Raw genomic sequence first — 59,229 nt, 5'->3', positions numbered from 1 at the left:
AGAATTGTTCTGAAGCCGGAGAATTCAGAAGGTCATGGGCTCAAGTCCCACTCCAGAGACTGGAGCACAAAATCCGAGGCAAACACTCCAGTGCGGTATTGAGGGAGCGCCGCGCTGTCGGAGGGGCAGTACTGAGGGAGTGCTGCACTGTCGGAGGGGCAGTACTGAGGGAGTGCTGCACTGCAGGAGGGGCAGTACTGAGGGAGTGCTGCACTGCAGGAGGGGCAGTACTGAGGGAGTGCTGCACTGCAGGAGGGGCAGTACTGAGGGAGTGCTGCACTGCAGGAGGGGCAGTACTGAGGAAGTGCTGCACTGCAGGAGGGGCAGTACTGAGGGAGTGCCGCACTATCAGAGGGGCAGTACTGAGGGAGCGCCGTACTGTCGGAGGGGCAGTACTGAGCGAGCACCACACTGTCGGAGGGGCAGTACTGAGGGAGTGCCGCACTGTCGGAGGGGCAGTACTGAGGGAGTGCTGCACTGTCGGAGGGGCAGTACTGAGGGAGCGCCACACTGTCGGAGGGGCAGTACTGAGCGAGCACCACACTGTCGGAGGGGCAGTACTGAGGGAACACCGCAATGTCGGAGGGGCAGTACTGAGGGAGTGCCGCACTGTTAGAGGGGCAGTACTGAAGGAGCAGCGCACTGTTGGAGGGGCAGTACTGAGGGAGTGCTGCACTGTTAGAGGGGCAGTACTGAGGGAGTGCTGCACTGTTAGAGGGGCAGTACTGAGGGAGTGCTGCACTGTTAGAGGGGCAGTACTGAGGGAGCGCCGCACTGTCGGAGGAGCCATGTTTCAGATGATGCATTAAACCGAGGCCCATTCTGCCCTCTCAGGTGGACATAAAAGATTTCATGGCACTATTTTGAAGAAGAGCGAGGGAGTTATCCCCGGTGTCCTGGGGCCAATATTTATCCCTCAACCAACATCACTAAAAAACAGATGATCTGGTTATTGTCACACTACTTGTTTGTGGGAGCTTACTGTGCGTAATTTCCCTGCCGTGTTTCCTGCATTACAACAGTGACTACACTTTTAAAAAACAACTTCATTAGCTGTGAAGCGCTTTGGGACGTCCGGTGGTCGTGAAAGGTGCTATATAAATGCAAGTCCTTTCACTCCTTGGATAGATCACATTTGCTTGACCTGCAATGTAATTCCTGAATCTGCCTCCAGGTGGTGCATGAGAGCCACAATGGCCCGTGCCTTCTGTGACCAAGAATGGTTATTAATACCCTCCTGAGAATGAACATAATAAAACTACAGCATACAAATTGCTCTTGCCGATATTAGGGGACCAGTGTTTAGGGAAATTGATGGGATTGAAGGCCAATAAATCTACAGGGCCTGATAGTCTGCATCCCAGAGTACTTAAGGAAGTGGCCCTAGAAATAGTGGATGCATTGGTGGTCATTTTCCATCATTCTATAGACTCTGGGTCAGTTCCTATGGACTGGAGGGTAGCTAATGTACCCCCACTTTTTAAAAAAGGAGGGAGAGAGAAAACAGGGAATTATAGACCGGTTAGCCTGACATCGGTGGTGGGGAAAATGTTGGAATCAATTATTAAAGATGTAATAACAACGCATTTGGAAAGCAGTGACAGGATCGGTCCAAGTCAGCATGGATTTATGAAAGGGAAATCATGCTTGACAAATCTTCTAGAATCTTTTGAGGAAGTAACTAGTCGAGTGACAAGGGAGAACCAGTGGATGTAGTGTATTTGGTCTTTCAAAAATCCCACACAAGAGATTGGTGTGCAAAATTAAAGGACATGGTATTGGGAGTAATATACTGAAGTGGATAGAGAACTGGTTGGCAGACAGGAAGCAAAGAGTAGGAATAAACGGGTCCTTTTCCGAATGGCAGGCAGTGATTAGTAGGGTACCGCAAGGTTCAGTGCTGGGACCCCAGCTATTTACAATATACATTAATGATTTAGACAAAGGAACTGAAGGTAATATCTCCAAGTTTGCAGATGACACTAAGCTGGATGGCGGTGTGAGCTGTGAGGAGCATGCTAAGAGGCTGCAGGGTGACTTGGACAGGTTAGGTGAGTGGGTAAATGCATGACAGATGCAGTATAATGTGGATAAATGTGAGGTTATCCACTTTGGTGACAAAAACAGGAAGGCAGAATATTATCCGAATGATGACAGATTAGGAAAAGGAGAGGTGCAACGAGACCTGGGTGTCATGGTACATCAGTCATTGAAAGTTGGCATGCAGGTACAGCAGGCGGTTAAGAAAGCAAATGGTATGTTGGCCTTCATAGCTAGGGGATTTGAGTATAGGAGCAGGGAGGTCTTACTGCAGCAATATTCAGGCCACCCCTTGAATATTGTGTTCAGTTTTGGTCTCCTAATCTGAGGAAGGACATTCTTGCTATTGAGGGGGTGCAGCAAATGTTCACCAGACTGATTCCCGGGATGGCAGGACTGATATATGAAGAAAGACTGGATCGACTAGGCTTATATTCACTGGCATTTAGAAGAATGAGAGGGAATCTCATAGAAACATATAAAATTCTGACGGGACTGGTCAGGTTAGATGCAGGAAGAATGTTCCCGATGTTGGGGAAGTCCAGAACCAGGAGTCACAGTCTAAGGATAAGGGGTAAGCCATTTAGGACTGAGATGAGGAGAAACTTCTTCACTCAGAGAATTGTGAACCTGTGGAATTCTCTACCACAGAAAGTTGTTGAGGCCAGTTCGTTAGATATATTCAAAAGGGAGTTAGATATGGCCCCTACGGCTAAAGGGATCAAGGGGTATGAGAGAAAGCAGGAATGGGGTACTGAAGTTGCATGATCAGCCATGATCATATTGAATGGTGGTGCAGGCTCAAAGGGCCGAATGACCTGCTCCTGCACCTACTTTCTATGTTTCCATGTAATGAAAGAAAGACTTGCATTTATATAGCGCCTTTCCTATCCACCGGACGTCCCAAAGCGCTTTACAGCCAATGAAGTACTTTTGGAGTGTGGTCACTGTTGTAATGTGGGAAATGCAGCAGCCAATTTGCGCACAGCAAGCTCCCACACACAGCAATGTGATAATGACCCAGATAATCTGTTTTAGTGATGTTGGTTGAGGGATTAATATTGGTCCCAGGGCACCGGAGATAATCTTCACTAATCTTATTGAAACATATAAGAATACTGAGGGGGCTTGACAAGGTGGATGCAGAGAGGATGTTTCCACTTTTGGGGGTGAGGGGTTATGGGGAGCGGGCAGCGAAGTGGAGCTGAGCCCAAGATCAGATCAGCCGTGATCTTATTGAATGGCGGAGCAGGCTCGAGGGGCCGAATGGCCGACTCCTGCTCCTAGTTCTTATGTTCTTTCAAAATAGAATTGGATAAATACTCGAAGAGAAAACTCTGCAGGGCAATGGGGTAAGAGCAGGGGGGGTGGGACTAATGGGATCGCTCTTTCAAAGAGCGGGCACAGGCACGATGGGCCGAATGGCCCACTTCTGCGCTGTCCCATTCTCTGATCATCAGGCTCTGCACATTCCTACGGCAGCAGCACCAGTTGGTGGCGTCAACGTGCTATTGCAGCGACACGCGTCATCGCCACTGTCCCGGAAACCATCGCCCTCCCCACACGTGCTGCCCGACCTGCTGAGGGAGGTAGAAATACAGAGCAGGGCAGCCGAGCGAGGCTCCCCTCCCAGCACTCGACTCAGTTCATCGGTCTTGGCTCAAGTAGTGAATGATGGAGCCTCAATTAGCCTCAGTGTCCCCCCCCCCCCTCTCCTCCGCGCGCGCCCCCCCACCCCCCAGGCTCAGGGGGGGCATGAATTCAGCCAGGGTTCCAGCTCCACATCACCATTCGATGATGTCTGCTGTAATGTGCTTGTGTCTGGATCTCAGGTTTACACTCTATCCTATTGTAGACTCTTCCGTCCCCCCCACAGCCCATGGACACTCTCCCCCTATCACGGACTCTACCCGCCCAATGAATCTCCACCCACAGCCCATTTACACTCTCCCCTATCATGAAATTTACCATGTAATGTATTTGCTTTGTGGGTTCTTTGCTAAAGCATTCATAGCAACACATTGCTATTAAGAACGAGCTGGTTTATTAACAAAGATTTAACAATCGCACGACACATTACCGGTTCATCCACCGGGCTCACAACTGCATACCTCGTCGTGGATGACCTAGACCCAAAACTGGCCGGGGTTTTATTGAGTTTTGTGAACATCACGTGACTGGCGAAGCCCCTCACAGTGCAACAGCTCCGCAAACCTGTGAGCATGCTCAAGCAACAACCCAACTCGGGAGGTGCAAAGCAACGTTACAGACGGCTCAAGGCTGAGGTCCAACAAAAAAAAACCCGGGACCCTAAAGAACATTACACTCCCCACCCATTGAATCCCCTCTCAAAAGCCCACGGACACTCTCCCCTATCACGGACTCTACCTCGCCCACGCAACCAAGGAAAGTTCAGTAAATGTCCGTGCCGCTCAGCAAATTGAGCAAGGCTCCAGAATACGTGTATAAACGAGGCGTGTTGAGTTTTTCCTCAAGTACAGGCGTAGACGTCAGCTGAAAAAGAAGGCAGTGCGTGCGGTCGCACTGTTAGTCCGGCCAGAAACAGCAGAGCTGATAGGAGAGCTTACAACGCTCTTGCAAGCCAAATACTGTCGCGGTGCTGGGTGGAACGATGATGGATTTCGCGATGGGAGTTGCAAAGTGCCAACTCACGGGTACTCCCTCCTGCCCCGTCTTGTAACCGGCATCGCTTTTCAGTCAGCTGGGTGGGCCGTGTGGCAGCACAGACTATTCCGACATGGTGGCTCGCGGTTGTCAGAGGTGGGGGGGGGAACTTCTCGGCCCCAGAGGGCAGCGGATGCTGAGTCTCTGAATACATTCTTGGCTTCTCGGGGACGTCGAGGGAGACGGAGATCGGGCGGGAAAGTGGAGTTGAGGTCAATGGTCAGCCTGGGGCCTGGGCAGGCACAGCAGGAGCGGCGAGAGACTGTGGCGGGATGTGATCGGGGCCCAGGAGAGGCGGGAGTTCGGGGCCCAGGGGCCCAGGGGGCAGCACGGGCCCAGCCCCACACTGTGCGATATGTGCGCGCACTAGGTCCGTGCAGCAGAGCTGGTCTCCAGTCGTCTTGGTCAACTAGACCTAGACCTCGCTCTGTCAAGCCCGTGTGGTGGCTGATGTGCAACGGCCACCCCACATTAACAAAATCCACCCACAGGTATCTTCCACCCTTCAGGATATAGTTCGGGATCCGGAATATTAGGTCCTTCATTGACATACCGGTGAACTCCTCCTTTTTTGGCGTGGAAGCAAGTCATCCTCGCTTCGAGGGATCGCCTATGATGATGATGGAATTGAGGTCAATGATCAGCCATGATTTTATGGAATGGCGGAGCAGGCTCGAGGGGCTGTGTGGCCTAATCCTGCTCCTAATTTCCAGGTTCTTATGTCTCTCTCTGCGCCGTTGACATCAACCATACTTCTGATGCTGGGTGCAGAGTTTTCAAAGGACTCGTCGTCGCCGGGAGCCAGTAACGCCAGGAATAATTGTGAAGCGATCCCGTCCGATCGATGCGCATTGAAAGGTTTGCGCCATTAAATCCACGTTTGTTTAGATTTGCCCAAGAACGCACGACTCAAGATGGTGTTTCCATCTGGGTGAGGTGGGGGGGAATCAGACCTGCTCTCCAAGCACCGGAGCCGCCTGGCGCTCACCGATGGCGGCCAAGTTGTTGTCCATCACCTCCACGTAGAAGTTCACCAGCTCCGCGACCCCGTCCGTCGCGTTGGCCTTCGCCCCTACGTTGGTGTAGAGGACCTCGCCCCAGTCCGCGAGGGCGGGCAGGGCGGAGAGCAGCTCCTGCAGATGGGCTCCCAGCTCGCTGAAGGTCGGCCGCTGTTCTGGGTTCAGGAACCAGCAGCTGTACATGAGGTAGTACCTGGGAGCGAGACGGCAGCAATCAGCAAACAGCGGGCACATTGCAATCAGTCACTAAAACCGCCTATTTCCGCCCCCGTAACATCGCCCGTCTCCGCCCCCTTGCCTCAGCTCATGCGCTGCGGAAGCCCTCACCCATGCCTCTGTTACCTCCAGACGTGACTATTCCAACGCACTCCTGGCCGGCCTCCCACGTTCTACCCGACGTAAACTAGAGGTGATCCAAAACTCGGCAGCCCATAAGAATATAAGAAATAGGAGCAGGAGTAGGCCATATGGCCCCCCTTCAATACGATCATGGCTGATCTGATCATGGACTCAGCTCCACCTCCCCGCCCGCTCCCCAGAACCCCTTATCCCCTTATTGTTTAAGAAGCCCGTGTCCTAACTCGCACGAAGTCCCGCTCACCCTTCACTCCCTGTGCTCGCTGCCCCCGTGTCCTAACTCGCACCGAGTCCCGCTCACCCATCACCCCCTGTGCTCGCTGCCCCTGTGTCCTAACTCGCACTGAGTTCTGCTCACCATCACCCCCTGTGTCCTAACTCGCACCGAGTCCCGCTCACCCATCACCTCCTGTGCTCGCTGCCCCTGTGCCCTAACTCGCACCGAGTCCCGCTCACCCATCACCCCCTGTGCTCGCTGCCCCTGTGTCCTAACTCGCACCGAGTTCCGCTCACCCATCACCCCCTGTGTTCGCTGCCCCGTGTCCTAACTCGCACCGAGTCCCGCTCACCCATCACCCCGTGCTCGCTGCCCCGTGTCCTAACTCGCGCCGAGTCCCGCTCACCCATCACCCCCTGTGCTCGCTGCCCCCGTGTCTTAACTCGCACCGAGTCCCGCTCACCCATCGCCCCCTGTGCTCGCTGCCCCCGTGTCCTAACTCGCACCGAGTCCCGCTCACCCATCGCCCCCTGTGCTCGCTGGCCCGTGTCCTAACTAGCGCCGAGTCCTGCTCACCCATCACCCCCTGTACTCACTGCCCCGTGTCCTAACTCACACCGAGTCCCGCTCACCCATCACCCCCTGTGCTCACTGCCCCGTGTCCTAACTCGCACCGAGTCCCACTCACCCGTCACCCTCTGTGCTCACTGCCCCAGTGTCCTAACTCGCACCAAGTCCTGCTCACCCATCACTGCCTGTGCTCGCTGCCCCCGTGCCCTAACTCGCAGAGTCCCGCTCACCCATCACCATCTGTGCTCGCTGCCCCGTGCCCTAACTCGCACTGAGTCCCGCTCACCCATCACCCCCTGTGCTCGCTGCCCCGTGCCCTAACTCGCAGAGTCCCGCTCACCCATCACCCCCTGTGCTCACTGCCCCGTGCCCTAACTCGCACTGAGTCCCGCTCACCCATCACCCCCTGTGCTCGCTGACCTACATTGGCTCCAGATTAAGCAATGCCTCAATTTCAAAATTCTCATCCTGGCTTACAAATCCCTCCATGGCCCTCGCCCCTCCCTATCTCTGTAATCTCCTCCAGCCCCACAGCCCCCGAGATGTCTGCACTCCTCTAATTCTGCCCTCTTGAGCATCCCTGATTATAATCGCTCCACCATTGGTGGCCATGCCTTCTGTTGCCTGGGCCCCAAGCTCTGGAGCTCCCTCCCTAAACCTCTCCGCCTCTCTACCTCTCTTTCCTCCTTTAAGACTCTCCTTAAAAGCGATCTCTTTGACCAAGCTTTTGGGCACCTGCCCTAATTTCTCCTCATGTGGCTCGGTGTCAATTTTTTAAATCTTCTGAAGCGTCTTGGGACTTTTTACTACATTAAAGGTGCTATTGTTGTTGTTGTAATGTCTAGCATAGTTCCTTTGGCATGCAGTGACTTTTGGTATATAAGAAGCACTTCTTCACACAAAGGGGAAACATGGAACTCTCCCCCCTCCCTTGAAAGCTCTTGAGGTTGGGTGTCCTACCAGCGACAGTGAAACCAACCCCAGTCTCTCCATGTCACTGAACTTCCTCATCCCCGGGACCATTCTGGTCAATCTCCCCCTCGACCTTCTCTGCTCCAAGGAGATCAACCCCAGCTTCTCCAAATGGGCAAATGCATGGCAGATGCAGTATAATGTAGATAAGTGTGAGGTTATCAACTTTGGTGGCAAAAACAGGAAGGCAGATTATTATCTGAATGGTGACAGATTAGTAAAAGGGGAGGTGCAACGAGACCTGGGGGTCATGGTACATCAGTCATTGAAAGTAGGCATGCAGGTACAGCAGATGGTGAAGAAGGCAAATGGCATGTTGGCCTTCATAGCGAGAGGATTTGAGTATATGAGCAGGGAGGTCTTACTGCAGTTGTACAGGGCCTTGGTGAGACCACACCTGGAATATTGTGTTCAGTTTTGGTCTCCTAATCTGAGGAAGGACGTTCTTGCTATTGAGGAAGTGCAGCGAAGGTTCACCAGATTGATTCCCGGGATGGCAGGACTGACATATGAGGAAAGACTGGACCGACTAGGCTTATATTCACTGGAATTTAGAAGAATGAGAGGGGATCTCATAGAAACATATAAAATTCTGACGGGTTTGGACAGATTAGATGCAGGAAGAATGTTCCCGATGTTGGGGAAGTCCAGAACCAGGGGTCACAGTCTAAGGATAAGGGATAAGCCATTTAAGACCAAGATGAGGAGAAACTTCTTCACCCAGAGAATTGTGAACCTGTGGAATTCTCTACCACAGAAAGTTGTTTATGCCAGTTTGTTAGATATATTCAAAAGGGAGTTAGATGTGGCCCTTGCGGCTAAAGGGGTACGGAGAGAAAGCAGGAAAGGGGTACTGAAGTTGCATGATCAGCCATGATCATATTGAATGGTGGTGCAGGCTCGAAGGGCCGAATGGCCTGCTCCTGCACCTGTTTTCTATGTTTCCAGGTAACTGAAGTACCTCATCCCTGGTACCATCCTTTGTTACTGTTGTGATTCAGGGCAGAGAAGCAGAACAGAAAGAGCAAGTTATTATTTAAATGGAGAAAGATTGCAAAGTGCTGCAGTACAGCGGGACCTGGGGGTACTTGTGCATGAAACACAAAAGGATAGTATGCAGGTACAGCAAGTGATCAGGAAGGCCAATGGAATCTTGGCCTTTATTGCAAAGGGGATGGAGTATAAAAGCAGGGAAGTCTTGCTACAGTTATACAGGGTATTGGTGAGGCCACACCTGGAGTACTGCGTGCAGTTTTGGTTTCCATATTTACAAAAGGATATGCTTGCTTTGGAGGTAGTTCAGAGAAGGTTCACTCGGTTGATTCCGGGGATGAGGGGGTTGACTTATGAGGAAAGGTTGAGTAGGTCGGGCCTCTACTCATTGGAGTTCAGAAGAATAAGAGGTGATCTTATCGAGACTGATGGGGGAGACTAGAACTAGAGGGCATGATCTTAGAATAAGGGGCCGCCCATTTAAAACTGAGATGAGGAGGAATTTCTTCTCTCAGAGGGTTGTAAATCTGTGGAATTCGCTGCCTCAGAGAGCTGTGGAAGCTGGGACATTGAATAAATTTAAGACGGAAATAGACAGTTTCCTAACCGATAAAGGGATGACGGGTTATGGGGAGCGGGCGGGGAAGTGGAGCTGAGTCCATGATCGGATCAGCCATGATGGTATTAAATGGCGGAGCAGGCTCGAGGGGCCGTATGGCCGACTCCTGCTCCTATTTCCTTTGTTCTTGTGTTTCCTGGCACTCACAATTTGTCGAGACAGTCGGATGGTTGCTTCAGCCGGTTCCCCTCGAGCAGGTAGTCGTAGATCTCGTGATTCTGCAGGCCGGGATATGGCGAATTCCCCTGAGTCGCGATCTCCCACATCGTCACTCCGAAGGACCACTGGGGGACAAGGGGAGAGATGCAGCTTAAAGACGTTTCTGGCTTCTAACTCCACTCTGTAAGAAAATCATGTTGGTGCTCAATTTCTGCGGGTAAATCACGTGCATGTGTGATGTTAATGCTGGCGTTCAGGCTCTCTGAGCTAACCCTTGAACTCAAACTATAAGAAATAGGAGCAGGAGCCGGCCATACGGCCCCTCGAGCCTGCTCCGCCATTCAATAAGATCATGGCTGATCCGATCATGGACTCAGCTCCACTTCCCTGCCCGCTCCCCATAATCCTTCACTTTCTTATCGTTCGAAAATCTGTCTATCTCCACCTTAAATATATTCAATGACCCAGCCTCCTCAGCTCTCTGGGGCAGAGAATTCCACAGATTCACGCCCCTCAGAGAAGAAATTCCTCCTCATCTTCGCTCTAACTGGGCGGCCCCTTACTCTGAGCCTATGCCCCCTAGTTCTAGATTCCCCCACGAGGGGGAAACATCCTCTCTGCATCTACCCTGTCCAGCCCCCTCACAATCATACACGTTTCGATAGGATCACCTCTCATTCTGCTAAACTCCAGTGAGTAGAGGCCCAACCTGCTCAACCTTTCCTCATAAGACAACCCCCTCATCCCAGGAATCAGCCGAGTGAACCTTCTCTGAACTGCCCCCAGTCCTCGCCACAGCTCAGCAAAAATTGCTTCAAGCCTAGAGCAGCAAGAGGCAGAGATGGGATAGAAAACCGTGCTAGGTCGCCACCACCCCTGGAAGTGTCTTTAGTGACCCTCGGGGGGGGTCCTGGAATGTCCCCGACTCGGCGAACGGGTTTTCGCCAAGATTTGACCCTCCGCGGCCAAATCCCGGTCGGCGGGATCCTCGTGCGCCTCTCTGTGACGGCGCTCCACGCACCGCCGGGGAGAATAGCGCCGACGTGGAATGACATGCTGCGCCGTGGATTGCCTTACCGTCGCACTTTCGACACTCTCCGCCACGCCCCAGAACACTGACACGCTCAAACCAGCAGCGGTAAGTATGAAAAGGGTAAGTTAAAATTTTTATTTTTAAATTCTTTTTCAGCGCTTTAGTAGCTAAGGGTTGTTTGAATGTTTTTTTTGGCAATTTTTGTTGTTGTTATTTCTCTCTCCGCTACCGGCCCTGGACTAAAGTTGCCGAGTTAAAAGGGACCACCCTCAGAGCCTCCCTGATAAAGTGCAACATCCCCCACCGACACCTGGGAGTCCCCGGCCAAAGACCAGTCCGCCCCTAAGTGGAGGAAGTGCATCCGGGAGGGCGCTGAGCACCTCGAGTCTCGACGCCGAGAGCGTGCAGAAACCAAGCGCAGGCAGCGGAAGGAGCGTGCGGCAAACCAGTCCCACCCTCCCCTTCCCTCAACCACTGTCTGTCCCACCTGTGACAGGGACTGTGGCTCTCGTATTGGGCTGTTCAGCCACCTCAGGACTCATTTTAAGAGTGGAAGCAAGTCTTCCTCGATTCCGAGGGACTGCCGATGATGTTGATGATGGTGAAAGTTGCCGAAGCTCGCGGTTTGCGCCGCGAATCCTCGTGCAACGCCTCCTTTACTGATGGACGTGAAGGCCGAAAGTTAGGCCTAAAAACGGTCGCGCCGTGTAAACGTTAATTTTGGTGTAAAACCACCGTTTGCGCCGAAAATCCCGCCCTTGCCACCGGCAGAGTACACATAAACTCGGCTTACCACGTCACTTTTGGTTGAGAAGACTAACTCCGCCATGCTCTCCAGCGCCATCCATTTCACCGGCATCCTTGAGACCGCCGTTTGCCGATAGTAATTACTGGAGTAGATCTTCCTCGACAAGCCGAAATCAGCCACGCGCACCCGCAGATTCTCGCATAACCTGCGGGGGAGGAAAGCACGATAGATCACGGGCCCATTCCACCCGTCTACACCAACCTGCGTTCCATATGAAGCACGGAATTAACACTTGCATTTATATAGCGCCTTTCACGACCACAGGACATCTCAGCTTTACACCCAATGATGTATTTTTGGAGTGTAGTTACTGTTGTAATGTGGGAAATGCGGCAGCCAATTTGCCCACAGCAAGCTCCCACAAACAGCAATGTGATAATGACCAGATCATCTGTTTTTTTGTTATGTTGATTGAGGGATAAATATTGGCCCCAGGACACTGGGGAATAACGCCCCTGCTCTTCTTCAAAATAGTACCATGGGATCTTTTACATCCAGCCGACAGAGCAGACAGTGTCTCAGTTTAACGTCTCATCCGAAAGATGGTACCTCCGACAGTGTGGCGCTCCCTCAGTACCGCCCCTCCAACAGTGCGGCGCTCCCTCAGTACTGCCCCTCCGACAGTGCGGGGCTCCCTCAGTACTGCCCCTCCGACAGTGCGGCGCTCCCTTAGTACCGTCCCTCCGACAGTGCGGCGCTCCCTCAGTACCGCCCCTCCCACAGTGCGGCGCTCCCTCAGTACCGCCCCTCTGACAGTGCGGCATTCCCTCAGTACTGCCCCACCGACAGTGCAGCGCTCCCTCAGTACCGCCCCTCTGACAGTGCGGCATTCCCTCAGTACTGCCCCACCGACAGTGCAGCACTCCCTCAGTACTGCCCCTCCGACAGTGCGACACTCCCTCAGTACTGCCCCTCCGACAGTGCGGCGCTCCCTCAGTACTGCTCCTCCGACAGTGCGGCGCTCCCTCAGTACCGCCCCTCCGATAGTACGGCGCTCCCTCAGTACCGCCCCTCCTACAGTGCGGCGCTCCCTCAGTACCGCCCCTCCGACAGTGCGGCATTCCCTCAGTACTGCCCCTCCGACAGTGCAGCACTCCCTCAGCACTGTCACAGAGAGACTGATATTCATTAAACTGACTTACTGAACATCTGGAAACTATGTGGAATTCCATATAAATGATACATCTCCCAGTTAAACAACGCCTTAATTTCAAAATTCTCATCCTTGTTTACAAATCACTCGATTGACTTACCCCTCCCTATCTCTGTAATCTTTTTCAGCCTCACAATTCCAAGAGATGTTGAAAAACATCACATTGGTACAGCAGGGGGTGCTCTTTTGAAATTAGAGCTGAGGCAATTGTTGGAACAGTGTAGAGGGAGCTTTACTCTGTATCTAACCCCCTGTACCTGCCCTGGGAGTGTTTCATGGGACAGTGTAGAGGGAGCTTTACTCTGTATCTAACCCCCTGTACCTGCCCTGGGAGTGTTTGATGGGACAGTGTAGAGGGAGCTTTACTCTGTATCTAACCCCCTGTACCTGCCCTGGGAGTGTTTGATGGGACAGTGTAGAGGGAGCTTTACTCTGTATCTAACCCCCTGTACCTGCCCTGGGAGTGTTTGATGGGACAGTGTAGAGGGAGCTTTACTCTGTATCTAACCCCCTGTACCTGCCCTGGGAGTGTTTGATGGGACAGTGTAGAGGGAGCTTTACTCTGTATCTAACCCCCTGTACCTGCCCTGGGAGTGTTTGATGGGACAGTGTAGAGGGAGCGTTACTCTGTATCTAACCCCCTGTACCTGCCCTGGGAGTATTTGATGGGACAGTGTAGAGGGAGCGTTACTCTGTATCTAACCCCCTGTACCTGCCCTGGGAGTATTTGATGGGACAGTGTAGAGGGAGCTTTACTCTGTATCTAACCCCCTGTACCTGCCCTGGGAGTGTTTGATGGGACAGTGTAGAGGGAGCGTTACTCTGTATCTAACCCCCTGTACCTGCCCTGGGAGTGTTTGATGGGACAGTGTAGAGGGAGCTTTACTCTGTATCTAACCCCCTGTACCTGCCCTGGGAGTGTTTGATGGGACAGTGTAGAGGGAGCGTTACTCTGTATCTAACCCCGTGCTGTACCTGCCCTGGGAGTGTTTGATGGGACAGTGTAGAGGGAGCTTTACTCTGTATCTAACCCCGTGCTGTACCTGCCTTGGGAGTGTTTGATGGGGACAGTGTAGAGGGAGCTTTACTCTGTATCTAACCCCGTGCTGTACCTGCCGTGGGAGTGTTTGATGGGACAGTGTAGAGGAAGCTTTACTCTGTATCTAACCCCGTGCTGTACCTGCCCTGGGAGTGTTTGATGGGACAGTGTAGAGGGAGCTTTACTCTGTATCTAACCCCCTGTACCCAACCTGGGAGTGTTTGATGGGACAGTGTAGAGGGAGCTTTACTCTGTATCTAACCCCGTGCTGTACCTGCCCTGGGAGTGTTTGATGGGACAGTGTAGGGGGAGCTTTACTCTGTATCCTATTAGCCTGCGTTCATCCAACATCCATACATGGGCCCCTCCCAACAGAAGTCACTGGATAGCGATCGGGAGCAGGATCCCTTGAGTTCCCAATTCCCTTCCCCATCCCAGACGCGTTGAGACTTTAGTGGCCCTATCAGTGCCTTCACTCCGAACCAAAGAGTGACATGGTCTGTCTCGCGCAGTTCCACCCTGGCAGCCATCAGGGAAGCTATTCAAGCCTCCTGCATGACAAACCAAAGAACCTTCCGCCTGAACACTCGGCTGCCCCGTGTCCTAACTCTCACCGAGTCCCGCTCACCCATCACCCGCTGTGCTCACTGCCCCGTGTCCTAACTCGCACCGAGTCCCACTCACCCATCACCCCCTGTGCTCACTGCCCCGTATCCTAACTCGCACCCAGTCCCGCTCACCCATCACCCCCTGTGCTCACTGCCCCGTGTCCTAATTCGCACCGAGTCCCGCTCACCCATCACCCGCTGTGCTCACTGCCCCGTGTCCTAACTCGCACCGAGTCCCGCTCACCCATTACCCCCTGTGCTCGCTGACCTACATTGGCTCCCGGTTAAGCAACGCCTCGATTTCAAAATTCTCAGCCTTGTTTACAAATACCCCCATGGCCCTCGCCCCTTCCCTATCTCTGTAATCTCCTCCAGCCCCCCGAGATCTCTGCGCTCCTCTAATTATGCCCTCCTGAGTGTCCCTGATTATAATCGCTCCACCATCGGTGGCCGTGCCTTCTGTTGCCTGGGCCCCAAGCTCTGGAACTCCCTCCCTAAACCCCTCCGCCTCTCTCTCCTCCTTCAAGACGCTCCTAAAAACCGACCTCTTTGACCAAGCTTTTGGTCACCTGCCGTAATTTCTATTTATGCGGCTCGGTGTCAAATTTTTATCGCTTAGTACTCCTGTGAAGCGCCTTGGGACATTTCACGATGTTAAAGGCACTATATAAATACCAGTTGTTGTTGTTGAACATGACTCACATGCAGTTTCGGGCTGCCAGGTCTCTGTGCAGGAAGCCTCGGTTATTCAGGTACTCCATCCCGCAGGCAATATCCGACATGAACTGAAGGAGAATCTGCAGCGACACACGCTAGGAAGGGAGAGAGAGAGATGGCCTTAATACCAAGTCACATAAAACTGCTTCCAGTAATCGGTCTCCCCACTGTGCTAGTTAATGTCAGCTGTGGCTCAGTGGGCAGCACTCTCGCCTCCGAATCAGAAGTTGGTTCAAGTCCCACTCCAGAGACTTGAGTGCAAAAATCATGGCTGACCCGCCCAGTGCAGTGCTAAGGGAGCGCCGTACTGTACTGTCGGAGGGGCCGTACTGAGGGAGCGCCGTACTGTACTGTCGGAGGGGCAGTGCTTAGGGAGCGCCGTACTGCGCTGTCGGAGGGGCAGTGCTGAGGGAGCGCCGTACTGCGCTGTCAGAAGGGTAGTACTGAGAGAGCGCTGCACTGTCGGAGGGGTGGTACTGAGGGAGTGTCGCACTGTCAGAAGGGCAGTACTGAGGGAGCACCGCACTGTCGGAGGGGCGGTACTGAGGGAGTGTCGCACTGTCGGAGGGGCAGTACTGAGGGAGCACCGCACTGTCGGAGGGGCGGTACTAAGGGAGTGTCGCACTGTCGGAGGTGCTGTCTTTAGGTTGAGACATTAAACCGAGGCCCCGTCTGCCTCTCAGGATGTAAAAGATCCCATGCTACTGTTTCAAAGAAGAGCAGGGGCGTTCTCCCCGGTGTCCTGGGGCCAATATTTATCCCTCGACCAACATCACTAAAACAGATGATCCGGGTCATTATCACATCGCTGTTTGTGGGAGCTTGCTGTGCGCAAATTGGCTGCCGCGTTTCCCAGATTGCAACAGTGACTAAAAGTACTTCATTGGCTGTAAAGCACTTTGAGACATCCGGTGGTCATGAAAGGCGCTATATAAATGCAAGTCTTTTTTTTTTCTTTCAAATTTTGACAGCGGCCCACATAAGGAGATATTCGGGCAAACGACCAAAAGCTTGGTCAAAGAGGTCGGTTTGAAGGAGCGTCTTAAAGGAGGAGAGAGGCGGAGCGGTTTAGGGAGGGAGTTCCAGAGCTTCCAGTCAATATTCCAGTCAAATAGCTCTCGGTGTCAAAATTTGTTTCATAATCGGTCCTGTGAAGCGCCTTGGGACGTTTTACTACATTAAAGGCGTTATGTAAATGTAAAGTTGTTGTTGTTGGAGACTGCACCTCCCCACAGGTAGAGGGGGAAGGAATTACAGGTGCAATAGTTCTATTGTAATACAGCCCCTGCACTGGGTGGTCGCTGGCATCATCCAAGGAATGTTCCCTTGCCTTCTTATACCACAGAGCAAGAGGGAACGGCAGCTCACTCAAAGTCCGCTGTCGGGCAGGGCCTGAACTGAGGCCTGGAAATACATGGAGCAGCGATCCAGGGTAATATATCAGGGAGCGGATAACCTGTGACACCCCCTGGGCTGTACAGTACTATGAATTCCAGGGGATTAACACTTGGAGTTACTGTGCACAGCTCTGGTCTCTATATCCCACACTGGGAGTTACTGTGCACAGTTCTGGTCTCTATATCCCACACTGGGAGTTACTGTGCACAGTTCTGGTCTTTATATCCCACACTGGGAGTTACTGTGCACAGTTCTGATCTCCATATCCCACACTGGGAGTTACTGTGCACAGCTCTGGTCTCTATATCCCACACTGGGAGGTACTGTGCACAGTTCTGGTCTTTATATCCCACACTGGGAGTTACTGTGCACAGTTCTGATCTCCATATCCCACACTGGGAGTTACTGTGCACAGTTCTGGTCTCCATATACCACACTGGAAGTTACTGTGCACAGTTCTGGTCTCCATATTCCACACTGGGAGTTACTGTGCACAGTTCTGGTCTCCATATCCCATACTGGGAGTTACTGTGCACAGTTCTGGTCTCCATATCCCACACTGGGAGTTACTGTGCACAGTTCTGGTCTCCATATCCCACACTGGGAGTTACTGTGCACAGTTCTGGTCTCCATATCCCACACTGGGAGTTACTGTGCACAGTTCTGGTCTCCATATACCACACTGGGAGTTACTGTGCACAGTTCTGGTCTCCATATGCAGATGACACTAAGCTGGGTGGCGGTGTGAGCTGTGAGGAGGACGCTAAGAGACTGCAGGGTGACTTGGACAGGTTAGGTAAGTGGGCAAATGCATGGCAGATGCAGTATAATGTGGATAAATGTAAGGTTATCCACTCTGGTGGCAAAAACAGGAAGACTGAATATTATCTGAATGGTGACAGATTAGGAAAAGGGGAGGTGCAACGAGACCTGGGTGTCAAAGTACATCAGTCATTGAAGTTTGGCAAGCAGGTACAGCAGGCGATGAAGAAGGCAAATGGCATGTTGGCCTTCATAGCGAGGGGATTTGAGTATAGGAGCAGGGAGGTCTTACTGCAGTTGTACAGGGCCTTGGTGAGGCCACACCTGGAATAGTGTGTTCAGTTTTGGTCCCCTAATCTGAGGAAGGACATTCTTGCTATTGAGGGAGTACAGCGAAGGTTCACCAGACTGATTACTGGGATGGCAGGACTGAGATATGAGGAGAGACTGCTACAACTGGGCTTGTATCCACTGGAGTTTAGAAGAATGAGAGGGGATCTCATAGAAACATATAAAATTCTGATGGGATTGGACAGGTTAGAGGCAGGAAGAATGTTCCCGATGTTGGGGAGTTCCAGAACCAGGGGTCACAGTTTAAGAATAAGGGGTAAGCCATTTAGGACCGAGATGAGGAGAAACTTCTTCACTCAGAGAATTGTGAACCTGTGGAATTCTCTACCACAGAAAGTTGTTGAGGCCAGTTCATTAGATATATTCAAGAGGGAGTTAGATGTGGCCCTTAGGGCTAAAGGGATCAAGGGGTATGGGGAGAAAGCAGGAAAAGGGTACTGAGGTTGAATGATCAGCCATGATCATATTGAATGGTGGTGCAGGCTCGAAGGGCCGAATGGCCTGCTCCCTCACCTATTTTCTATGTTTCTATGCTTCTATATCCTACACTTGGATGCACAGTGCACAGTTCTGGTCTCCATATCCCACACTGGGAGTTACTGTGCACAGTTCTGGTTGCCATATACCACACATGGAGCACTGTGCACTGTTCTGGTCTCGATATTATAAAAAGGATATAGAGGCACTGGAGAGGGTGCAGAGAAGATTTACAAGGATGATACCAGAAATGCGAGGGTATACATATCAGGAAAGGATGAACAGGCTGTGGGTCTCTTTTCTCTTGTAAATGGAAGGCTGAGGGGTGACCTAATAGAGGTCTTTAAACTGATGAAAGGTTTTGATCGAGTGGATAGAGAGAGAATGTTTCCACTTGTGGAGAAGAGCATAACTAGAGGCCACCAATATAAGATAGTCACCCAGAAATCCAATGGGGAATTCAGGAGAAACTTCTTTACCCAGAGAGTGGTGAGAATGTGGAACTCACTGCCACAGGGAGAGGTTGAGGCGAATAGTATTGATGCATTTAAGGGGAGGCTAGACAAGCATATGAGGGAGAAGGGAATAGAGGGTTATGCTGATAGAGTTAGATGAGGAAAGACAGGAGGCGGCTCGAGTTGAGCATAAACGCCGGCACGGACTGGTTGGGCCCAATGGCCTGTTTCTGTGCCGGATGTAATCCTAGGTAAGGTGATTCAGGTCTGGTTACCACGGCGTTCTTTCTGTGCCTTGAGTTGAGCAGGAATCTACGAAGGTCTCCATGTGGCATAAAGGGAAGGATGACCATCGGCATTGGCACTTGTCCCTCAGGGCAAACCTCGAACGACACCCCTGCAGAAACAACAGCAGAAATAACCAGTCTCTCTCCAAACACCAACACCGGCCAGTAACCAGCGCACATTCCCAGCAGGAGTGGGAAAACCCTGACAGACATCCAAAATTGGCTTTATAGATAGAGGCAGGGCGCACAAAAGCAAGGAAGTCATGCTAAACCCTTCGTAAATCCCTGGCTCGACCTCAGCTGGAGTACTGCGTCCAATTCTGGGCACCGCACTTTAACACAGAAACATAGAAAACAGGAGCAGGAGTCGGCCATTCGGCCCCTCGAGTCCGCACCGCCATTCAATATGATCATGGCTGATCCTCTATCTCAACACCATATTCCCGCTTTCTCCCCCATACCCCTTGATGCCTTTTGTTTCTAGAAATCTATCTATCTCCCTCTTAAATATATTCAGTGACTTGGCCTCCACAGCCTTCTGTGGTAGAGAATTCCACAGGTTCACCACACTCTGAGTGAAAACATTTCTCCTCATCTCGGTCCTAAATTTCCGACCCCGTATCCTGAGACTGTGACCCCTTGTTCTAGACTTCCCAGCCCCGGGGGAAACATCCTCCCCACATCCAGTCTGTCCAACCCCATCAGAATTTTATATGTTTCAATGAGATCCCCTCTCATTCTTCTAAACTCCAGTGAATACAGGCCTAGTCGACCCAATCTCTCCTCATACGACAGTCCTGCCATCCCAGGAATCAGTCTGGTGAACCTTCGCTGCACTCCCTCTATGGCAAGTATATCTTTTCTTAGGTAAGGAGACCAAAACTGCACACAATACTCCAGGTGCGATCTCACCAAGGCCGTGCATAGTAAGACCTCCCTGCTTCTGTACTCCAATCCTCTTGTAATGAAGGCCAATGTACCATTTGCCTTCCTCACTGCTTGCTACACCTGCAAGGATGTCAAGGCCTTGGAGAAGGTGCAGAGAAGGTTTACTAGAACGGTTCCAGGGATGAAAGACTTCAGTTCTGTTGGAGAGACCGGAGAAGCTGGGGTTGTTCTCCTTACGGCAGAAAATTCTTTACCCAGAGAGTGATGAGAATGTGGAACTCGCTGCCACAGGGAGTGTTTGAAGCGAATAGTACCGATGCATTTAAGGGGAGGCTAGACAAACATACTCCTTCACGGCAAACGAGCCAAAGGTGGGCAGAGGAAACGTTACAGGAACACCCTCAAAGCCTCCCTGATAAAGTGCAACATCCCCACCAACACCTGGGAGTCCCTGGCCAAAGACCAGTCCGCCCTAAGTGGAGGAAGTGCATCCGGGAGGGCGCTGAGCACCTCGAGTCTCGTCGCCGAGAGCGTGCAGAAACCAAGCGCAGGCAGCGGAAGGAGCGTGCGGCAAACCAGTCCCACCCTCCCCTTCCCTCAACGACCATCTGTCCCACCTGTGACAGGGACTGTGGTTCTTGTATTGGGCTGTTCAGCCACCTAAGGACTCATTTTACGAATGGAAGCAAGTCTTCCCCGATTCCGAGGGACTGCCTATAATGATGGTGAGACAAGCATATGAGGGAGAAGGGAATGGAGGGTTATGCTGATAGAGTTAGCTGAGGAAAGACAGGATGAGACTCGAGTGGAGGGTAATTTTTCTATGATTCGAAGTGTAGAGGGAATAATTTCTACGCGAGGTATTCTTCCAGCCAGACAAGCGAAGGAAGTTGTCTATAAAGTAGCCGACGTGGTGGAACAGTTCGACTCACGGTATGGTCCCGTGGGCCATCTCTGGCCTACCTCCCATCATGGGCCGCCCCGACCTGTGTGAGAACACCACTGCAGGTCGGGGCTATAAACAGAGCTGGAGCGCCGGGCCCTGGAACATGGTGGGCGAAGGTGCGATAGATGAGGGTACGGGGCCCAGAAGAGCCGAGGGCCCAGGGGCAGCACGGGCCCAGCCCACACTGTGTGCGATCTGTGTGCGCACTAGGTCCATGCAGCAGAGCAGGTCTCCAGTCGTCCTGGTTAACCCTTGCCATTGGACCAAGGCCGAGCTCTGTCAAGCCCGTGTGGTGGCTGGTGTGCAACGGTCACCCCACGTTAAAACAATCCACGCACAGGCATCTTCCACCCCCTCAATTGGAGTTCAGAACTGGAACATCGGGTCCTCCATTGAAACATCGGTGAATTCTTGTAGAAGCAAGTCATCCTCGTTCGAGGGACCGCCTATAAATGATCTCTCACCGCTGAGTCCCGCAGGTCTGTTGCCTGAACTGGGTTTCAGTGCCATTCCCTCCCCTCTTCTTGCTCATAAGCAAAACGAGACAGAGGGCTGTTATTGGGAGGCAGGAATATCCCGGTTAACAAGCCATGTTTCTTACCGATAAGCCTGAGGACGTTGGGATGGTTGAAGCCTTGCATCAATTCCGCTTCCCTCAGGAAGGACTCCAGCTCCGGGTTTGAAACAAGTCCCTCTAGAAGGCAAAGAGAAGGTTTCAAATCTGTGTAACCCCCATGCTCGATACAATAACAACTAGTATTCATATAGCGTCTTTAACGTGGTGAAACGTCACAGGAGCGTTATGAGACATAAATTTGACACCAAGCCGCATAGGTAGAAATTAGCTCAGGGCTTGGTCAAAAAGGTAGGTTTTAAGGGGCGTCTTGAAGGAGGAAAGAGAGGCAGAGAGGTTTAGGGAGGGAGTTGCAGAGCTTAGGGCCCAGGCAACAGAAGGCATGACCACCGATGGTTGAGCGATTATAATCAGGGATGCTCAAGGCGGCAGAATTAGAGGAGCGCAGACATCTCGGGGGGTTGTGGGGCTGGAGGAGATTACAGAGATACGGAGGGGGCGAGGGCCATGGAGGGATTTGTAAACAAGAATGAGAATGAACCGGGAGCACAGGGGGTGATGGGTGAGCGGGACTCGGTGCGAGTTAGGACACGGGGCAGCCGAGTTTTGAATCACCTCTAGTTTACGGAGGGTAGAATGTGGGAGGCCGGCCAGGAGTGCGTTGGAATAGTCAAGTCTGCAGGTAACAAAGGCACGGATGAGAGCTTCAGCAGCGGATGAGCTGAGGCAGGGGCGGAGATGGGCGATGTTACAGGAGGGCACTTTGTGGTCCTGAGAGAGTGTCGGACCAGGTTGGTGCATGTTGATTGTTATCAGGAATCTAGTACCAGAGTTGCATCAGAGGTTCCACTGGCTCTGTTGGAAAATGTACTACCTGCTATTATCTAATGTGCTACCTGGGAGCCAGGTGGGATGAGGAACGCTCCGGGTTCCTTTCCCAGTCTGTTCTGAAATAGCTGATCTCCGCCAGGTGGCATTTGGCCCTTAAATTGTCTCCGCTCTTCTGGGCCGGGGAAAGCCAATCAGAAGCAGGGATCCCAATCCTGATTGCTGCCCAGTAAATCCTGCTCGAAAAATACACTGTACTCAATCCCAAAGGGCCCAAAACCCTTCCCATTCACTCAATCCCAAAGGGCCCCAAACCCTTCCCATTCACTCCCATTGTACTTAATCCCAATCAACCCAAACCCCTTCCAATTCACTCCCTGTACACAATCCCAATGGACCCAAACCCCTTCCCATTCATTCCCATTGTACACAACCCAATGGACCCAAACCCCTTCCCATTCACTCCCATTGTACACCATCCCAATGGACCCAAACCACTTCCCATTCACTCCCACTGTACACACTCCCAATGGACCAAACCCCTTCACATTCATTCCCACTGTACAGAATCCCAATGCACCAAATCCCTTCCCATTCACTTCTATTGTACACAATCCCTATGGACCTAAACCCCTTCCAATTCAATCCATGTACACTATCCCAAGAACCCAAAACTCTTCCCATTCACTCCTACTGTACACAATCCCAATGGACCCAAAACCCTTCCCATTCACTCCCACTGTACACAATCCCAATGGACCCAAACTCCTTCCCATTCACTCCCACTGTACACAATCCCAATGGATCCAAACCCCTTCCCATTCACTCCCACTGTACACAATGCCAATGGACCCAAACCCCTTCCCATTCACTCCCACTGTACACAATGCCAATGGACCCAACCCCCTTCCCATTCACTCCCTGTACACAATCCCAATGGACCCAAACCCCTTCCCATTCACTCCCACTGTACACAATCCCAATGGACCCAACCCCCCTTCCCATTCATTCCCACTATACACAATCCCAATGGACCCAAAACAGTTCCCATTCACTCCCACTGTACACAATCCCAATGGATCCAAACCCCTTCCCATTCACTCCCATTGTACTTAATCCCAATGGACCCAAACCCCTTCCCATTCACTCCCATTATACACCATCCTAATGGACCCAAACCACTTCCCATTCACTCCCACTGTCCACACTCCCAATGGACCAAACCCCTTCCCATTCATTCCCACTGTACAGAATCCCAATGCACCAAATCCCTTCCCATTCACTCCTATTGTACACAATCCCTATGGACCTAAACCCCTTCCAATTCAATCCATGTACACTATCCCAAGAACCCAAAACTCTTCCCATTCACTCCTACTGTACACAATCCCAATGGACCCAAACCCTTCCCATTCACTCCCATTGTACACAATCCCAATGGACCCAACCCCCCTTCCCATTCATTCCCACTGTACACAATCCCAATGGACCCAAACTCCTTCCCATTCACTCCCACTGTACACAATCCCAATGGATCCAAACCCCTTCCCATTCACTCCCACTGTACATAATCCCAATGGACCCAAACCCTTCCCATTCACTCCCACTGTACACAATCCCAATGGACTCAAGCCCCTTCCCATTCACTCCTATTGTACACAATCCCAATGAACCCAAACCCCTTCCCATTCACTCCCACTGTACACAATCCCAATGGACTCAAACCCCTTCCCATTCACTCCCATTGTACACCATCCCAATGAACCCAAACCCCTTCCCATTCACTCCCATGTCTAGAATCCCAATTGACAAAATGTCCTAAGGTTCAATGTTTTTAATACCAAATACTGTTTTTATCTTGAACCCCTCCGCATCATTTCTCAGTAAAACTCTGTCAGGTTGATCGAGTGGACTCCCCAGAGTTGGAACTTACGTTTCATTGTCTTCACAGCAACATTTTGGTCAAAGCCATTGGTTTGCTTGAGTAGTCCCTGGTACACTGAGCCAAACTCTCCTGAATATGAAGGATAAGAGACAAGAGATGTCAGCCTGCCAACACTGCTGCAGCAAACATCAGATAGCTCACCCGCTGAACTCAACTGCACCAGTTTGTTGGCCACTGCCTGGCGTGGTACTGAGCCATGCACACCTGGATAGGCGATGCCCAGACAGTTGATCCCAGCTGGAGCTGTGCTTGAGGGCTACACGGTCATTTTCAGTGTCCCCAGGATAGGGAGAGGAGAGGACAACTTCTTGGGGGCAAGGGGGGAGAGGGTGGGTAGGGGGGGTGAAGAAACTAGCCATCCAGAGATCATGCTCCTGATCACTTTCCAGTGACATCTTCAAGGAAAGTAGGGAGAGAATCAGGCTTCAAATTGTGTCAGCTGTGGCTCAGCGAGTAGCAGCCTCGCCTCTGAGTCAGAGGTCGTGGGTTCAAGCTCACTCCAGAAACTTTGAGCACAAAATCCGGGATGACACTCCTGTGCAGTACTGAGGGAGCGCCGCACTGTCGGAGGGGCAGTACTGAGGGAACGCCGCACTGTCGGAGGGGCAGTACTGAGGGAGCGCCGCACTGTCGGAGGGGCAGTACTGAGGGAACGCCGCACTGTCGGAGGGGCAGTACTGAGGGAACGCCGCACTGTCGGAGGGGCAGTACTGAGGGAGTGCCGCACTGTCGGAGAGGCGGTACTGAGGGAGCGCGCATTGTCGGAGGGGCGGTACTGTGGGAGCGCCGCACTGTCGGAGGGGCGGTACTGAGGGAGCGCCGCACTGTCGGAGGGGCAGTACTGAGGGAACGCTGCACTGTCGGAGGGGCAGTACTGAGGGAGTGCCGCACTGTTGGAGAGGCGGTACTGAGGGAGCGCGCATTGTCGGAGGGGCGGTACTGAGGGAGCGCCGCACTGTCGGAGGGGCGGTACTGAGGGAGCGCCGCACTGTCGGAGGGGCGGTACTGAGGGAGCGCCGCACTGTCGGAGGGGCGGTACTGAGGGAGCGCCGCACTGTCGGAGGGGCGGTACTGAGGGAGCGCCGCACTGTCGGAAGGGCGGTACTGAGGGAGCGCCGCACTGTCGGAGGGGCGGTACTGAGGGAGCGCCGCACTGTCGGAGGGGCAGCACTGAGGGAGTGCCGCACAGTCGGAGGGGCAGCACTGAGGGAGCGCTGCACAGTCGGAGGGGCAGCACTGAGGGAGCGCTGCACTGTCGGAGGTGCCGTCTTTCGGATGAGACGTTAAACTGAGGCCCCGTCTGCTCTCTCGGGTGGATGTAAAAGATCCCGGGGCCACTATTGGAAGAAGAGCAGGGGAGTTCTCCCCGGTGTCCTGGGGCCAATATTTATCCCTCAATCAACATCACTAAAACAGATGATCTGGGTCATTATCACATTGCTGTTTGTGGGAGCTTGCTGTACACAAAGTGGCTGCCCCGTTTCCCACATTACAACAGTGACTACACTCCAAAAAGTGCTTCATTGGTTGTGAAGCGCTTTGAGGAGAACTGAGGTTCTGAAAGGCGCTATCGAAATGCAGATCTTTCTTTACATACCTGCACCAAGAGATTGACCCAGGGACAGGAAGCTCCGATCCACCATCAGCTTCTCCAGGCTCAGCTTCAATGAGTCGCTGATTCCGAGATGCTGCACTATTAGGAGAGCAAGGCACGATCAGACGATATGGACAGCAAACGACAACAAGAGGAGACAACAACAACTTGTAGTTATATAGCGCCTTTAATGTTGTGAACCATCCCAAGGCACTGTATTACGTGCTAAAATATTTGACACCGAGCCGCATAAGTAGAAATTAGCGCAGGTGACCAACAGCTTGGTCAAAGAGATCGGTTTTAAGGAGCGACTTGAAGCAGGAATCATAGAAACATAGAAAGTAGGTACAGGGGCAGGCCATTCGGCCCTTCGAGCCTGCATCACCATTCAATATGATCATGGTTGATCATGCAACTTCAGTACCCCATTCCTGCTTTCTCTCCACACCCCTTGATCCCTTTAGCCTTAAGGGCCACATCTAACTCCCTCTTGAATATATCTAACGAACTGGCCTCAACAACTTTCTGTGGTAGAGAATTCCACAGGTTCACAATTCTCTGAGTGAAGAAGTTTCTCCTCATCTCGGTCCTAAATGGCTTACCCCTTATTCTTAGACTGTGACCCCTGGTTCTGGACTTCCCCAACATCGGGAACATTCTTCCTGCATCTAACCTGTCCAGTCCCGTCAGAATTTTATATGTTTCTATGAGAACCCCTCTCACTCTTCTAAATTCCAGTGAATATAAGCCTAGTCGATTCAGTCTTTCTTCATATGTCAGTCCTGCCATCCCGGGAATCAGTCTGGTGAACCTTCGCTGCACTCCCTCAACAGCAAGAATGTCCTTCCTCAGATTAGGAGACCAAAACTGAACACAATATTCAAGGTGTGGCCTCACCAAGGCCCTGTACAACTGCAGTATGACCTCCCTGCTCCTATACTCAAATCCTCTCGCTATGAAGGTCAACAAAGAGAGGTAGAGAGACGGAGAGGTTTAGGCAGGGAGTTCCAGAGTTTGGGAATAGAAGGCACGGCCACCGATGGTGGAGCGATTATAATCAGGGATGCTCAAGAGGGCAGAATTAGAGGAGCGCAGACATCTCGGGGGGGTTGTGGGGCTGGAGGGGATTACAGAGATAGGGAGGGGCGAGGGCCATGGAGGGATTTGAAAACAAGGATAGAATTTTGAAATCGAGGCGTTGCTTAACCGGGAGCCAATGTAGGTCAGCGAGCACAGGGGGGGTTGGGTGAGCGGGACTTGGTATGAGTTAGGGCACAGGGTAGTGAGCACAGGGGGTGATGGGTGAGCGGGACACAGTGCAAGTTAGGACAGGGGGGCAGCGAGCACAGGGGGTGATGGGTGAGCGGGACTTGGTATGAGTTAGGGCACGGGGTAGTGAGCACAGGGGGTGATGGGTGAGCGGGACTCGGTGCTAGTTAGGACACAGCAGGGAGCACAGGGGGTGATGGGTGAGCGGGACTCGGTGCGAGTTAGGACACAGGCAGGGAGCACAGGGGGTGATGGGTGAGCGGGACTCGGTGCGAGTTAGGACACAGGCAGGGAGCACAGGGGGTGATGGGTGAGCGGGACTCGGTGCGAGTTAGGACACAGGCAGGGAGCACAGGGGGTGATGGGTGAGCGGGACTCGGTGTGAGTTAGGACAGTGGGACAGGGGCAAGGAGCAGACAGGCGATATATCAGCCGTTGCCCGCCAGAGCTGGGGGAGGCGCGATAACGAAAGGTCTGTATATTTTGCGGGCCCATTGCGCGTGCACGAAACTCCAAATCAGATCCCGGGAAAAGCTGAGTCTTAAAAGGCACGGATAGTAACACACCCATTAATGTTTTCAAAACCACTTGTTTTCAAGCTGTGCTGTTACATCCGTCTGCCGAGGCATACTCGGAGGCTCACGCGCCGTGCTGTGTGTAAACGTTGCACTGACTGTGACCTCCCAGGGAGTCGCTTCCTCGTCCCGTTAAGTAGCCACCAGTTACCGACTCTGCAAGCCTGCCCCCACTGCTCAGTGAAGCGCACGCACCGAATTTACCGACCGGGTCACAAGCGCGGGCATTGCACCAGGAATACGTCAGGATCGGAGCGATCGGTGAGCCTGTAATGACATTTCCATCGGGGCAACCAAAAGCCGCACGCACCGTCGCTAAGCTCTAACGCCCCAGGTAATGCTCCCTCTGGCCGCTAACTGAGGTGTTAGACCACCAAAAATCCAGCCCATTTTCAATTTACGCATTAGATTGGAAATGTATTCAATTGAAGCAATGGTTCACAGTCTGAAGGAAGCACTGAAACAGGGCACCGGGTACTTACATCGAACATCTTCAGCTTTCTTCCGATACCGCCTTCCTGTATTGAGCGGGACGAGCGGCGATCTGTTGCCTGTCTTACACCTGGGATATGAACACCGATTTATTGAAATATCTATCTGTAACAAGCTAAAAATCTTAAGTTCACACGCACTTACTGTCTACAAGACCGTACTTACTGCTGTCATGTCTATGTTACACATTTGAGCCAAATTTTCCCGTAATACATTGTTACGTCCATGTTTATAACGGAGATTCTCCATGTTACATCGAGTCTACGGCACAGACACAGGCCATTCGGCCCAACTGCACCGTGCCAATGTTTATAAGAACATAAGAAATAGGAGCAGGAGTCGGCCATTCGGCCCCTCGAGCCTGCTCCGCCATTTAATAAGATCATGGCTGATCTGATCATGGACTCAGCTCCACTTCCCTGCCCGCTCCCCATAACCTCTTATCGTTTAAGAAACTGTCTATCTCTGTCTTAAATTTATTCAATGTCCCGGCTTCCACAGCTCTCTGAGGCAGCGAATTCCACAGATTTACAACCCTCAGAGAAGAAATTCTTCCTCATTTCGGTTTTAAATGGGAGGCCACTTATTCTAAGATCATGCCCTCTAGTTCTAGTCTCCCCCATCAGTGGAAACATCCTCTCTGCATCCATCTTGTCAAGCCCCCTCATAATCTTATACATTTTGATAAGATCACCTCTCATTCTTCTGAATTCCAATGAGTAGAGGCCCAATCTACTCAACCTTTCCTCATAAGTCAACCCCCTCATCCCCGGAATCAACCGAGTGAACCTTCTCTGAACTGCCTCCAAAGCAAGTGTAGCCTTTCGTAAATATGGAAACCAAAACTGCACGCAGTATTCCAGGTGTGGCCTCACCAATACCCTGTATAACTGTAGCAAGACTTCCCTGCTTTTATACTCCATCCCCTTTGCAATAAAGACCAAGATACCATTGGCCTTCCTGATCATTTGCTGCACCTGCATACTATCCTTTTGTGTTACCCCCAGGTCCCGCTGTACTGTGGCACTTTGCACTCCTTCTCCATTTAAATAATAACTTGCTCTTTCATTTTTTTCCTGCCAAAGTACATGACTTCACACTTTCCAACATTATACTCCATCTGCCAAATCTTTGCCCACTCACTTAGCCTGTATCACAGTGTCACAGTGCGGGGTGTGGGGTATATCAGTGTGTTACAGTGAGGGGTGTGGGGTATATCAGGGTTACAGTGAGGGGTGTGGGGTATATCAGGGTTACAGTGAGGGGTGCGGGGTATATCAGGGTTACAGTGAGGGGTGTGGGGTATATCAGTGTTACAGTGAGGGGTGTGGGGTATATCAGGGTTACAGTGAGGGGTGCGGGGTATATCAGTGTTACAGTGAAGGGTGTGGGGTATATCAGTATTACAGTGAGGGGTGTGGGGTATACCAGTGTTACAGTGAGGGGTGTGGGGTATATCAGTGTTATACTGAGGGGTGTGGGGTATACCAGTGTTACAGTGAGGGGTGTGGGGTATACCAGTGTTAGTGTGGGGTGTGGGGTACATCAGTATTACAGTGAGGGGTGTGGGGTATACCAGTGTTACAGTGAGGGGTGTGGGGTATACCAGTGTTACGGTGAGGGGTGTGGGGTATACCAGTGTTACAGTGTGGGGTGTGGGGTATATCAGTGTTACACTGAGGGGTGTGGGGTATATCAGTGTTACAGTGAGGGGTGTGGGGTGTACCAGTGTTACAGTGTGGGGTGTGGGGTATATCAGTATTACAGTGAGGGGTGTGGGGTGTACCAGTGTTACAGTGAGGGGTGTGAGGTATATCAGTGTTACAGTGAGGGGTGTGGGGTATACCAGTGTTACAGTGAGGGGTGTGGGGTATACCAGTGTTACAGTGAGGGGTGTGGGGTACATCAGTGTGTTACAGTGAGGGGTGTGGGGTATACCAGTGTTAGTGAGGGGTGTGGGGTATACCAGTGTTACAGTGAGGGGTGTGGGGTATATCAGTGTGTTACAGTGAGCGGTTTTAGACCTCACTTGCGTTTCGCTTGTAGTCAGGGTTGCGCGCACTTGATCTGAGTCTCTCCCACACAGCAATTAATTCTTACTTGTCCGCCGTTTTCATTCTCAAGCAGACGACCAGTCCGATGACGAGCACTCCCGCCAACAGCGCACCTCCAATTGTGGCCAGCATCGCCCCGGTCCACATTCCACTGTCGCCCTCTGCTGGTGCAAAACTTCTGGTGGTGTGGAACGGTTTCTCAATCTCTGCAGAATACCAACACAAACCCGTCAGTGGGAGCGGACAACGCGCAACATAACGAGCGGTGCACAGACTACGTGGTGCACATGTCAGCCGAGGCAGCACCCTCTCACTGCAGAGTCATCAGGTTGTGGGTTCAAGTCCCACTCCAGGGACTTGGAGCACATAAAACTAAGCTGACACTCCCAGTGCGGTGCTGAGGGAGCCCCGCACTGTCGGAGGGGCAGTGCTGAGGGAGCCCCGCACTGTCGGAGGGGCAGTGCTGAGGGAGCCCCGCACTGTCGGAGGGGCAGTGCTGAGGGAGCGCCGCACTGTCGGAGGTGCCGTCTTTCGGATGAGACATTAAGGCAAGGCCCCGTCTGCTCTCTCAGGTGGACAGAAAAGATCCCATGGTCACTATTTGAAAGGAGGAGTTATCCCCGGTGTGAATTCCTCAATCAACATAACAAAAACAGATGATGTGGTCATTATCACATTGCTGTGTGTGGGAGCTTGCTGTGCGCAAATTGGCGTTTCCCAAATTGCAACAGTGACTACACTCCAAAAAGTACTTCATTGGCTGTAAGACGCTTTCTGATGTCCAATGGTCGTGAAAGGCGCTATATAAATGCAAGACGTTCTTTTCTTTTCATCGTAGATCCATTTGAGAGTGCGTCGGCTTAACATTTCGACTGAAAGACCGCACCTCCGACAGTGCGACGCTCCCTCAGCACTGCCCCTCCGACAGTGCGGCGCTCCCTCAGTACCGCCCCTCCGACAGTGCGGCGCTCCCTCAGTACTGCCCCTCCGACAATGCGGTGCTCCCTCAGCACTGCCCCTCCGACAGTGCGGCACTCCCTCAGCACTGCCCCTCTGACAGTGCGGCGCTCCCTCAGTACCGCCCCTCCAACAGTATGGTGCTCCCTCAGCACCGCCCCCTCCGACAGTGCGGCGCTCCCTCAGCACTGCCCCTCCGATAGTGCGGCGCTCCCTCAGTACTGCCCCTCCGACAGTGCGGCGCTCCCTCAGTACTGCCCCTCCGACAGTGCGGCGCTCCCTCAGTACCGCCCCTCCGACAGTGCGGCGCTCCCTCAGTACTGCCCCTCCGACAGTGCGGCGCTCCCTCAGCACTGCACTGGGAGTGTCAGCTTAGATTTTACGATCTAGTGTGCAGAGTGGGACTCGAACCCACGACCTCCTGACTCAAACGACGAGAGTGCAACCCACTGAGCCATGGCTGGCAGGCAGGTAACCAGGAGATGTAAAAGTTGTCTTAGCAATAACTTCAAAAAAAATGCAATCACATGGAGCAGCTGTATCAGTAGTACTGAGGCAGCAAGCGTCCATTAAAGCACAGACAGACCATCGCTCCCCACTCTACGCAAACACCCCGCCTCCGACATGTACAGCCGGTACAGCAAGTGATCAGGAAGGCCAATGGTATCTTGGCCTTTATCGCAAAGGTGATGGAGTATAAAAGCAGGGACGTCTTGCTACAGTTATACAGGATATTGGTGAGGCCACACCTGGAGTACTGCGTGCAGTTTTGGTTTCCATATTTACGAAATTATATACTTGCTTTGGAGGCAGTTCAGAGAAGGTTCACTCGGTTGATTCCGGGGATGAGGGGGTTGATTTATGAGGAAAGGTTGAGTAGGTTGGGCCTCTACTCATTGGAATTCAGAAGAATGAGAGGTGATCTTATCGAAACGTATAAGATTATGAGGGGGCAGAGAGGATGTTTCCACTGATGGGGGAGACTAGAACTAGGGGGCACGATCTTAGAATAAGGGGTCGACAATTTAAAACTGAGATGAGGAGGAATTTCTTCTCTCAGATGGTTGTAAATCTGTGGAATTCGCTGCCTCAGAGAGCTGTGGAAGCCGGGACATTGAATAAATTTAAGACAGAAATAGACAGTTTCTTAACCGATAAGGGGATAAGGGGTTATGGGGAGCGGGCGGGGAAGTGGAGCTGAGTCCATGATCGGATCAGCCATGATGGTATTAAATGGCGGAGCAGACTCGAGGGGCCGTATGGCCGACTCCTGCTCCTATTTCTTATGTTCTTTTGTATCCGTGTTTACATACTCGCCATGAGAAAGTGCCTCGGGCCTAGGTCTGACGTGTGAGTATCCCGCCACGAGGCCCTGACTGACGTACAAAGCTCATGGCATTACGCATCTTACCGATGGCCACACAGGCAGCTGACAGCAGCCGTGTCTCGGTCCGATTGTGACCCCTCAGGCACGGGCAGGAGACGGAGCCCTCAACCTCAGAGTGACTGTTCTTGGGGCATCTCGTGCAGGCTGCAGGCCCCGTCGTGTTCTTGTAGTACCCAATTTGACAGGCTGCGAGAGGGACAAAACAAAGGAATCAACAGTGAGCGTTAAACCAAACTGAAGCAAGGATCGTTAGAAAGACTGCGCACCTCAAACAATGAACTACATGCAGTTAATCTGTTCCTGGTGATCTTGGTTGACCAGGACACTAGAATTTCCCTGTTCTTCCTCATTAATAAGTAAGCAAGCGACAAAGACTTGTGTTTGTTGCAATGTGGGAAACGCCAATTTGCGCACAGCAAGCTCCCACACGCAGCAATGTGATAATGATCCAGATCATCTGTTTTAGAGATGTTGGTTGAGAGATAAACACTGGGGATAACTCCCCTGCTCTTTAAAATAGTGCGGGGAATGTTTCACGTGCACCAAAGCAGGCAGACGGGGCTTCAATTTAACGTCTCATCCAAAAGACGGCACCGCTGACAGTGCGGCACTCCCTCAGTCCTGCCCCTCCGACAGTGCGGCGCTCCCTCAGTACCGTCCCTCTGACAGTGCGGCGCTCTCTCAGTACTGCCCCTCCGACAGTACGGCGCTCCCTCAGTACCGCCCCTCTGACAGTGCGGCACTCCCTTAGTACTGCCCCTCCAACAGTGCGGCGCTCCCTCAGTACCGCCACTCCGACAGTGCGGCTCTCCCTCAGTACCGCCCCTCCGACAGTGCGGCGCTCCCTCAGTACTGCCCCTCCGACAGTGCGGCGCTCCCTCAGTACAGCCCCTCCGACAGTGCGGCGCTCCCTCAGTACCGCCCCTCCGACAGTGCGGCACTCCCTCAGTACTGCCCCTCCGACAGTGCGGCGCTCCCTCAGTACTGCCCCTCCGACAGTGCGGCGCTCCCTCAGTACTGCCCCTCCGACAGTGCGGCGCTCCCTCAGTACCGTCCCTCTGACAGTGCGCCGCTCTCTCAGTACTGACCCCCGACAGTACGGCGCTCCCTCAGTACCGCCCCTCTGACAGTGCGGCGCTCTCTCAGTACGGCCCCTCCGACAGTGCTGCGCTCCCTCAGTACTGCCCCTCCGACAGTGCGGCGCTCCCTCAGTACTGCCCCTCCGACAGTGCTGGGCTCCCTCAGTACTGCCCCCCCGAAAGTGCGGCGCTCCCTCAGTACCGTCCCTCTGACAGTGCGGCGCTCTCTCAGTACTGCCCCTCCGACAGTGCGGCGCTCCCTCAGTACCGCCCCTCCGACAGTGCGGCGCTCCCTCAGTACCGTCCCTCTGACAGTGCGACGCTCCCTCAGTACTGCCCCTCCGACAGTGCGGCGCTCCCTCAGTACCGTCCCTCTGACAGTGCGCCGCTCTCTCAGTGCTGACCCCCCGACAGTACGGCGCTCCCTCAGTACCGTCCCTCTGACAGTGTGGCGCTCTCTCAGTACTGACCCCCCGACAGTACGGCGCTCCCTCAGTACCGCCCCGCAGTACTGACCCTCTGACAGTGCGGCTCTCAAGTCCCTGGAATGGGACTTGAACCCACGACCTTCTGACTCAGAGGCAAGAGATGGAGAACGAGCTGCCCACTGAGCCACGGCTGACACTACTGTATCTTTAACATACACCTGAACAGGCAGATGGAGCCTCAGTTTAATGTCATGCCCAGAGGGTCACCACACTGGCATGCAGGAGGGACACAGAAGCACTGGAAGGAGTTGCAGTGAGAAGTATTTTCGTGTACTCTGTCGAGGAGTGAGACATGTGCGTTGCAAAGGCCTCCTCACATATGGGAACAGCATTAACATCTTAGACAGAATTGGTAGTAAGATTTGAGAATTTTGAAATTGAGGTTTAAAGGCAGACTCCAGTATCTTTCCAGAATTGTGCAACTATTAAACCATTACCACCAGCCCCAGGCTCTGAATGAGAACATGTTTAGACAGGCGACCACGCTGTCGAAATACAGTTTTCACCCCGAATATAATGCCAAAGGCGGTCTGTAACTGAGATTGGCAAGGTTTATACAGACATCCACACTCCGTGTTACAGATCCTGTCCCCACTGACGTGTGCGATCAAACTGTGACTCAGTGAGCAGCTCACTTGCCTCGGACTCAGAAGGTTGTGGGTTCAAGTCTCACTCCAGGGACTTGAGCACAAAAATGTAAGCTGATACTACAGTGCAGTGCTGAGGGAGCGCCGCACTGTCGGAGGGGCAGTGCTGTCGGAGGGGCAGTGCTGAGGGAGCGCCGCATTGTCGGAGGGGCAGTGCTGAGGGAGCGCCTCACTGTCGGAGGGGCAGTACTGAGGGTGCGTAACACTGTCGGAGGGGCAGTACTGAGGGAGTGCCGCACTGTCGGAGGGGCAGTACTGAGGGAGCGCCGCACTGTCGGAGGGGCAGTGCTGAGGGAGCGCCGCACTGTCGGAGGGGCAGTACTGAGGGAGCGCCGCACTGTCGGAGGGGCAGTGCTGAGTAAGCGCCACACTGTCGGAGGGGCAGTGCTGAGGGAGCGCCGCACTGTCGGAGGGGCAGTGCTGAGGGAGCGCCGCACTGTCGGAGGGGCAGTGCTGAGGGAGCGCCGCACTGTCGGAGGGGCAGTACTGAGGGAGCGCTGCACTGTCGGAGGGGCAGTACTGAGGGAGCTCCGCACTGTCGGAGGGGCAGTACTGAGGGAGCGCTGCACTGTCGGAGGGGCGGTACTGAGGGAGCGCCGCACTGTCGGAGGGGCAGTACTGAGGGAGCGTCGCACTGTCGGAGGGGCAGTGCTGAGGGAGCGCCGCACTGTCGGAGGGGCAATACTGAGGGAGCGCTGCACTGTCGGATGTGCCATCTTTTAGATGAGACGTTAAACCAAGACCACGTCTGCTCTCTCTGCCGGATGTAAAAGATCCCGTGGCACTATTTAGAAGAAGAGCTGGGGGGTTATCCCCGGTGTCCTGGGGCCAATATTTATCCCTCAATCAACATCACAAAAAAACTGATCTGGGTCATTATCACATTTGCTGTGTGTGGGAGCTTGCTGTGCGCAAATTAGCTGCCGCATTTCCCACATTACAACAGTGACTACACTGGAAAAAGTACTTTGTTGGCTGTAAAGCGCTTTGAGGCGTCCAGTGATGGGAAAAGGCGCTATATAAATGCAAGTCTCCTTTTCTTTTTTTCGTGTGGAGGGATCAAGATGACTCCGCCATTATTTTCATGGAAGGTTGCGGGTCCCAAGGGAAGCACAGGTGAAAGGACAGCTGTGTTTGTTTTTGTTGAGAAACGCATGTGGTGGGATATGTTCCAGAGTGCACGACATGGCCACGGTTGAAAGCAACTTGGCGTAGGTGTTCCTCTTCACCAATTCGTTAAAAGAAAAGATTGGCAAATATGTCGCACCTTCCACGACCACCGGATGCCTCAAAGCGAGAGCGAGATCTACTCACCGAGCTACAGCGGGCATTTTAAAGGGGACACGATCCCAACCCCCTCCCCTCCCCAGGCCAGGCTGTGCAGACGACCCCCACACGTTTTACGGTGGTTATGTGACACCAAGCATAAAGTGGTAGGTAGCAGGAATCATCATCACAGGCAGTCCCTCGGAATCGAGGAAGACTTGCTTCCACTCTAAAAATGAATCCTCAGGTGGCTGAACAGCCCAATACGGGAACCACAGTCCCTGTCACAGGTGGGGCAGACAGTGGTTGAGAGAAGGGGAGGGTGGGACAGGTTTGCCGCACGCTCCTTCCGCTGCCTGCGCTTGGTCTCTGCACGCTCTCGGCGACAAGACTCGAGGTGCTCAGCGCCCTCCCGGATGCACTTCCTCCACTTAGGGCGGACTGGTCTTTGGCCAGGGACTCCCAGGTGTGGGTGGGGATGTTGCACTTTTTATCAGGGAGGCTTTGAGGGTGGTCCCTTGTAACGTTTCCTCTGCCCACCTTTGGCTCGTTTGCCGTGAAGGAGTTCCGAGTAGAGCGCTTGCTTTGGGAGTCTCGTGTCTGGGGGACATGCGGACAATGTGGCCCTGCCCAGCGGAGCTGGTCGAGTGTGGTCAGTGCTTCGATGCTGGGGATGTTGACCTGGTCGAGGACACTAACGTTGGTGCGTCTGTCCTCCCAGGGGATTTGCCGGATCTTGCGGAGACATCGTTGGTGGTATTTCTCCAGAAATTGCTAGGTAGTAGCAATAAGGGAAGACTGAGTTTGGTGAGGAGTTTCATAGCTTTAGTTCCCGGTAAATGATGTCAGTGTAGATGAGTGCTCATTTCAGCACAATGAGGAGGAACGGTGCGTACAACGACAATTAAATGTGGTCTCGTTAAGGGAGCACTCATGCCTGCTATTTGTCAGTGTCAATCTCGATTCAAGAATGTCTCTTATTGCAAAACTATTTCAGACACCCGCTGTTCAACCTACACCTAGAAAGCCCACAGCTTCTGACGCGCCACTGAATCAAACTTCAGGCACCAGAAAGGCTGCTTTCTGCATTCTTCCCCAGTGTCTAACAGCAACATCAGATGTAAAGCAGCAAGAGTGGGTGTGAGAGACACACCCTAACCCTCGCTTACAGGCATTTTCAAAAACATTCCATCACAGTGTAGGATCTAAGGGCCCAAGTTTCCACACGATAAAAGACGGGCGCCCCTCCGAGCTGGGCGCCAATTTTTCGCGCCTAAAACGGCGCCGGAAAAAAAAACGCGCGATTCTGGAGAGCCCTGCAGCTCCTTGTCTGTTTTGGCGCGGCGCCCAGGGGGGCGGAGCCTATACTCGCGCCGATTTTGTAAGTGGGAGGGGGGCGGGTACTATTTCAATTAGTTTTTTTCCTGCCGGCAACCCTGCGCGTGCGCGTTGGAGCGTTCGTGCACGCGCAGTGTGAAGGAAACATTGGCACTCGGCCATTTTTGTAGTTCTTTGTAGCTGTTTAATTTTTGAACATTTTTTAATAAAAGCACATTGCCATCAGCACTGAGGCTTCTTGCAGCAGTGAGAAGGCTGCAGGAAGCCTCAGAAAGTTGAGGCAGCAATTTCCCTCCCCCCCCCCCCCCGCGCGGGAACGAATGGCTTCCTCCTTCCCCCCCCCGCGGGAACGAATGGCTGCCTCCTTCCCCCCCCCCCCCGCGGGAACGAATGGCTTCCTCCTCCCCCCCCCGCGGGAACGAATGGCTTCCTCCTCCCCCCCCCGTGGGAACGAATGGCTTCCTCCTCCCCCCCCCCGTGGGAACGAATGGCTTCCCCCTCCCCCCCCCGTGGGAACGAATGGCTTCCTCCTTCCCCCCCCCTCCGCGGGAACGAATGGCTTCCTCCTCCCCCCGCCCCTGCAGCATTCTCCCTGGCTGAAGCACTTTCACACAGGTAGGAAGATGGTTTTCTTTGCTTATAAATTTTTATTCAGGTTGGATTTATTTGTATAATATTTGTAGAAGTATAAATAAGGATTTATTGTAGAATTTAATGAGTTCCCTTCCCCCCCCCCCCCCCACCCCCACCTCGTTCCGGACGCCTAATTTGTAACCTGCGCCTGATTTTTTAATGTGTAGACAAAGTTTTTTCAGTTCTACAAAAATCTCCACTTGCTCCATTCTAAGTTAGTTTGGAGTATGTTTTCACTGTGGAAACTTTGAAATCAGGCGTCAGTGGCCGGACACGCTCCCTTTTGAAGAAAAAATTCTGTTCCAAAGTGGAACTGTTCTACCTCACTAGAACCGCAGAAAAAAAAATGTGGAGAATTGCGATTTCTAAGATAGTCCGTTCTCCACCAGTTGCTCCTAAAAATCAGGCGCAAATCATGTGGAAACTTGGGCCCATAGTACTGGGGCTGTGGCAACTTTCGATTTCAGGCACTCGTCAATATCAAACACTCCCCGGGCAGGTACAGCCCAGGGTGAGATACAGAGTAAAGCTCCCTCTACACTGTCCCATCAAACACTCCCAGGGCAGGTACAGCACAGGGTTAGATACAGAGTAAAGCTCCCTCTACACTGTCCCATCAAACACTCCCAGGGTAGGTACAGCACGGGGTTAGATACAGAGTAAAGCTCCCTCTACACTGTCCCATCAAACACTCCCAGGGTAGGTACAGCACGGGGTTAGATACAGAGTAAAGCTCCCTCTACACTGTCCCATCAAACATTCCCAGGGCAGGTACAGCATGGGGTTAGATACAGAGTAAAACTCCCTCTACACTGTCCCATCAAACACTCCCAAGGCAGGTACAGAGGGTTAGATATAGAGTAAAGCTCCCTCTACACTGTCCCATCAAACACTCCCAGGACAGGTACAGCACAGGGTTAGATACAGAGTAAAGCTCCCTCTACACTGTCCCATCAAACACTCCCAAGGCAGGTACAGCACGGGGTTAGATAGAGAGTAAAGCTCCCTCTACACTGTCCCATCAAACACTCCTAGGGCAGGTACAGAGGGTTAGATACAGAGTAAAGCTACCTCTACACTGTCCCATCAAACATTCCCAGGGCAGGTACAGCACGGGGTTAGATACAGAGTAAAGATCCCTCTACACTGTCCCATCAAACACTCCCAGGACAGGTACAGCACGGGGTTAGATACAGAGTAACACTCCCTCTACACTGTCCCAGTCTCAGATATACACCCTCTACCACGTTCCTCCACACTCTCACCCTGTGGCCTCTCTGAGTGTGGCATTGTGCTGAATTAGTGAAAGGCCCATTCTCACGGGTACCGCATTGAGACTGACCCAAACAATATCGGCTAACAGCCAGCTGTCAATGGAGGCTTTCATCGCAAGAGTTGAGCTGGTAACTGAATCCAGGCCTCTGTCGGGTTTAACCATAGCTACTTTCCACATTCATTCAGTGTCAGCTGTGGCTCAGTGGGCAGCACTCTCGCCTCTGAGTCAGAATGTTGATGGTTTGTGTCCCACTCCAGGGACTTGAGCATGATAATCTAGGCTGACACTCCCAGTGCAGTGCTGAGGGAGTGCTCACATTTATATAGCCCCTTTCACTACCACCGGACGTCTCAAAGCACTTTACAACCAACAAAGTACTTTTTGGAGTGTAGTCACTGTTGCAATGTGGGACACACGGCAGCCAATTTGCGCACAGCAAGCTCCCACACACAGCAATGTGATAATGACCCAGATAATCTGTTTTAGTGATGTTGATTGGGGGGATAAACATTGGCCCCAGGACACCGGGGAGAACTCAAAAGCAAAATACTGCGGACGCTGGAATCTGGAATAAAAACAGAAAATGCTGGAAATCTCAGCAGGTCAGGCAGCATCTGTGCAGACAGGAACAGAGTTAATGTTTCAGGTCGATGACCCTTCATCAGAACCAAGGATAACTCCCCCGCTCTTCTTCGGAATAGTGCCAAGGGATCTTCTACGTCCACCTCGAGAGAGAGAGAGAGAGAGAGAGAGAGAGAGAGTGAGAGAGAGCAGACGGGGCCTCGGTTTTAATATCTCATCCGAAAGACAGCACCTCCGATAGTGCAGCGCTCCCTCAGTACTGCTCCTTTGACAGTGTGGCATTCCCACAGTACTGCCCCTCCGACAGTGCGGCGCTCCCTCAGTACTGCCCCTCCGACAGTGCGGCGTCCCTCAGTACTGCCCCTCCGACAGTGCGGCGCTCCCTCAGCACTGCCCCTCCGACAGTGCGGCGCTCCCTCAGCACCTCACTGGAGTATCAGCCTAGATTTATGTCCTCAAGTCCCTGCAGTTGGGTTCGAAGCCACACCCTCCTGACCTGCCCCTTGTACTGGAGCCATTTGGTCTCCTGTAGCGAGGGCGTCATTTGTAAATTAAAAATTCCCCCCGAGCACTGATCGATGGATTAGCCAGCAAATGGGCTGCTGATGTCAGGGTTGGTTGGGGGGGGGAAATTCTGTGCTCAGTCTCACTCGAATGCCATTTCAGCCTCAGTGAGTAGTAATTGCTTATTGCTGGATTTCCACAGATCGGGAGTCATGACTCAACCATCTCAAAACATACTCTTAAAATTAAAATAACATCTCTTGAACTGCCAAAGCTGCCCCGCTTTCAGGAAACGCCTCTCCTGAAAATTCAAAGCTGGTCCGGTGTGCAATAAGCTTCAGGCAAGTCTTCAACCAGACACAGGCGGGCAGGGACCCTCAGCTTGTTCAGAAGGAACTTGCATTTTTATATATATACATATATGTACACAACAACTTGTGTTTATATAGCGCCTTTAACTTAGTGAAACGTCCCAAGGTGCTTCACAGGAGTATTATGAGATAAAGGTTTGACACTGAGCCACATAAGAAGAGATTAGCGCAAGTGACCAAAAGCTGGGTCAAAGAGGGGGGTTTTAAGGAGCGTCTTGAAGGAGGAGAGAGAGGCGGAGAGGTTTAGGGAGGGAGTTCCAGAGCTTGGGGCCCAGGCAACAGAAGGCACGGCCACCGATGGTGGAGCGATTATAATCAGGGATGCTCAGGAGGGCAGAATTAGAGGAGTGCAGACATCTCGGGAGGGGTTGTGGGGCTGGAGGAGATTACGGAGATAGGGAGGGCCAAGGGCCATGCAGGGATTTCTAAACAAGGATACATATATATATATAGCACCTTTTACAACATCAGGCCATCCCAAAGCGCTTTACAGCGAATGAAGTAATTCTGAAGTGTGGTCACTATTGTAATGTGGGAAACGCAGCAGCCAATTTGCGCACAGCAAGCTCCCACAAACAGCCATGTGATAATGACCGGATAATTTGTTTGTGATGTTGATTGAGGAATAAATATTGGTCCCAGGACACCGGGGAGAACTCCCCCTGCTCTTCTTCCAATAGTGGCCCTGGGATCTTTCACATCCATCTGAGAGAGCAAACGGAGGCCCTGGTTTAACATCTCATCCGAAAGACGGCACCTCCGACAGTGTGGCGCTCCCTCAGTACCGCCCCTTCGACAGTGCGGCGCTCCCTCAGTACCGCCCCTTCGACAGTGCGGCGCTCCCTCAGTACTGCCCCTCCGACAGCGCAGTGCGGCGCTCCCTCAGTACTGCCCCTCCGACAGTGCGGCGCTCCCTCAGTACTGCCCCTCCAACAGCGCAGTGCGACACTCCCTCAGTACTGCCCCTCCGACAGTGCGACACTCCCTCAGTACCGCCCCTCCGACAGTGCGGCGCTCCCTCAGTACCGCCCCTCCGACAGTGCGGTGCTCCCTCAGTACCGCCCCTCCGACAGTGTGGTGCTCCCTCAGTACTGCCCCTCTGACAGCGCAGTGCGGTGCTCCCTCAGTACTGCCCCTCCGACAGTGCGGTGCTCCCTCAGTACCGCCCCTCCGACAGTGCGGTGCTCCCTCAGTACTGCCCCTCCGACAGTGCGGTGCTCCCTCAGTACCGCCCCTCCGACAGTGCGGTGCTCCCTCAGTACTGCCCCTCCGACAGTGCGGTGCTCCCTCAGTACCGCCCCTCCGACAGTGCGGTGCTCCCTCAGTACTGCCCCTCCGACAGCGCAGTGCGGCGCTCCCTCAGTACTGCACTGGAATGTCAACTCAGATTTTAAGTGCTGAAGACGCTGGAGTGGGACTCGAACCCACAACCTTCCGACTCCAAGGCGAGTGTCTACGGTCGACAGCTTATATATGTAACCGCCAACCGCCCTGCCCTGCCCCGGACGGTGAGGGGACCAATCAGTAAAGTAGCCCTTACCTTCACAGGCTTCCCCCCGGGCCTGGTGACCCTCCCGGCAGAAGCAGCGGCCGACAGGCGTCTCCCACGCTCCGACCATGCCGCACCGCCTCTGTAGGCTGCCCTCCTGCACCGCGTCGGGCACGCAGTGTCCGTGCACTGGCTCCGCGCCGCCCGCCACCTCCGGGAAGGAAGCCAGGCCGCGACGGCCCGCCGGGCACTTCTTGTAGTAGACGCGGAAGGAGCCCAGGAACAGGCAGGGCCCGACGTAATCGAAGCCCAGCTGGAAGCCGGAGCGGCCAACGGCGCCCAGCCTGAGCCCCGCCACCGCGTTTAGAGTGGCCCTGAGCCCCGCCCAGTCGATGGGGCCCTCCAGGTACTCCTTGGGGAAGCGCCGCTCCCCTCGGATGGCGAACCGGCTGGAGCGCCGCGGGCTGGCTTGGGGGTAGTCCTCGTCCGCCTCGAAGAGGTAGGCGCCAAAACTCTCCTCGCAGCCCTCCGGGCTGGGGCAGCTCGAGAGGGCGAAGTTCAGGTCGAGGAAGAGGTGTCGCCGAGTGTTGCCAAGGTGGATCCAGTCACTCCACAAGACCTGGGACTGGCCCTGTAGGTCGGTGTCCAGCGGGCAGCTCTGATACACCAAGTGCGACGAGTTGCTCTCCAAGGCAAAGCGGCCTGCTGCCCACTGCGGGTACAACAACAACACATTGTATTGATATAGCGCCTTTAACGTAGTGAAACTGGAAGCTGGGACAGTGAATAAATTTAAGACAGAAATAGACAGTTTCTTAAACGATAAGGGGTTATGGGATTATGGGGAGAGGGCGGGGAAGTAGAGCTGAGTCCATGATCGGATCAGCCATGATCTTATTAAATGGCCGAGTAGGCTTGAGGGGCCGTATGGCCGACTCCTGCTCCTATTTCTTATGTTCTTATGAAACGTTCCAAGGCTCTTCACATGAGTATCATGCGATAAAAATTTGACACCGAGCCGCGTAAACAGAAACTAGCGCAGCTCGGTCAATGAGGTCGGTTTTAAGGAGCGTCTTGAAGGAGGAAAGAGAGGTAGACAGGTTTAGGCAGGGAGTTCCAGAGCTTGGGGCCCAGGCAACAGAAGGTACGGCCACCGATGGTGGAGCGATTATAATCAGGGATGCTCAAGAGGGCAGAATTAGAGGAGCGCAGACATCTCGGAGGATTGTGGGGCTGGAGGAGATTACTGAGATAGGGAGGGGCGAGGGCCATGGAGGGGTTTGAAAACAAGGATGAGAATATTGAAATCGAGATGTTGCTTAACTGGGAGCCAATGCACGTCACAGAGCACAGGGGGTGATGGGTGAGCGGGACTCGGTGCGAGTTAGGACACGGGGCAGCGAGCACAGGGGGTGATGGGTGAGCGGGACTCGGTGTGAGTTAGGACACGGGGCAGCGAGCACAGGGGGTGATGGGTGAGCGGGACTCGGTGCGAGTTAGGACACGGGGCAGCGAGCACAGGGGGCGATGGGTGAGCGGGATTCGGAGTGAGTCAGCACACGGGCAGCAAGCACAGGGGGTGATGGGTGAACGGGACTGGGTGCGAGTTAGGACACGGGGCAGTGAGCACAGGAGGTGATGGGTAGGTGGGACTCGATGCGAGTTCGGACACAAGGCAACGAGCACAGGGGGTGATGGGTGAACGGGTCTCGGTGCGAGTTAGAACACGGGGCAGCGAGCACAGGGGGTGATAGGTGAGCGGGACTGGGGGCGAGTTAGGACACGGGGCAGCGAGCACAGGGGGTGATAGGTGAGCGGGACTGGGGGCGAGTTAGGACACGGGGCAGCGAGCACAGGGGGTGATGGGTGAGTGGGACTCGGTGCAAGTTAGGACACGGGTCAGCCAAGTTTTGGATCACCTCTAGTTTACATCGGGTAGAATGTGGGAGGCTGGCCAGGGGTGCCCTCAAGCCTGGAGGTAACAAAGACATGGGTGAGGGCTGCGGCAACGGATGAGCTGAGGCAAGGGTGGAGACGGGCGATGTTACTGAGGTGGAAATAGGCGGGCAAATCACAGGGCAGCAGTAAGAATTAACAATCTGCTTCACAGAGACCACAGGATGGCTGGAAATGGAGATAAGTTGTATTGTTGGGCCACTGTTGAAGGAGCATTACTTTGTATTAACTCGTGCCGTGGGAGTGTTTGATGGGACAGTGTAGAGGGATCGTTACTCTGTATCTAACCCCGTGCTGTACCTGTCCTGGGAGTGTTTGATGGGACAGTGTAGAGGGAGCTTTACTCTGTATCTAACCCCGTGCTGTACCTGCCCTGGGAGTGTTTGATGGGACAGTGTAGAGGGAGCTTTACACTGTATCTAACCCCGTGCTGCACCTGCCCTGGGAGTGTTTGATGGGACAGTGTAGAGGGAGCTTTACTCTGTATCTAACCCCCTGTACCTGCCCTGGGAGAGTTGATGGGACAGTGTAGAGGGAGCTTTACTCTGTATCTAACCCCGTGCTGTATCTGCCCTGGGAGAGTTGATGGGACAGTGTAGAGGGAGCTTTACTCTGTATCTAACCCCGTGCTGTACCTGCCCTGGGAGAGTTGATGGGACAGTGTAGCGGGATGGAAAGACGGAGCAATGGGGTTGGGGTGGGAGCCGGAGTTACTCGCCACTTACCTTTGCATTCTGCTTGAAGAGTCTCATGCTGCTCCTTGAGTCCAACACAATCACTGGAAAAAGAAAGAGTTCTCGTCAGAACAGCGGCAAAAATAAACTCACTCAGTGCTGTTTGGCTACAGGCTCTTTACGTGATGCAGTGTGTTAGAATCATAGAATGTTTACAGCGCAGAAGGAAACCATTTGGCCCTCATCCCTGGAACCATTCTCGTAAACTCTTTCCACACCCACTCTAAGGGCTTCACATCCTTCCTCAAGTGCGGTGCCCAGAATTGGACACAATACTCCGGTGGAGGTCAAACCAGTGTTTTATAAAGGTTCATCATAACTTCAACACACTCTGTTATGTCTCAAATAAAGCAATGTGACTGAGTACTGTAGACTTGAGTAAGTGTGACCTTAGCCTCTTCACTCTGACTCCAGAGTGCCCGCACAGCATGGGAGGTCGGCTTTTATACAGTGCTCCCAAGGGATGCTGGGATCCCTTGGGATGCCAACAGATGCGCCCTCTGGTGGCGGTAGAACGCTGGTTACAAGTCGTCTCATACATAACACCACTTCCCCCCCCCCCCCCCAAAAAGTCAATAATACACTTATTTACAGGGTGAGATGATCTGGGACATTCGGCTCGCTAGTCGATTATCTCGGTACAAACCCAGGTACAGGAGAGTTGGTTGGGCCTTCGCTGGACTGCTGCGCAGTTGGCCTTGCTGGGCTGCTGGGGATGGTGAGTTCAGCTTTGTGGTCAGCCATGATGTCGGTTGTCACTTGTGTGTGTATCGGAGGGTCGAAGTTGGTGGTGTCCTCTTCAGGTTGCTCGTGGCTGTCTGTGAATCGCAGTTTGGTTTGGTCCAAATGCTTTCTGCAAGTTAGTCCATTTGCAAGTTTGACCTCAAATACCCTACTCCCTTCTTTGGCTACGACAGTGCCAGCAAGCCATTTGGGACCATGTCCATAGTTGAGTACAAATACAGGGTCATTGATTTCAATATCACGTGACAAATTTGCGCGATCATGGTACATGCTTTGTTGATGCTGCCTGCCCTCGACGTGATCATGGAGTTCAGGATGGACTAGGGAGAGCCTTGTTTTGAGTGCCCTTTTCATGAGCAGTTTGGCAGGGGGAACCCCGGTGAGCGAGTAGGGTCTTGTGCGGTAGCTGAGCAGGACTCGGGACAGGCAGGTCTGCAGGGAGCCTTCCGACACGCGTTTCAAGCTTTGCTTGATGGTTTGGACTGCCCGTTCAGCCTGGCCATTAGATGCGGACTTGAACGGGGCAGATGTGACGTGCTTGATCCCATTGCAGGTCATGAATTCCTTGAATTCAGCGCTGGTGAAGCACAGCCCATTGTCGCTGACAAGGACATCAGGCAGGCCATGTGTGGCAAACATGGCTCGTAGGTTTTCGATGGTGGCAGTGAACGTGCTTACAGACATTATTACACACTCAATCCATTTTGAATAAGCATCCACAACAACCAAAAACGTTTTGCCTAGAAACGGGCCAGCGAAGTCAACGTGGAATCTAGACCACGGTTTGGAGGGTCATGACCACAAACTTAGCGGTGCCTCCCTGGGTGCATTGTTCAGTTGAGAGCAAGAATTGCATTGGCGCACGCAAGACTCCAAATCTGAGTCAATGCCGGGCTACCACACATGGGATCTGGCTATAGCTTCCATCATTACTATGCCTGGGTGGGTACTGTGTAGGTCGGTATAAACGTTTCCCTGCTTTTCTTCAGTAAAACCACAAAAGACAGTCCGCCTGTATGGACATTTCGTCTTTGCGCCGCTGGAATGGCTTGATCTCTTCACGCATCTGGGACACTGGACCAGCTCCCATGGAGGACGCAGTTTTTTTACAAGGGACAGTAGTGGATCCTGGCTGGTCCAGGTCCTGATCTGGCGGGCCATAACAGGTGACTTTTCGTTTTCAAATGCATCCATTACCAAGAGCAAGTCTGCAGGTTGTGCCATTTTCACCCCGGTGGTGGGCAATGGTAGCCGACTGAGAGTATCAGCGCAGTTCTCTGTGCCTGGCTTGTGGCGGATTACATGGTTTATATGCAGACAGCGTGAGCGCCCATCTTTGGATGCGAGCAGAGGCATTGGTATTAATACTTTTGCTCTCTGAGAATAACAATATGAGCGGCTTATGGTCAGTTTCTAACTCAAACTTAAGCCTGAAACAGATACTGGTGTATTTTTTTCACCCCGTAAACGCATACCAGAGCGTCTTTTTCAATCATGCTGCAGGCCCTTTCGGCCTTCGACAAACTCCTGGACCTATAAGCGACCGGTTGCAATGTCCCCGATTCGTTAGCTTGTAACACACACCCGACCCCGTACGAAGACGCATCGCAAGCTAGCACTAAACACTTACATGGGTCATACAGAACAAGCAGTTTGTTGGAACATAACAGGTTTCTGGCTTTCTCAAAAGCAGTCTCTTGTGATTTTTCCATACCCAGTCATCTCCCTTGCGTAGCAACATATGTAGAGGTTCCAGCAAGGTGCTTAACCCGGGTAGGAAATTACCAAAATAATTGAGGAGTCCCAGGAACGACCGCAGCTCCGTCACGTTCTGTGGTCTCGGCGCGTTCTTGATGGCTCTGTCTTGGCGTCGGTGGGTCTGATGCCGTCTGCCGCGATTCTTCTCCCTAAGAACTCGACCTCTGGCGCCAGGAAAGCACACTTCGGGCGTTTCAACCTGAGTCTCACACGATCTAGCCGACTTAGAACCTCTTCCAGGTTCTGCAAGTGTTCGATGGTGTCCCGACCTGTGACCAGTATGTCGTCCTGGAAAACCATGGTGCGCGGATCCGACTTTAGCAGACTCTCCATGTTCCTTTGAAAAATAGCCACAGCCGATCGAATCCCAAACGGGCATCTATTGTAGATGAACAGACCTTTGCGCGTGTTGATGCAGGTGAGGCCTTTCGAAGATTCCGCCAGCTCCTGCATCATGTAGGCCAAGGTCAGGTCCAACTTGGTGAAGGTCTTCCCTCCTGCCCGCGTCGCAAATAGATCGTCTGCCTTGGGTAGCGAGTACTGGCCCTGCAGTGAAAAACGGTTAATTGTTTTTTTATAGTCCCCACAAATTCTGACCGTGCCATCGCCCTTGAGAACCGGAACAATCGGACTGGCCCACTTGTTGAACTCAACTGGTGCGATGACGCCCTTTTGTTGCAGCCTGTCCAGCTCGATCTCCACTTTCTCTCGTATCATGTATGGTACCACCCGTGCCTTGTGGTGGATGGGTCGTGTACCGGGAACCAAGTGGATCTGCACCTTCGCCCCCGAGAAATTTCCGATGCCTGACTCGAACAACGACGGAAACTTGCTCAGAACCTGGGCACATGAGGCGTCGTCGACAGACGAAAGCGCTCGGATGTTGTCCCAGTTCCAGCGGATTTTTCCCAGCCAGCTTCTGCCGAACAGTGTGGGGCCATCTCCTGGTACAATCCATAGTGGTAGTTTGTGCACCGCTCCATCATAGGAGACTTTTACTGCTACACTGCCAATTACAGGGATCAGCTCTTTAGCGTAAGTTCTCAGCTTGGTATGAATAGGGCTGAACTTGGGTCTTTGTGCCTTGTTGCACCACAGCCTCTCGAAGGCCTTTATGCTCATAGACTGATTCGCACCCGTGTCCAATTCCATGGATACTGGAATTCCGTTCAGTTGAACTTTTAACATGATCGGTGGACATTTCGTGGTGAAGATGTGTACACTTCTGCCTCCTTGGTTTGAGTCTCTAGTTCAGTTTGATCCGCCATGGATCGGTCTTCCTCTGCAACGTGGTGGTTTGCAGGGTTTGCAGCTCATCTGCACATTCGCTGGAGGTGTCCCATTGTTCCTCAGCCTTTGCACGCATAGTGTTTGAAGCGGCATTGATGGGCTCGATGATCACCTCCGCAGCGCCAACAAGGTGTTAATTGCCTCGCATTCACTCTTGATGGCGGACTCTGGGTCATCTGAGGTCGTACAGCTGCAGGCGTGTACGTTCTGCCATACGCATTCCTGCCTGAAAACGACGTTACTTTGTGTACAGTACTTGCCGAAACCTCTTTATGCTGCGAAATTTGTTTGGTGTTATCGCTGGTGGACATAAATGCCTGGGCTATCGTTAATGGCTTTGCTCAGGTTCGGTGTTTCAACAGTCAATAGTTTACAAAGGATAACCTCAAGGCCAATGCCAAGCACGAAAAAAACCTCGTGGCATTTACTCCAGGAATCTATCGAATTCGCAATGTCCTGCAAGGCGCCTTAGTTTGGCGACATAGCTCGCCACTTCCTGGCCTTCGATGACATGTATAAAATCGATAGCTTGCCATCAGAACGCTATCCTTCGGATTTAGGTGCTCCCGGACCAGCGTACACAGTTCTTCATACGATTTGGTTGTTGGTTTCACCGGAGCAAGATTCTTCATGAGGCCATAGGTTGCTGCCCCACAGACGTTGAGGAGGATCTCCCTTCGTTTGGCAGCGCTCACATTCTCTTCCAGCTCGTTGGCCACGAAGTTTTGTTCGAGTCGTTCCACGAAGGCTTCCCAATCGTCACCTTCTGAGAATTTCTCCAGGATACCAACTTCTCTGCGTTTTCCTGTGATGGTTCGTTATCTATTACTCGGCGCCAGTTGTTATGTCTCAAAAAAAGCAATGTGACTGCGTACTGTAGACGTGAGTAAGTGTGACCTTAGTCTCTTTATTCTGACTCCAGAGTGCCTGCACAGCATGGGAGGCCTGCTTATATACAGTGCTCCCAAGGGATGCTGGGATCCCTTGGGACTCCAACAGATGCGCCCTCTGGTGGCGGTAGAATGCTGGTTACAAAGTGTTGCATACATAACACACTCTATGCTTCTATTCATGAAGCCCAGTATCCCGCAAGCTTTGTTAACCGCTTCCTCAACCTGCCCTGCCTCCTTCAACGATTTGTGTTGGAGAGTGTTTGGCTGTAGTTTGATATGTTCTTACATTACAACAGTGACTACACCAAAAAGGACTTCATTGGCTGGAAAGCACTTTGGGACATCCAGTGGTGATGAAAGGCGTTGTAGAAATGGTGTTTGGGACAGTGTAGAGGGAGCTTTACTCTGTATCTAACCCCGTGCTGTACCTGCCTTGGGAGTGTTTGATGGGACAGTGTAGAGGGAGCTTTACTCTGTATCTAACCCCGTGCTGTACCTGCCCTGGGAGTGTTTAATGGGACAGTGTACAGGGAGCTTTACTCTGTATCTAACCCCGTGCTGTACCTGCCCTGGGGGTGTTTGATGGGACAGTGTAGAGGGAGCTTTACTCTGTATCTAACCCCGTGCTGTACCTGCCCTGGGAGTGTTTGATGGGACAGTGTAGAGGGAGCTTTACTCTGTATCTAACCCCATGCTGTACCTGCCCTGGGAGTGTTTGATGGGACAATGTAGAGGGAGCTTTACTCTGAATCTAACCCCATGCTGTACCTGCCCTGGGAGTGTTTGATGGGACAGTGTAGAGGGAGTTTTACTCTGTATCTATCCCCATGATGTACCTGCCCTGGGAGTGTTTGGTGGGACAGTGTAGAGGGAGCTTTACTCTGTATCTAACCCCGTGCTGTACCTGCCCTGGGAGTGTTTGATGGGACAGTGTAGAGGGAGCTTTACTCTGTATCTAACCCCGTGCTGTACCTGCCCTGGGAGTGTTTGATGGGACAGTGTAGAGGGAGCTTTACTCTGTATCTAACCCCGTGCTGTACCTGCCCTGGGAGTGTTTGATGGGACAGTGTAGAGGGAGTTTTACTCTGTATCTATCCCCATGCTGTACCTGCCCTGGGAGTGTTTGATTGAAGATAGGAATTAGGTAGATTCGCCTGTCCGGTTTGGAGTGGGGTCGTCCAGTAATATTGAGCACCAAAGAGTTTTCAATTGTCACATGTGCAGACAATTTAACACAACCCCTTCCGCACAATGCACGAATGGAAAATAAGCTAACAGCCTCAAGAACATTCTGATCTGATGCACCAGCCCCTCACCATCTGACATCGACGGGGACCCCAATGAGTGAGAGTGTGCGAGTCTAATTGGCACTCACATGACACTGAAGACTTTCACAAGTTGAGTAGCGGTCATGTGTTCACCGCGCACTGGCGCGCAGTTGCCTACAGTACGGGGGATCACGCATCGGAGGCGCATTCACAGCACCTCACACAACAAGCTCTCAATTACAGCTCGTGTTTCCCACACTACAAGTGTCTACAGCAGAAAAGGACTTCACTGGCTGTAAAACGCTTTGAGATGTCCGGTGGTCGTGGCAGTTGTTATAGAAAAACAAGTCCCTCTTTCGCTCTCGCTCCCTTTCTCTCCCTCAAACTCTTCCTTTCTCTCTCTTTCCTTCCCTCTCTCATTCTCTCTTTTTCTCTGTCTATCTCTTTTTCTCTCTTTCTCTTACTCAGTACTGTCCCTCCGACTGTGCAGCACTTCTTCAGTACTGCCCCTCCAACAGTGTGGCGTTCCCTCAGTACTGCCCCTCCGACAGTGCGCTGCTCCCTCAGTACTGCCCCTCCGACAGTGCGCCGCTCCCTCAGTACTGCCCCTCCCACAGTGTGGCGTTCCCTCAGTACTGCCCCTCCAACAGTGCGCCGCTCCCTCAGTACTGCCCCTCCGACAGTGCACCACTCCCTCAGCACTGCCCCTCCGACAGTGCACCGCTCCTTCAGTACTGCCCCTCCGACAGTGCACCGCTCCCTCAGCACTGCCCCTCCGACAGTGCGGCGCTCCCTCAGTACTGCCCCTACGACAGTGCGGCGCTCCCTCAGTACTGCCCCTATGACAGTGCGGCGCTCCCTCAGTACTGCCCCTACGACAGTGCACCACTCCTTCAGTACTGCCCCTCCGACAGCGCAGTACGGCGCTCCCTCAGCACTGCCCCTCCGACAGTGCGGCACTGGAGTGGCAGCCTGGATTTATGCGCTCAAGTCCCTGGAGTGGGACTGGAGCCCACAACCTTCAGACCCAGAGGCCAGAGAGTGCAAGCCCTTCAACCTCAGCATGAACCAGCAAAACTATTAACCTTTGTGCATCCTTCATACACCTCATTATCAGTTCACCCTTTGGCCTGCTTCAAACAGAGGAGGTCAGGCCCGCTGTGCTTACCTTCATTCCGAGGGGGCTCTGTTGCAGGGCTCACAGACCGCAAAACGCAGCACATCACGCAGACAAGGTGTAGAGGAGCTGGCAGAGCCATGGCTGCAGGAATCTAAGGCTGCTCTCTCTCGGTTCGCGAGTCACAGAGTGAATCACATTCTAATTTTATTCGCAGTGATCAGACAGCAGCCAGTGCCAGGAGGTGGGTGGAGTCTGAATTTCCAAGAACAGCAACAAACAAAAAGAGAGTAGGAACATTACTGAAATGCAAGCGGGATTTAAACTTGGAAAAGCATTTTTTTCCAACTCCCGTTTCTGTGAATTTCTTCCTCTTCTGATGTCAGCTGAGCGTCAGTACTCACAGTCTCGGCCACTCAGTCACAGGTTGTGGCTTCAAGTTTCACTCCAGAGGCTTGAGCCCCGTCGAAATAACATTTGGCTCAAACCTGACCACCATCTATTGACATCGAACTGAAAAGAAAGACTTGCATTTCTATAGCGCCTTTCACGACCACTGGACATCGCAAAGCGCTTTATAGCCAATGAAGTACTTTTTGGAGTGTAGTCGCTGCTGTAATGTGGGAATCGCGGCAGGCAATTTGTGCACAGCAAGCTCCCACAAACAGCAATGTTATAGTCACCAGATAGTAATGTTGGTTGACTGATAAATATTGGCCCCAGGACGCCGTGGGGGAACTCCCCTGCTCTTCTTTGAAATAGTGGCCAAGTGATCTTTTACGTCCAATGAGGGAGCAGACGGGGCCTTAGTTTTAACTTCTCATCCAAAAGACAGCAACTCCGACAGTGCAGCACTCCCTCAGTACTGCCCCTCCAACAGTGCGGCGCTCCCTCAGTACTGCCCCTCCGACAGTGCGGTGCTCCCTCAGTACCGCCCCTCCGACAGTGCGCCGCTCCCTCAGTACCGCCCCTCCGACAGTGCGGGGCTCCCTCAGTACCGCCCCTTCGACAGTGCGGCGCTCCCTCAGTACCGCCACTCCGACAGTGCGGCGCTCCCTCAGTACCGCCCCTCCGACAGTGTGGCGCTCCCTCAGTACTGCCCCTCCGACAGTGCGGCGCTCCCTCAGTACTGCCCCTCCGACAGTACGGCGCTCCCTCAGTACCGCCCCTCCGACAGTGCGCCGCTCCCTCAGTACCACCCCTCCGACAGTGCGGCGCTCCCTCAGTACCGCCCCTCCGACAGTGCGGCGCTCCCTCAGTACCGCCCCTCCGACAGTGCGGCGCTCCCTCAGTACCGCCCCTCCGACAGTGCGGCTCTCCCTCAGTACTGCGCCTGGATTTTATGCTCAAGTCTCTGGAGTGGGGCTCAAACTCACGACCTCCTGACTCAGAGGCGAGAGCGATACTCACTGAGCCACCGCTGCAGAAACCATGGCTAATTTTTCCTCTCCCTAAACTACTACCGCTGCGGTGGGCTGGAGCAGTGCCGAGCGGAGATGTAACGGTGGGTCAGCCTAATCTGTGCCGCTGTGACCCTCACTGTCTGAACCAGTGGGCCCATAGAGCTACTGCACCTCTGTAAATACCGTGTGGGACAGAGTTTTCAGCGACGGCCCTGGGACGTACACCACTGCACGTTTAGTTTCCAAACAAACGGAAAACACAATGAGTTCGAAATCAAGGAATCCCTTGAGCTTTCCAATCTGTGCCAAAAGGACAATCTGATTGCCTGAATGGGAGGGTTTCCTGTAATTTATTATAATCTTCTGAATCGATGACTGATTATAGGGGATTTTTTTTCATGCTGTTTATATCGACGCCCGTTATAAACAAGTGGCCTGGCATTTGGTATGTTCCTCCTCCCCCCGTAGTGATTTTCCACCTTTTCCATCAAGCAACATCATTAATGAACAGATTATCTGCTCACGGTCATGGCGCTGCCTGTGGGATCCTCCTGTGAGCAAATGAGACGCCACGCTTCCTACATTACAGCAGTGACCGGCACTTCAAAAAGTACTTCCAAGTTCCACCTCTAACGTCACACATCTCCGCCCCTTGCCTCAGCTCATCCGCTGCTGAAGCCCTCATCCGTGCCTTTGTTACCTCCAGACTTGACTATTCCAACGCACTCCTGGCTGGCCTCCTTAAAACCTACCTCTTTCACCTGTCCTAATGTCTGCTTAAGTGGCTCGGTGGCAAATTTCTGTCTGATAATACTCCTGCGAGGCGCCTTGAAAAGTGCCCTGATAAAGTGCAACATCCCCACCGACACCTGGGGGTCTCTGGGCCAAAGAGCAGTCCGCCCTAAGTGGAGGAAGTGCATCCGGGAGAGCGCTGAGCACCTCGAGTCTCGTCGCCGAGAGCGTGCAGAAAGCAAGCGCAGGCAGCGGAAGGAGCGTGCGGCAAACCAGTCCCACCCTCTCCTTCCCTCAACGACTATCTGTCCCACCTGTGACAGGGACTGTGGCTCTTGTATTGGACTGTTCAGCCATCTGAGAACTCACTTCAGGAGTGGAAGCAAGTCTTCCTCGATTCCGAGGGACTGCCTATGATGATGACGATGAAACACCTTGGGACATTGTATAAAGACAAGTTGTTGATTGGCTGTAAAGCGCTTTGGGAGGTCCTGAGATAGTGACAGGGGCTATATAAATGCAAGTTCTTCTTTCCAAAGAGGTTTTTTTTTCACACTGTCAGGGCGGAAATTAGAATTCGTGAGGTGAGCGAAGGCTTGTATCGCCTGCCAGATGAATCACTTCTTAACGTGATTTCTATAAACGTTATCCTTATTTTAAAAATTAAAGTGCAACAGATTCTATCTCAGGCCTCAACGTTCAGCCAATCGCTTAAAAAGTGCATGGAGCTCCGCCTGATGGCCAGGTGGGGAACAACACTATTTATATGGCACCTTTAATGTAGCAAAACATCTCAAGGCTTTTCACAGGAGCGATTATCAACAAGATTTGATGCTGAGATACTTAAGGAGATATTAAAACAGGTGACCAAAAGCTTGGTCAAAGAGGTAGGTGTAATGTATGCACCTGTGAGTATGCTCACGGGTTTACATAAGACATAGGAGCAAGAGTCGGCCATTTTATAAGATCACGGCTGATCTGTTCATGGACTCAGCTCCACTTCCCCGCCCGCTCCCCATAACCCCTTATTCCCTTATCGTTTAAGAAACTGTCTATCTCTGTCTTAAATATATTCAATGTTCCAGCTTCCACAGCTCTCTGAGGCAGCGAATTCCACAGATTTACAACCCTCAGAGAAGAAATTCCTCCTCATCTCTGTTTTAAATGGGCGGCCCCTTATTCTAAGATCGTGCCCTCTAGTTCTAGTCTCCCCCAACAGTGGAAACATCCTCTCTGCATCCACCTTGTCAAGCCCCCGCATAATCTTATACGTTTCGATAAGATCACCTCTCATTCTTCTGAATTTCCAATTAGTAGAGGCCCAACTTACTCAACCTTTCCTCATAAGTCAACTCACTCATCCCTGGGATCAACCGAGTGAACTGCCTCCAAAGCAAGTATATCCTTTCGTAAATATAGAAACCAAAACTGCACGCAGTATTCCAGGTGTGGCCACACCAATACCCTGTATAACTGTAGCAAGACTTCCCTGCTTTTATACTCCATCCCCTTTGCAACAGAGGCCAAGCTGCCATTGGCCTTCCTGATCACTTGCTGTACCTGCATACTATCCTTTTGTGTTTTTGTAGAGCTGTTGCTCAGGCGCAGCCCCTGGCCTGCGAGCACCATGGGAGCAGGCCGGGGGAGCGGAAGGAGCAATGTGGAGGTGTACCGCTCCAGGGAGCAGCACGTGCTGGAGCAGGAGAGCAACGGCAGTGAAGAGGGACGTCACCAAGATCCAGGTCGGTGATTGGAGCGTGGGCAGGCACAGCAGGAGCGGCGAGGTTGGGGTGAAGGAGCGGCGAGAGATTGTAGAGGGACGTGATCAGGGCCCAGGAGAGGCACGAGTTCAGAGCCCAGGGGCAGCACGGGCCCAGCCCACACTGTGCGATACGTGTGCGCACTGGGTCCGTGCAACAGAGCTGGTCTCCAGTCGCCCTGGTTCAACCTTTGCCCCTGGACCAAGACCTCGCTCTGTCAAGCCCCGTGTGGTGGCTGGTGTGCAACGGGCACCCCACGTTAAAAAAATCCACCCACAGGCATCTTCCACTCTTCGGGATTTAGTTCGGCCCTGGAATTTTAGGTCCATCATTGAAACACCAGTGAACTTTTTGACACGGAAGCAAGTCATCCTCGATTTGAGGGACTGCCTATGATGATGATGATGATGAGGTGTGCATTAGCATCCAGGCTGCGACTTTCCATCTTCAGACCCTGCAGAGATACCTTTACATCGAGCCCCCTCCGAGGTGGCACACGTTAGCGACGTATTTCTTCCGCCAGCAGTACAGCCTCAATTATGACACGCAGCTCCTGTTTGTGAGCCTGGGGGGGCGTCAGGACCGCCATGCAGGGGGCTGCCTGTCTTTGACCAGGAACTCATTAGGGTCGGGAACAGGGTCGCCACCAAGCGCAGCTCTCCCCCGTCTGGAGTGACGGCTGTCCTGCAGGAGCCGCTGCTCAGGAATCCGTACCTCCACGACCGCGGTTTTAGGTGGCAGGCGGACGAGAGGGCTGTGGCTGGCGAGGTGACCAGGGTCAGGGACCTGCTCGATAGCGGAGGAGCGGGCTAGATGGCGCCAGACGTGCTGGCACAACGCCGAAACTGGGCCAACATCCGGCACGCAGCCGATGCCATCGAGTCGCTAAATACAGCTCTGGGCCCCTGACTCCGTTCGGTGTGTCGAGGAGGCTCAAGCACGTGGGGAGATCCCGTCCGAACTGACCCCCGTCCGGACGGAATTCCATATCGGCGCCAAGCCCCAAAACCTCCCTCGGGAGCCGGTGCCTCACAACTTGAGCTTCCTCCGGGAAATCCCCTCCGTGCCTTTCAGTTCTGCGCGGAGGGAGGGGTTTCCTGTACGGGCTGCTCCTGCACACTCTCCACCTTGCCATCCTCGTCTGCCGTCCAGACACGCCATGGCGCACCATCTTGCCGTCCGGAGGAGGCGGGGGTCCTCAATGGAGTGCACTCTACGCGGGAGTCCTCCCTCTATTTATTGGGGACTTGGTTTCGAGGGTGGTGCACGGAGCATTCGTGCAATCAGTTTTTAAGTCGGTTCATGGGCTCCCAGGCCGCCTGCAATTTCTGCCGTCTGGAGGAGTCCGTGTTCCACATTTACGTTGAATGTGCGAGGTTGCAGCCCCTCTTCCAATATTCGAAGGAGCTGCTCCTCGATTTCTGCCCGTACTTCAGTCCCACGCTCCTGATCTTTGGGCACCCTGTGCGGAGGGGAGCGGGCAGGTCGGAAGGCCTCCTCATAGGACTGCTCCTGGGCCTGGCCAAGGGGGCCATCAACCACTCCAGGCAGCGGGCGGTCGAGGGGGCCGTTCAGCCTGACTGCCTGCCTCTCCTCCGCGGTTACATCCTGAGCCAGGGTGTCCCTGGAGACGGAGCACGCGGTGTCCACCGGTACGCTCGCGGCCTTCCGCAAGAGGTGGGCGCCAGAGGGACTGGAGTGCATCATCACCCCCGGCAACCAAATTCTAATTTGATTAAAGGTTTTTTGTTACAATCTTCAATTGTTAATTTGTGGGTTCTAGTGCCCTCGTCAAGGGGGAATTTGATTTAAGTATCAAAAAAATAGTTGTAGAGCTGTTGCAGTGTGAGGGGCTTAGCAGTCAGGTGATGTTCTCAAGACTCAATAAAACCCCGGCCAGTTGGGTTCGGGGGATCCACGATGAGGCAGGTGGTTGTGAGCCTGGTGGATGAACTGATAATGTATGGTGTGATTGTTAAACCTTTGTTAATAAACCAACTAGTTCTTTATAGCAATGTGTTACAATGAATTTGTAAGCAAAGAACCCACGAAGCAAATACATTACAATAGGTTTTAAGGAGCGTCTTAAAGGAGGAGAGAGAGGCGAAGAGGTTTAGGGAGGGAGTTCCAGAGCTTAGGGTCTAGGCAACAGAAGGCACGGCCACCGATGGTGGAGTGATTAAAACTAGGGATGCGCAAGAGGACAGAATTAGAGGAGCGCAGAGATCTCGGGGGACGTTGTGAGGCTGGAGGAGGATACAGAGATAGGGAGGGGGCGAGGGCGAGGAAGGACATGAAAACAAGGATGAGAATTTTAAAATTCAAGGTGTTGCTTAACCGGGAGCCAATGTAGGTCAGCGAGCACAAGGGGTGATGGGTCAGAGAGCACAGTGATGGGTGAACGGGACTTGATGAGAGTTAGGACACGGGGGCAGCGGAGTTTAAGTTTATGGAGGGTGGAAGATGGGAGGCCAGCCAGGAATGCGTCGGAATAGAAATACACCTGCTGCTACTGAGCCACACCGACCAGCGGGTCATAGCTTCAATACTCAGAGTTAGTGGAGTATGTGGGGCACCACAATCAGCCTCAGGCTCTCCTTTCTATCTTCACCTGCCAGCCAAGGACCTACCGAGACCGTCACAGCCCTTGGCCTCTCGCTACCGGACTGTCGTCATCATCATCATCGGCAGTCCCTCGGAATCGAGGAAGACTTGCTTCCACACTTAAAATGAGCCCTTAGGTGGCTGAACAGTCCAATACGGGAGCCACAGTCCCCGTCACAGGTGAGACAGATAGTCGTTGAGGGAAAGGGTGGGTGGGACAGGTTTGCCGCACGCTCCTTCCGCTTGGTTTCTGCGCGCTCTCAGCGACGAGACTCGAGGTGCTCAGCGCCCGCCCGGATGTGCTTCCTCCACTTAGGGCGGACTGGTCTTTGGCCAGGGACTTCCACGTGTCAGTGGGGATGTTGCACTTTACAAGGACACCCTCAAAGCCTCCCTGTAACGTTTCCTCTGCCCACCTTTGGCTCGTTTGCCGTGAAGGAGTTCCGAGTAGAGCGCTTGCTATGAGAGTCTCGTATGGGGCATGCGGACAATGTGGCCTGCCCAGCGGAGCTGATCGAGTGTGGTCAGTGCTTCGATGCTGGGGCTGTTGGCCTGGTCGAGGACGCTAATGTTGGTGCGTCTATCCTCCCAGCGGCTTTGTAGAAACATACAAACATAGAAAATAGGTGCAGGAGTAGGCCATTCGGCCCTTCGAGCCTGCACCACCATTCAATAAGATCATGGCTGATCATCACCTCAGTACCCCTTTCCTGCTTTCTCTCCATACCCCTTGATCCCTTTAGCCGTAAGGGCCATATCTAACTCCCTCTTGAATATGTCCAACGAACTGGCCTCAACAACTTTCTGCGGTAGGGAATTCCACAGGTTAACAACTCTCTGAGTGAAGAAGTTTCTCTTCATCTCGGTCCTAAAGGGCTTACCCCTTTATCCTTAGACTGTGTCCCCTGGTTCTGGACTTCCCCAACATCGGGAACATTCTTCCTGCATCTAACCTGTCCAATCCCGTCAGAATTTTATATGTTTCTATGAGATCCCCTCTCATTCTTCTAAACTCCAGTGAATACAGGCCCGGTCGATCCAGTCTCTTCCTTTATGTCAGTCTTGCCAT

The 59,229-nt window shown here is 52.9% G+C and overlaps 1 protein-coding gene across 2 annotated transcripts; it reads right to left on the bottom strand.

Moving 5' to 3' along the window:
• Positions 1-4,065: 4,065 nt before the first annotated feature.
• Positions 4,066-51,836, bottom strand: LOC139239440 (tyrosine-protein kinase Mer-like). Of its 2 annotated transcripts, XM_070868177.1 has the most exons (14): positions 51,713-51,836; positions 44,583-44,635; positions 41,953-42,613; positions 32,253-32,414; positions 29,931-30,090; positions 27,821-27,900; positions 25,498-25,593; positions 23,889-23,969; positions 21,155-21,247; positions 18,708-18,829; positions 14,975-15,084; positions 11,458-11,617; positions 9,620-9,756; positions 4,066-5,937 (listed from the first exon to the last, which is right to left on the bottom strand). In XM_070868177.1, exons 1-14 carry the CDS (start codon positions 51,801-51,803, stop codon positions 5,673-5,675), a joined length of 2,271 nt encoding a protein of 756 aa, XP_070724278.1. In that variant the 5' UTR covers positions 51,804-51,836; the 3' UTR covers positions 4,066-5,672. The 2 variants fall into 2 exon arrangements, with proteins under 2 accessions (XP_070724278.1, XP_070724280.1); XM_070868179.1 differs by lacking the exon at positions 4,066-5,937 and having other exon boundaries at positions 9,740-9,812.
• Between the last annotated feature and the right edge of the window lie 7,393 nt (positions 51,837-59,229).

The sequence above is a fragment of the Pristiophorus japonicus genome, chromosome 27 (assembly GCF_044704955.1).
Source record: "Pristiophorus japonicus isolate sPriJap1 chromosome 27, sPriJap1.hap1, whole genome shotgun sequence".
NCBI lineage: Eukaryota > Metazoa > Chordata > Chondrichthyes > Pristiophoridae > Pristiophorus > Pristiophorus japonicus.
The sequence above is the reverse complement of the archived record's forward strand: the minus strand, read 5'-3'. Positions and strand labels throughout refer to the sequence as shown.

Bases quoted from the DNA above. Each gene is read 5' to 3' on its own strand.
- LOC139239440 (XM_070868177.1), bottom strand. From the start codon at position 51,803: ATGGCTCTGCCAGCTCCTCTACACCTTGTCTGCGTGATGTGCTGCGTT. The intron at 30,091-32,252 runs GTAAGATGCGTA...GGTATTCTGCAG, and splicing joins AGCTGCCTGTGTGGCCATCG to AGATTGAGAAACCGTTCCAC. The intron at 25,594-27,820 runs GTAAGTACCCGG...CTCTCCTAATAG, and splicing joins GAAAGCTGAAGATGTTCGAT to TGCAGCATCTCGGAATCAGC.